Here is a 72,089-nt window from a genome sequence, read left to right on the forward strand (position 1 = left end):
ACATAAACCTAGCATTCTCACAAAGGGCTAAGAAAACCACCTCCCGTGCTATTGGCAAGGCGATGTCCACCTTGGTGGTCCAGGAGCGGCATCTCTGGCTCAACCTGGCCGATATGAGGGAGACCGATAAGACCCGGTTCCTGGACTCCCCTATTTCGTTGGCTGGGTTGTGTGGCCACGCGGTCGAGAGCTTTGCCCAGCAGTTCTCGGCCGCCCAGAAGCAGACGGAGGCTATCAAACACATCCTGCCCCGGCGGTCCTTTGCTGCCTCCACCCGCTGCCGGCGGCAACACCTCCGCCTGCTCGTCGCCGAGCACACCCGCCCGCACTCCCGCCCCAGCCCAGCAGCAGCCTCCACCCAGGGGTAGGTGTGGAGCCGGCCGCGGGAAGGACGTCCAGGCTCATGCCGCTACCAAGCCAGGTGGCAAGTGCCGCCGTAAGAGACCCTGAGACGGGCACCCAGAGATGGAGGAGTCTGCTCTACAGGAAGTGGCAGCAGCACCACTTCCTCCCCCCGAAGGAGGGCCGGGGGGATCACTTGTGTGTCTAACATCTGTCCCGCCACTGGCCTCAGTGCCAGTGGTACTCAAAACTTCACAAAAAGAGCGGTTTCCAAAATCTCTGGCTGCCAAGCCGCTTGGCGGTGTTTGACACTCCCATGCCCTGTCACACTCAGGCACCTCTCCAAACTTTCAGAATGCTAACGCAGAAACGCATCTTCAGGTGCATCCGTCCACAAGTTTGATTTGCAGCGATTGACCTGAAGGACGCGTACTTGCATGTCTCGATTCTCCCTCGACACAGACCGTTTCTGCGCTTTGCATTCGACGGACGAGCATATCAGTACAAGGTCCTACCCTTCAGGCTCTCCCTGTCGCCCCGTGTCTTCACAAAAGTTGCGAAGCATTTTTTTGCTTCGGCCATTGCTCCCATGAGAGCGTGGTGTTTGTAGTAGACATATTGATCAACTTTTGGATGCAACTGCACCACAGCTTAACTCTTCTAAAAACACTCCAGAGAGTGCGGCAACCTCTTAATTGGATGAATAGGGGTGGCAGTGGCTCAGTGGTTCATGTAGGTTGTCTACAAACCAGAAGGTTGGTGGTTCAATCCCCGGTTCCACCTGACCAAGTGTCGAAGTGTCCATGAGCAAGACACCTAACCCCAGCTGCTCCCGACGAGCTGGATGGCGCCTTACATGGCTGACATCGCCGTCGGTGTATGAATGGGTGAATGTGAGGCAAAAATGTAAAGCTCTTTGGATAAAAGCGCTATATAAATGCATGTGTATGTGTACTAATGACATAGTATGCTCCCTCAACAACCAGTGAGGTCTAGACCAGGAATTTCCGGATCCGTTCAGTTCACAATCTCTTCCCCAAAATGTGGAGTCTCAGACGAGACATTATCATGAGCGTGTTTGTAGACCACTTAACAGACTTGACTTGTAGTGGTATACCCACAACTCACAGGTCACACCCCCTTGCTCTTTGCAGCCCTCCCTCCACAGCTCCTCGCCCTCCACAGCTCCTCCCCCTCCACAGCTCCTCTCCCTCCACAGTTCCTCGCCCTCCACAGCTCCTCCCCCTCCACAGCTCCTCGCCCTTCACAGCTCCTCCCCCTCCACAGCTCCTCCCCCTCCACAGCTCCTCGCCCTCCACAGCTCCTCCCCCTCCACAGCTCCTCCCCCATGAACGCGCAGGCTAACAAGCAGGGCCACCGGCGGATAAACAGTTATGGCACATTCACTAGTACGGATGAAACATCAACAATATGATTTATTACGTATTTATTACGATTTATCACAATATGATTTATTGCGTCATTACGTTTTTTATATGACGTTGCACTATTTATATCAGTAATAGCTAATAAAATAATATAACGGTAGCCAAACTAACGTTACAGTATACAAGTTATTATTCTATCGATATGAAATGCTAAATAAGGTTTGCTAGTACATTATTTTAGCAACATGACAAGCCAGTGAATTAGTAGGTTTCAATAGTTGATTTGCACAGTGCGTGACATTTTATCTGTATGTTATGTGGCTAGAGTTTTGACACTGAGTCAGTATGCTCGTACAAGGAATTCACACCCACCTTTTTTATCATTGTCACGGCTGTAATGAGACGGGCGGATCCAATAGCGAAAAGATAACAAGTTTATTGTTAAACAGGATGGCGAGTGTCAACAATAAACGAGACTCAATAACAGGCAGAAAAGTAGCAAAAGAGACAAGCTCCAGGGCACAGGAAGGCGAACCACGGCGAAGCAGGGAAGCAGCGAACAACCAGAGGCCGAAATCCTGGACCCGGAACAGAGAAATCCCCCAGGGGAACAGGAGCCGAGGCAAGCCACACCAGGAGCGCCTGAAACGATCTGACAATAGCTGTGTCTCATTTCAGAAGGCTGCGTCCTCCGGAGGTCGCATTCGAAGGGTGCATACGTCATAAGGCCGTCTCATTTCAAAAAAGTGAGTAGGACACTCCAAACGCGACCTCCGAATGCGTCCTTCTTTCACAGGAATTCGGAGTGTGCTGAGGTGCAGCCTTCACGGCTGGAGATAACCCACAATTCTTTGCGTCTCCGTTAACAACCGTCATTTTTTTTTGTATTATATGAAAAAACGGCACCACTGCCAGATATACATGCGAGCGTAGGTGTGGTGTTTAAATTAAGTAGTTCAAGCTTTTTTTGTTGTTTTTTTAAGCTCTATTACCTCAAACAGATAGTTGTGGTAAACAGGATTACAACTGTTAAGTGCATTTTAAACGTTTAGAACAGTACATTGCTGTCAAGACAAGAAACATTTCATAGTCATTTTCAAGTTATAAATAATTTTCATTCATATAACTGGCGTGAGAGCGCAACGTGGCTGAACTTGTTGGCATAGCCATGAATACTTCCTGCCTGTGTGTCCTACGAAGGACGTCTCGTTTAATTCTGATTGAGGACACTCCGTATACTGCATCTTACACAGGACGTGTCCTCCGGAGGACGCAGCCTTCGAAATTTCACGAAATGAGACACAGCTAATGGGTGCCAGTGAGAGACCAGGTTAAATAGTGTGGCTGATGAGTACAGCAGGTGAAGGTGATGAGTCCCATAATCAGTGACTACGTCTCCAACACAACCTCACAAGACACAGAGAAGAGAGACAGTGAATCTATAAACCGTGACAATCATCATCATCTGTCTTTTTCCATTTACCCGTCGTTATTTTATGAGCAGGTGCCATTCGAGGAATTGGCAGTTTAGATTGTTTGTCCGCCATAATAAGCAAATCTGCGGCACACCGCTAATCTTGAATTTCAATGCCTAGGCTATGAGAGGGGGGTGTGATCAGCATGCAAGCTTGATTGACACTGCTAAGACACTCCTCCTGGCTCTGATTGGTTGTTTATTACCGGGAGATGTAATATTTCTGCAAATGGCAATAGGACCACTGGGAGGAGCCAGAGGAGCTTGATTTTTCATATTCTACTGTCGAAACATAATGACAGGTTTAACAAATATGTAAATTTTTTTTTTTTTTTTTTTTACAAAAGTTGCTTACTGCAGCTTTAATCACAATCTGACAAATTACTTCCGGTCTGGAATGGCATTCCCTTTCTGTTGACGGCAGTTTGACGACTTAGGTTTCAATTTCCTGAACCACTCCCACTCAAAGGTTAGTCTGCCGAGCAAGAGATAAAGAGGAGATGAAGATGATGTGGAAAAGAAGAGGAGGAGCGTTGAAGTAAAACCTTGCCCTCTACTCAATATACCGTTTAACAAAAAATAAATAAATAAATAAATAATATATATATATACTTTCTCTTGCAAAACAAGTAACTGTATGTACCCTTATGTGAAGTAAAAAAAACAAATTATCCTTGCTTTATTCAGTGATAGTACACTTTTTTGTTCTTTAATTAGTTTTTATTTATTTTCACTTACCTATAGCTCATGTTTTTGCTTTCATCCTTTTTGCTTTTTTAGCTAAAAACCTAAAATAAGATATTAACAAAGAAGGAAAGAAACTATACTTAATAGGCTCCAGCATCTCTTTAATCCTACACTCTAAAAAATGGTAGGTGAAAAACAACCCAAGTTGGGTTGAAAATAGACAAAAGACGAAATTGGGTTGTTTGCACCCAGTGAATGGACCCATTCTATCAACCTAATTTCTCGGTTTTGTCCATTTTCAACCCAATTTGGGTTGTTTTTAACCCAGCATTTTTAAGAGTGTATATGACAAGCTTGTGAAATGCATGGATAACTTGTATTAGTTATGCGCTTGAAATCAAATAGATGATATGTAGGTGATGAGTTTCACAATGTCTCAAGACTGATTGTTTCTGATTTCAGAGGAAATGAAACTCATGGTCGTGTGTGATCAGGGCGTTTAATGTCCCACCCAATGTGTGCAGGTGTTGGTAATATAAAACTTACTATAACTGCAGCTATTGCAATCCTTCAATGTTTAAACTGGTTTCTCAACTTCTCATCCTCCTCACCACAAATCCTTAAAGCCTATGTAAACTAAAGCAGGTATGATTTTCTTTCTTCTGCAAAACACAAGGAGACATTTTACTTCACTCTAAAAATGCTGGGTTAAAAACAACATAACTGTTGTTGGAAATGGAAAAACCCAGAAATTGGGTTGTTAGAATGGGTCCATTCACTGGGTTCAAACAATCCAATTTCTGGGTTTGTCCATTTCCAACCCAGCTTGGGTTGTTTTTAACCCAGCATTTTTACAGAGTTTCTTCTAAAGAACGTTATATTCTACAAAAGCAAAAAACAGGTCACAGGGTTAGTAAATGATTTTTTTAGTGAACTATCACTTTAAGAAGGACCTGCACAGTGCTTGTAATTTCCTTATCAAACTTTCATTTTTTTATAAATTGTGTAATCTGAATTTTCTCCACTTTCATTTCCTCATAAAGATCCTCCCCTTTTGATAAGCTATAAAAGAGTGATGAAGTAGGCACGTTATTTCATTCACCGCCTGATCAAAGATGGATCTGCAAATCTCAGTTTTTCTTCTCTTCGTTCTCTTCACTGCAGGTATAAAGACAAATAGTGTTTGTGATGTTTCTCTTTTTCAGTGGGTCACTGGTTCTCTCTCTCACTGTCTCTGTTTTATTACTAAAGGACACTCTCTCAACTGTTATGAGTGTTTGGGCATGACGGGTTCTTGTGCAGATCAGAAGTTAAAAACATGTCCCAGTGGATCTTCTCAGTGCATGAGTATAACAGCGGTATCTCAAGGCGGTAAGAACATCATGACTGATTCAGTGATGTAAATTTAATTTCTCATATAATTCGTTTACAATTGTATTCTGTAACATTTTTATCAAAACAATCAGCAAATTAAACAGCAGACATAAATAGAATATTCTGTAAATGAGTCACAGTTAAATGAGAAATTACATTTACACCACTTTTGACGTTTGAAATTATTATATATATATATATATATATATATATATATATATATATAATTTGACATTTATACTGGATGTACTGGTCTTTTCTGTATCATTCATATTTTAGGTGAAATAACTACAAAAGTGAAGACTAAAGTTTGTGCTCCTGCCTGTCAAAGTGGGTCCATGAACTTCGGCATTTCAAAGGTGACTTCTTCCTGCTGTAACACGGACCAGTGTAACGTCCAAGATGCTCCAGGTATTGTGCTTTCCTGATCATGTGTTATCTTCTGTAAAGTCAAAACTCAATTTATTTCCAAAGGACAGTCAATCAGGAAACTAAAGTAGGGTGAACTAAAGGAGTGTTGTTTATTTTATACAGAAATGTGAATTAATCAAATATACCCGTTTGCCTCCTGTAGATCCTTCTAACGTCCCCAATGGAAAGACATGTTATTCCTGTGATGGACAGAGCTGCTCAAGCACTGTGGGATGTACAGGGACTGAAGATCGCTGCATTAAAGCAACAGGTGAGAATCTGGAAAAGGTCAAAGATTGATTTAGGTTTATTGTTTATTTATTTTTCATTTGAAACAGATCACATACAGCAGCTTCCAGCTTAGACTGAATTAACCTGTCTTCTTTCTTTTCATCAGGGAATTTTGGAGGCCAGTCATTGGTTGTAAAAGGCTGTGCCTCTAAATCTTTTTGTGATGCCACATCAGTTAGTGGTGTTGAGAGCATCTCCTGCTGTGAGGGGAACCTGTGTAACGGTGCTCAGAGCGTCACTCAGAGCTTCCTGTTCCTCTGCTGTTCTCTGCTCTCCTACTTCCTGCTGCACTGAATCCAGCGGCTCTTCTACATCTACAATGAGACACACCGTATTGAATATAAAGCTCATATTTTTTTCTGTACTAGATTGTTCTGATGTAATAAACTGAATTTAAACAGGAAAGTCAGTGTAATCATTTCAGGGTTAACAGTTAAATCTTCATGCTGTAAAAAGTTCAAAAGAAAAAGTGATATTTTTTATTTTTCTCTGAATGGAACTATTTGATAATTTAGAAACCAGATTATAATTTATTATTATGAGCATGCACATTGAAAAAGCAAATGCATGCAAATTAATTAATAATATAAATCTAACTATAACGGTTCTTATAATGCTGTATAGGTCTAGTCTTTATATATATTTATTTTTATACTTTAAATATGCTTATAAAATAGTAGTGCAATTTATAAATAAGTGTACATGGAGCTATAAATGATAATTCAAGCATAGTCGTCATAGAAAGTGTTACCAAAATTAGATATGAAATTGTTATTATTTCACAAATTATTTTGCTCAGTACTTTGTTTTAAATGTATCTAGGCTACTAGCAGAATAAAACTGTAATACATCATGTGATGAAGGTCTAGCTCATGATATTGATCAAGATTATACCAATCGATTCAGTCACAAGCTCTTGTTTCGATTCGCTTTGATATTGATTTTTCATTTTTTTATTTCAGGTAAATTATAGGCCTACATAAATGTTTCTAAAGGAATTTTAAAATAAATACAGGGCAAGTTAACTTGCTACATTACAAAATTATTTTTTATTCATTTTCAGACATCCAACAATAATAATAATTTTTAAAAAAACTACAGTTTACAATACAAACATTTAAAAATATAATGAATTTAAAGTTATGTAAATGCTATACACTCCACTCTTCTAAATGACGAGCTACTGGACTTTCCTGAGGTAAATGTAGCATCTCAGTAATTAGTACTTCTCGCAACACTGTCACGGTTCATGAATTCACCTTCTCATTCTGTCTGTGTTGTGTGGTGTTGTTGGAGGCGTGGTCACTGATGATTACTCATCACCCATCACTCTCACCTGCTGCACCTCATTACCGGGCCCATATAGTCCTGTGTCTCACTCACCCTGCGTCCCAATTCGCATACTATCCATCCTAAATAGTATTCAAAAATTGAATTAGTATGTCCCAAATCGTAGTATGTTGAAAAGAGTATTCCAAAAATTCCTGGATTGTTTACTATTTCCGGTCCGAATTCGAAGTATGGATCGATGGGCACTCTAATGCTGCGTTCACACCGCACGCGAATGACGCGAATAAATCGCGCTATTCGTGCGAAGTTGGACGCGTGAAAAATTTGAATCCATTCGCTTTATTCGCGTGTGACATTCACTACACTACAGACGCGAATTCGCGTCATGGGAGGGGGTTCTGCCAGGCAGCGGCAGTCGGCAGAAGGACGAGCCGAGTTAAGGCTGCTCTCACCGGGGTTGATGAGCGCTGAGCTCCGGTGATCGCCTGGGTCTCACACCTCCGAAAACACCAGATCAAATTTTTAAATAGGAGGTCTCTTAATAAATAAATCACATATTTGAGCTTTAAACAACTACATTCTCGCCTGAAAAACTATTAAAAGTACATTTTGTGACACAATACAGTAGTATTTTTAAATTACTCTGGCCTCGGGGTTCCCCTATGGGTTTCCCATCCGTCACTTCACCACGTGACAGCAGTAAGCAGGCTCCTCATTGGTTAACGCGGCGCGAATATCCGCCAAAGTTCAGATTTTTCAACTTGAATGATTCGCGTGTTTCGCGTTAATTATTATTTAATTAACTTAAGGTTTAAGGGGTTTATTTATTAATATTAACTTAAGGCTTTATTAACGCGTTCAAAACGCTCAATTCGCGTGATCATTGCCACTTCATTCGCGCGAATCGCGCCATTCGCGGCGCCTCATTCGTGCGAATCGCGCCGCAGAATGCCTATTCGCGTCTCTGCATTGACTTAACATGTAAATCACTCGCGCGAATCGCGTCATTCGCGTGCGGTGTGAACGCAGCATTACGGCTGATATTACCCATAACCCATTGCGAGTTGGACGAGGATTCGATTAGAACTACAAACGCGGATTAGAACTACAAACGCGGATAAAAAGCGTTAAAAAACTACAAACATGACGGATGTGCGAGTTCAACTAGAGAAGTTTAGATAAAGGGGTTTGAGTGACCAACTATCAATATTTAACTTGACAAAAATATATTTATTCAGTGTTGTCCACATTATATTTCACCTGCAACAGCATTGTGAACTTTTGTAATGACACGTTTGGCCATTAACTTTTAAATGCATCATTATATTTAAACTGCAAACACATGAGGACAGTCTCTGCATTAAAGACCAACAAATGGCAGATCAACGTGCGGCTACATTTCTCTCCAATACCGTAGGAGATTAAATGAGGAGGATTTGATGTGACAAATCTGACGATGATTGCCAGGGCAGTTCAACGGTGACAGGATGCACGTAACTAAGTGACAGAGTCCGTTAAAGATGGCGAAGTAGTATGTCCCGAAGCTTGCATACTTTTCTGCTACACACTCAAAAGTATATACCTTTTCTTCACAAAAAGAGTACATACTTTTAGGACGTAGTATAAGTAGGCGAATTGGGACGCAGCATCAGTCTTGTGTCAGATCGTTGCAGTGTGTCCTGTGTGTTTCGTGTTCTTCATGGGATTGCTTCGCTCCGGTTCCGGTTCCAGCTGACCCCGTCTGCCTATGCCTCCCTGCTTCACGGATCATCTAGTGCCTGCCGGCTTCCCCTCACGGACTGAGCTGCCTGATTGCCTTGTGGTCACCTGAGACTTCACTGCCTTTCTGCCTTGAGACTTTACTGTTCTGATACAGCGTGTTAAGAGAGCAAACACACCTTCTGATGTCCATTTATTTTTATTTTGTGCCATATAAGCTGTAAAAAGGATGGTTTATCGGTTCACTCTAGGTATTTCCATACTCACCTAAAGGATTATTAGGAACACCTGTTCAATTTCTCAATAATGCAATTATCTAATCAACCAATCACATGGCAGTTGCTTCAATGCATTTAGGGGCGTGGTTCTGGTAAACATTTATATTTACATTTATGCATTTAGCAGACGCTTTTATCCAAAGCGACTTACAATTCAGGAGAACAGGAAGCGATCCGTCAAGAAGAGGCAACGAAACACAAAAAGTGCCCCAAACACCAAGATTTGTATACCGCTCAGAGTAGCAAAAACCAGAAAAGGGAAGAAGAAAGGAGAAATAGAGGAGGGAGGTTTTTTTTTAAATGTAAGATTAAGTGCTCATGGAAGAGATGAGTTTTTACCCGTCTTTTGAATGAAGCGAGTGATTCTGTTGTGCGTATGGAGAACGGAAGATCGTTCCACCAACCAGGAACAATGAAAGAAAGTTCTAGAGAGGGATTTCATGCCTCTTTGTGATGGTACCACAAGCCTTCGCTCATTAGCTGAGCGAAGGCTTCTGGTGGGTGTGTAGACTCGTAGGAGTGAGTCAAAGTATGCGGGTGCTGAGCTTGTGGAAGATCCATAAGCAAGTGTCAGGGCTTTGAATTTGATCCGGGCAGCGAGTGGTAGCCAATGCAGAGAGATGAATAGAGGTGTGACATGAGCCATTTTGGGCTCATTGAATACAAGACGTGCCGCAGCGTTCTGGATCATTTGCAGCGGTTTGATTGCACAAGATGGAAGTCCAGCCAGAAGCCCATTGCAATAGTCAAGTCTAGAAATGACCAGGGCTTGGACAAGAAGCGGTGTTGCATGCTCCGTAAGGAATGGTCTGATTTTCCTGATGTTGTGCAATGCAAACCTGCATGACCGAGCTGTCTTTGAGATGTGGTCTTTGAAGGACAGCTGGTCATCAAAGATTACTCAAAGATTTCTGACCGACACTGAAGGAGTAATCAAAGATGAACCTAGCTGGATGGTAAAATCGTGTTGTATGGTGGGACTAGCAAAACATGCAGCTCAGTCTTTGCTAGATTGAGCTGCAGGTGATGTTTTTTCATCCATGCCGGGATGTCCGCCAGACAGCTTGAGATTCGTGCAGCTACTGTGGGATCATCTGGTTGAAATGAGAGGTAGAGCTGTGTGTCATCAGCATGGCAATGATATGAGAGGCTGAGTGCCTGAATGATGGGTCCCAATGATGTAGTGTAAATGGAGAAGAGGAGAGGTCCAAGCACTGAGCCCTGAGGAACCCCCGTGGTCAGTTGATGTGTTTTGGATACCTCTCCTCTCCAGGCAACCTTAAAAGACCTACCTGTGAGATAGGACTCAAACCAGTGGAGAGGAGTCCCTGTGATGCCCAGAGATGAGAGGGTGGACAGAATAATCTGATGATTCACAGTGTCAAAGGCAGCAGATAGATCGAGGAGGACGAGAACTGATGATTTGGATGCAGCTTTAGCCAGCCCCAGGGCTTCAGTAACTGACAATAATGCCCTCTCAGTTGAGTGGCCCTTTTTGAAGCATGACTGGTTAACGTCCAGTTGATTAGACTGTGAGAGGAAAGATGAGACCTGGTTGAACACAACTCTTTCAAGTGTTTTCGCAATGAATGGTATGTGATGTGATGTGTCTAATATGGGTTTTCTAAGCAGTAGGGTTACCCGAGCCTGCTTGAATGTGGTAGGGAAGATGCCGGTGCAGAGAGATGTGTTGATGATGTGTGTGAGTGCTGGTAAGATTGCAGGGGAGATGGCTTGTAGGAGATGTGAGGGGGTGGGATCTAGAGGGCAGGTAGTGGGATGGCTGGAGAGGAGAAGCTTAGATATTTCGTCCTCAGTGAGTGTAGAGAAGGAGGAGAGAAGATGTTTGGCTGTGGATGTGGCTGATTCAAAATTGTGTGTGTGTGGAGGTGTGAACTGACGGAACAAAAGCAACGAGGAGGGAGGCGTGCAAGCGGAGGGCGAGCACAGCACAGAGAAGGCAAAACAAGCAAAGTTGTGGAATCAGAATTAAATATAAACAATATATCGATATATACGATATGTCAAAATCCATATCGAGTTTAAAAAATATCTCGATATATATTTAAATATCGAGATATCGCCCAACCCTATGAACAACCATTTCTAGGGTTTACAAAGGATGGTGAAAAGGGAAAAACATCTGTATGCGGCCAGCCTGACGTGGTCATACTCAATTCTAGTCAGAATATGAGTCTGAAACTGCTCCATTAGGCTGTGATTAGGTATCGTTAAGGTTTTAACGGTATTACTACTCTTACCGATACTGCTAATCGGTCCGGTAATTTAACGGTATTCTTATTGGTACTTTTTGAGATTTTATATGATATATATATATATATATATATATATATATATATATATATATATATATATATATATATATATATATCAGTATTCTATTAATCAAATGTAAAATAACACTGCATAGTTTATCATAAATAGGCTAAATTAATGCTTATTAAAGCTGACGTTATTCATTCAAGAGCTGTGAATGATTTTCTCTTTGCATTTGGTTGTTTAATTCGCAGTAATTCGTCAGCATGGTTATTTACACTGCTGCCTCTATAACAGTGGCGCCTCCAGAAATTTTTCATAGGGGTGGCCAGATGGGGCCACTTAAAATCTTGGGGTGGCACACCAAAACTAGAAACCATAATTTCAGATGTTTATTCTACTGGTGTAGTAAACCGGCCTGTAGCACGTCACGACACATAATTCCGCATCGTCTTTTACTAAAAAATATTTTTTGACTTATTTACTTACCAGTAGTCTTCGTCTTCTAACGTTAACTTCTTTTGAAATTGTTGACTGACGGGCATGTGCTGATCTGTTGCTGTCTGAGTGTGCAAAGTTTATTAATAAGTCTATTAATTTATGAGGCTCTTCAGTTCAAATTATCCAGTACCAAAATAATAATACTCTTTATTTTCCAAGTTGGGTCTCACACCTCCGAAAACACCAGATCAAATTTTTAAATAGGAGGTCTCTTAATAAATAAATCACATATTTGAGCTTTAAACAACTACATTCTCGCCTGAAAAACTATTAAAAGTACATTTTGTGACACAATACAGTAGTATTTTTAAATTACTCTGGCCTCGGGGTTCCCCTATGGGTTTCCCATCCGTCACTTCACCACGTGACAGCAGTAAGCAGGCTCCTCATTGGTTAACGCGGCGCGAATATCCGCCAAAGTTCAGATTTTTCAACTTGAATGATTCGCGTGTTTCGCGTTAATTATTATTTAATTAACTTAAGGTTTAAGGGGTTTATTTATTAATATTAACTTAAGGCTTTATTAACGCGTTCAAAACGCTCAATTCGCGTGATCATTGCCACTTCATTCGCGCGAATCGCGCCATTCGCGGCGCCTCATTCGTGCGAATCGCGCCGCAGAATGCCTATTCGCGTCTCTGCATTGACTTAACATGTAAATCACTCGCGCGAATCGCGTCATTCGCGTGCGGTGTGAACGCAGCATTACGGCTGATATTACCCATAACCCATTGCGAGTTGGACGAGGATTCGATTAGAACTACAAACGCGGATTAGAACTACAAACGCGGATAAAAAGCGTTAAAAAACTACAAACATGACGGATGTGCGAGTTCAACTAGAGAAGTTTAGATAAAGGGGTTTGAGTGACCAACTATCAATATTTAACTTGACAAAAATATATTTATTCAGTGTTGTCCACATTATATTTCACCTGCAACAGCATTGTGAACTTTTGTAATGACACGTTTGGCCATTAACTTTTAAATGCATCATTATATTTAAACTGCAAACACATGAGGACAGTCTCTGCATTAAAGACCAACAAATGGCAGATCAACGTGCGGCTACATTTCTCTCCAATACCGTAGGAGATTAAATGAGGAGGATTTGATGTGACAAATCTGACGATGATTGCCAGGGCAGTTCAACGGTGACAGGATGCACGTAACTAAGTGACAGAGTCCGTTAAAGATGGCGAAGTAGTATGTCCCGAAGCTTGCATACTTTTCTGCTACACACTCAAAAGTATATACCTTTTCTTCACAAAAAGAGTACATACTTTTAGGACGTAGTATAAGTAGGCGAATTGGGACGCAGCATCAGTCTTGTGTCAGATCGTTGCAGTGTGTCCTGTGTGTTTCGTGTTCTTCATGGGATTGCTTCGCTCCGGTTCCGGTTCCAGCTGACCCCGTCTGCCTATGCCTCCCTGCTTCACGGATCATCTAGTGCCTGCCGGCTTCCCCTCACGGACTGAGCTGCCTGATTGCCTTGTGGTCACCTGAGACTTCACTGCCTTTCTGCCTTGAGACTTTACTGTTCTGATACAGCGTGTTAAGAGAGCAAACACACCTTCTGATGTCCATTTATTTTTATTTTGTGCCATATAAGCTGTAAAAAGGATGGTTTATCGGTTCACTCTAGGTATTTCCATACTCACCTAAAGGATTATTAGGAACACCTGTTCAATTTCTCAATAATGCAATTATCTAATCAACCAATCACATGGCAGTTGCTTCAATGCATTTAGGGGCGTGGTTCTGGTAAACATTTATATTTACATTTATGCATTTAGCAGACGCTTTTATCCAAAGCGACTTACAATTCAGGAGAACAGGAAGCGATCCGTCAAGAAGAGGCAACGAAACACAAAAAGTGCCCCAAACACCAAGATTTGTATACCGCTCAGAGTAGCAAAAACCAGAAAAGGGAAGAAGAAAGGAGAAATAGAGGAGGGAGGTTTTTTTTTAAATGTAAGATTAAGTGCTCATGGAAGAGATGAGTTTTTACCCGTTGTTACGCCTTTTAGGCATATGTGTTTTGTTTTTTTGTGTGTATGTTCTTTTGCAGGAGCCTGTTCCCTCATTGGTTCCATCATGTGTACTTGCTCCAGCCAATCGCTGCCTGTCTTGTGTGATTAGCCAATCACACACAGGAACCTGAGATCATCAAACACTATAAAAACCCCAAGATGGCTGCTACACAAGAAGACTGTTTTTTCCTCTTTCCTTTGTGCTGGCCTGTGGCCTTTGTTGTAAAGTTTTCAATTTGTTTGAATTGTTTTTGAATTGGGAACAGGTTAGGGGCCCTGCACATTTTTGCAACATGTAGTCCTCAACTGTCCCGTAACATCAGGTAAGGAGTGTTTGCCACCCGTTGTAAGTTTTGTTTTAGTTAGAGTAGGTAGATTTATTTTTGATGTTTTTTTTCTAGTAAGCTTCTTCTTACTTTGAGTTAGTTGGTCTTTTGGGTTTTCCTTATTTCTTTTTGTTGGCAACACTCTTGTTCCCTTTTCACCCTTTTTTTTTTGTTTTGTTCCCCTTTGTGGGACTGTAAATATGTAAATATATGTTAAATTACTTTCAGTAAAACTTTACTTATTTTGCCCCAAACTCGGTTGGTCTGCTTAAGTCTTCTGTTCTCTGTGTAACCTGAACTCGTCTTAGCTGAACTCAGGTTCTAGTTTTATGTTCATGTCCCCTTGATACCTCTAGACTACTGGGGACGTAACATAAAATGGGGGCTCGTCCGGGATCTCATTGAAATCCTTGAAAAATAGATGAAACTGTGAACAGAATTTGAGTAGTAGTATGGCGTTGTTTGATATTAACCAGTTTGTTAGTAAACCTAGTGTTGAACAACTTGATCAATGCCGTAAGGATGATTTAATGGCTATTGCAGATCACTTTCGTATCTCTGTATCTAGGGGTCTTGTTAAGAAACGGTTAAAACTGGTAATTTGGGAAAAATTAGTGGAGTTGAAGGTCCTTAAAGGGCCAGTACAATATGATCCAGCTAGTTTTGATTCTCAGGTTATAGGGGCAAGTATGCATGCCTCTGAAAGTGAACTAGATGTGTCGCAGGTGGATCTTAGTGCAACTAAGACAGCTGTTGATGCTAAGACTCCAGCTACTGCACCCAGTTTTGACCCATTTTCTCCAGCTTCCTCTGGTCTGTCTCCATCCAGAGGAGATGCCAGGGTAAAGGTCCGTGTGGCACGTCTCCAGATGGAGGCTGAAGAGAGAGCCCAGAATCGTAAGGCTGAAATGGAGCTTCGTTTAGAAGTACGCAAGTTGGAAATCGAAGCTGACAAAGTTGTTCGTCTGCGTCAACTGGAACTGGAATCTGCACGCCCTCCAGTACCAGTCACTTCTAATGTATCTTCTGCGGACCAACCTGCTACTTCCTTTGATGTGAGTAAATACATTACTTTAGTCCCTTCTTTCCGAGATACTGAAGTGGATTCTTACTTTAGTGCTTTTGAGCGCATTGCAGCTTCTTTTCGATGGCCGAAGGAAGTTTGGCCTCTTTTACTGCAATGTAAATTGTCCGGAAAGGCTCAGGAAGTAGTGTCAACTCTATCATTAGATGATAGCTTACAATATGATTTGGTTAAAGCAGCAGTTTTGCGTGCCTATGAACTCGTTCCTGAGGCCTACAGGCAAAAGTTTAGGAGTTATAGGAAGGCCAATAGTCAGACATTTGTTGAGTTTGCCAGAGAAAAAGGAACTCTCTTTGACAAGTGGTGTACTGCTACCAAAGTTTCCGAATACAATTCTCTCAGAGAACTCGTTCTGCTGGAAGAGTTTAAGAACTGTTTGCCTGAGCGTATTGTGGTTTATTTAAATGAACAAAAGGTGTCTTCCTTGTCTAAGGCTGCAGTTTTGGCTGATGAATTTGTGCTCACACACAAAAATGTCTTTGTATTGAAAGACCAAAAATCTATGTCAGTGTTTACTCCTTCAGCACCTCTGTCTTCTTCAACTGGTCAGGTAAAGTCACCATCTGTCCATCCAACAGAGAGAGAATGTTTTTACTGCCATAAAGTTGGACATGTTATAGCTGACTGTATGTCTCTGAAGCGAAAGCAGATGCAGTCACATGAGTCAGGTCAGAAGAAAAGTGTGGCCTTGATTAAGAGTGTCCCTTTGTCTCCCAAAGGAATTGTGTCCAGCAATGACATTCCTGATTCTGCTTATGCTCCGTTTATTTTTGATGGACTAATATCTGCAACAGGAAGGCCTGAGGACCAGAGGCTGATTCGCATTCTGAGGGATACTGGGGCCACCCAGTCACTTTTGCGTACAGATGGGCTACCCTTGGCAGCTCAAACCTCCTGTGGGGTGAGTGTTTTAGTGCAGGGTATCGAGATGGGATTTGTTCCAGTGCCTTTACATAATGTACACATAAAATCAGAGTTGGTCACTGGTTTCTTTAGAGTTGGGGTGCAGCCTACTCTGCCTGTAAAAGGGATCGACTTTATCATGGGGAATGATATAGCTCATGGAAAAGTAATGCCAATGCTTGAGGTGGTAGATCGAATAGATCATTGTTGTACAGCTGACAACCTGTTTTACAACTTCCCAAATGTTTTTCCTAGTTGTGTCATCACTCGTGCACAGGCACAGAAATTAGAACATGTTGACCTGTCTGATTCTTTTCTAGGCCCAATGTTGAAGGATCTGGCCCATGACAACCCAAAAGTGTCTTCCCCTTCAGACGCTGGGTTGAGGAGTAAGGCCATTTCCTCAAAGTTGTCTGAAAAGGTTGACCCTCCTCCGTTTTTTGTTTCACGCGATCAGTTGATTGCTGCTCAACACTCTGATCCATCTCTGGTCAAGTATTTTTCATTAGTTGTCCCTTCTGACACTGTGAATAATAAAGAAGCAGTATACTACCTTGAGGATAAGGTATTAATGCGTAGGTGGAACCCTCCTGGTGTGGCAGACTCCGACTGGAGTGCTACCCATCAAGTGGTAGTCCCTTCAGTTTTGCGAGAACAAGTGTTGTGTTTGGCTCATGACAGTGTGTGGTCTGGACATCTAGGTGTCACGAAAACCTATAATCGCATTTTGAAATTTTTCTTTTGGCCAGGTTTGAAATCTGCGGTGGCAGATTACTGTAAAACCTGTCATACCTGCCAACTAACTGGGAAGCCAAACCAAAAGGTCCCTCCAGCACCTCTTTGCCCAATTCCTGCTGTGGGAGAGCCCTTTGAGCATGTTATGGTTGATTGTGTGGGCCCTTTGCCCAGGACTAAATCTGGTAATCAGTTCCTACTGACCATAATGTGTGTTACTACTAGATTCCCAGAGGCTATTCCCTTACGAAAAATCACTGCCACTTCGGTGGTAAAAGCATTGACAAAATTTTTTTCCACATTTGGTCTCCCTAAAATCCTCCAGAGTGATCAGGGTTCAAACTTTCTTTCGAAGGTGTTCAAACAAGTCTTGGAGGCATTGAGTATTCAGCATAGAGTCTCTAGTGCTTATCACCCTGAAAGTCAGGGTGCACTGGAGCGTTGGCACCAGACATTAAAGTCTATGCTGCGCAAATACTGTTTGGAAACCGAAAAATGCTGGGATGATGGACTTCCTTTTGTACTTTTTGCTGTGCGGGAGGCTGTGCAGGAGTCTCTTGGGTTCAGCCCTGCAGAACTTGTCTTTGGACACACTCTTCGTGGCCCCTTGAGAGTTTTTAAAGATGAATTGTTATCGGTTGATTCTGCTCCCATGACTAATGTATTAGACTATGTTAGTCAGTTGCGAGAGAAGCTGCACAAGGCTGTTGCTGTGGCAAAAGAAACGTTGTCTTCTACACAAAGTGCCATGAAAAGCCGCTTCGACAAGAAGGCAACTGCACGGTCATTTAAACCTGGTGACAAAGTCTTGGTGTTATTACCTGTCCCTGGTTCTTCTCTGTCTGCTCGCTTTTCTGGTCCTTACATGGTCATGGAAAAGCTTAGTGATACAGACTATGTAATCCATACTCCGGAAAGGAAGCGTCAAACCCGTACCTGTCACATTAATATGTTAAAAGAATACTATGTAAGGGTCAGCTCAGCAGCAACCTCTGAGGCAATTTCTGGTAATGAGGATGTAATTCCCAAACCTTTGGCTACTATTTCTGTATCTGCTGAGCCCGAAACTGAAGATCTAGTGTTCTCTAACTCTGTACAGGAATCAGTTAGACTTTCAAATTCTGAAATGATCTCAGAGTTACCTTTCCGTCTTCAGTATTTGTCAGAGGACGAGCGAGATGATATTCTGCAACTAGTTGCAGATTTTCCCACTCTTTTTGGAGATATCCCTTCTCAAACCACAGTTGTACAGCATGACATCATAGTTACGGATGTGACCCCTATAAAGCAACATGCTTATCGTATTAATCCTGTAAAAAGAAGCATCATGAAACAGGAGGTTGAGTTTCTTCTAGACAATGGGTTGGCGAGACCAAGCTCTAGTCCCTGGAGTTCCCCCTGCCTGATTGTTCCTAAATCAGACGGTACTTTCAGGTTCTGCACAGATTACAGGAGGGTAAATGCTGTTACTCTTCCAGACTCCTATCCATTGCCAAGAATCGAAGACTGTATAGATAATGTTGGTGCAGCAAAATATGTAACTAAACTGGACCTATTAAAGGGATATTGGCAGGTTCCTTTAACACCTAGAGCCTCTGAAATATCCGCCTTTGTGACACCTGATCACTTTCTACAGTACTCCGTAATGGCATTTGGGATGAGAAATGCTCCCGCTACGTTCCAGCGACTAGTGAATTTGGTCCTAGCTGATGTTCAAAATTGTAATGCCTATCTCGATGACTTGGTCATTTACTCTCCTGATTGGTTACATCACGTTAGTACTCTTAGGGAAGTATTTACACGCTTGGCCAGAGCTACATTGACATTAAACCTTGCAAAATGTGAGTTTGGGAAGGCCACGGTAACCTATTTGGGGAAACAGGTAGGGCAAGGGCATGTACGGCCAGTTGAGCAGAAAGTTACTGCAATTACTGCCTTTCCAGCTCCCACTACAAAGAAAGAGCTCCGTAGATTCCTCGGAATGGTTGGGTATTATCGAGGTTTCTGCAAGAACTTCTCAACTGTTGTCACACCACTTACAAATCTACTGAGCCCTTCTAAAAACTTTGTGTGGACTCTGGAGTGCCAGCAGGCATTTGTTAATGTGAAGGCTTTACTATGTACTGCCCCGGTACTTTCTGCTCCTGATTTTAATGTACCATTTAAAATTGAGGTAGATGCAAGTGCTTATGGTGCAGGTGCGGTGCTGTTACAGGAGGATGAGGATGGAGTTGACCATCCTGTTTGTTACTACTCCCGTAAGTTTAACAGACACCAGCTAAGGTATTCTACCATCGAGAAAGAGGCTCTGGCAATGTTACTCTCTCTTCAGCATTTTGAGGTTTATGTGGGTTCGTCTTCTGTACCTGTAATTGTTTACACGGATCATAATCCCTTGACATTCCTCTCTCGTATGTATAATCATAACCAGCGTCTTATGAGATGGTCTTTATTGGTCCAGGATTATAATTTGGAAATTAGGCATAAGAAGGGCATCAATAATGTTATTGCGGATGCATTGTCTCGGGTTTAGTGAATACAAACCTTTAAAGTTTGTTCTTGTGGAGGGAGGTGTTACGCCTTTTAGGCATATGTGTTTTGTTTTTTTGTGTGTATGTTCTTTTGCAGGAGCCTGTTCCCTCATTGGTTCCATCATGTGTACTTGCTCCAGCCAATCGCTGCCTGTCTTGTGTGATTAGCCAATCACACACAGGAACCTGAGATCATCAAACACTATAAAAACCCCAAGATGGCTGCTACACAAGAAGACTGTTTTTTCCTCTTTCCTTTGTGCTGGCCTGTGGCCTTTGTTGTAAAGTTTTCAATTTGTTTGAATTGTTTTTGAATTGGGAACAGGTTAGGGGCCCTGCACATTTTTGCAACATGTAGTCCTCAACTGTCTAGTAACATCAGGTAAGGAGTGTTTGCCACCCGTTGTAAGTTTTGTTTTAGTTAGAGTAGGTAGATTTATTTTTGATGTTTTTTTTCTAGTAAGCTTCTTCTTACTTTGAGTTAGTTGGTCTTTTGGGTTTTCCTTATTTCTTTTTGTTGGCAACACTCTTGTTCCCTTTTCACCCTTTTTTTTTTGTTTTGTTCCCCTTTGTGGGACTGTAAATATGTAAATATATGTTAAATTACTTTCAGTAAAACTTTACTTATTTTGCCCCAAACTCGGTTGGTCTGCTTAAGTCTTCTGTTCTCTGTGTAACCTGAACTCGTCTTAGCTGAACTCAGGTTCTAGTTTTATGTTCATGTCCCCTTGATACCTCTAGACTACTGGGGACGTAACACCCGTCTTTTGAATGAAGCGAGTGATTCTGTTGTGCGTATGGAGAACGGAAGATCGTTCCACCAACCAGGAACAATGAAAGAAAGTTCTAGAGAGGGATTTCATGCCTCTTTGTGATGGTACCACAAGCCTTCGCTCATTAGCTGAGCGAAGGCTTCTGGTGGGTGTGTAGACTCGTAGGAGTGAGTCAAAGTATGCGGGTGCTGAGCTTGTGGAAGATCCATAAGCAAGTGTCAGGGCTTTGAATTTGATCCGGGCAGCGAGTGGTAGCCAATGCAGAGAGATGAATAGAGGTGTGACATGAGCCATTTTGGGCTCATTGAATACAAGACGTGCCGCAGCGTTCTGGATCATTTGCAGCGGTTTGATTGCACAAGATGGAAGTCCAGCCAGAAGCCCATTGCAATAGTCAAGTCTAGAAATGACCAGGGCTTGGACAAGAAGCGGTGTTGCATGCTCCGTAAGGAATGGTCTGATTTTCCTGATGTTGTGCAATGCAAACCTGCATGACCGAGCTGTCTTTGAGATGTGGTCTTTGAAGGACAGCTGGTCATCAAAGATTACTCAAAGATTTCTGACCGACACTGAAGGAGTAATCAAAGATGAACCTAGCTGGATGGTAAAATCGTGTTGTATGGTGGGACTAGCAAAACATGCAGCTCAGTCTTTGCTAGATTGAGCTGCAGGTGATGTTTTTTCATCCATGCCGGGATGTCCGCCAGACAGCTTGAGATTCGTGCAGCTACTGTGGGATCATCTGGTTGAAATGAGAGGTAGAGCTGTGTGTCATCAGCATAGCAATGATATGAGAGGCTGAGTGCCTGAATGATGGGTCCCAATGATGTAGTGTAAATGGAGAAGAGGAGAGGTCCAAGCACTGAGCCCTGAGGAACCCCCGTGGTCAGTTGATGTGTTTTGGATACCTCTCCTCTCCAGGCAACCTTAAAAGACCTACCTGTGAGATAGGACTCAAACCAGTGGAGAGGAGTCCCTGTGATGCCCAGAGATGAGAGGGTGGACAGAATAATCTGATGATTCACAGTGTCAAAGGCAGCAGATAGATCGAGGAGGACGAGAACTGATGATTTGGATGCAGCTTTAGCCAGCCCCAGGGCTTCAGTAACTGACAATAATGCCCTCTCAGTTGAGTGGCCCTTTTTGAAGCATGACTGGTTAACGTCCAGTTGATTAGACTGTGAGAGGAAAGATGAGACCTGGTTGAACACAACTCTTTCAAGTGTTTTCGCAATGAATGGTATGTGATGTGATGTGTCTAATATGGGTTTTCTAAGCAGTAGGGTTACCCGAGCCTGCTTGAATGTGGTAGGGAAGATGCCGGTGCAGAGAGATGTGTTGATGATGTGTGTGAGTGCTGGTAAGATTGCAGGGGAGATGGCTTGTAGGAGATGTGAGGGGGTGGGATCTAGAGGGCAGGTAGTGGGATGGCTGGAGAGGAGAAGCTTAGATATTTCGTCCTCAGTGAGTGTAGAGAAGGAGGAGAGAAGATGTTTGGCTGTGGATGTGGCTGATTCAAAATTGTGTGTGTGTGGAGGTGTGAACTGACGGAACAAAAGCAACGAGGAGGGAGGCGTGCAAGCGGAGGGCGAGCACAGCACAGAGAAGGCAAAACAAGCAAAGTTGTGGAATCAGAATTAAATATAAACAATATATCGATATATACGATATGTCAAAATCCATATCGAGTTTAAAAAATATCTCGATATATATTTAAATATCGAGATATCGCCCAACCCTATGAACAACCATTTCTAGGGTTTACAAAGGATGGTGAAAAGGGAAAAACATCTGTATGCGGCCAGCCTGACGTGGTCATACTCAATTCTAGTCAGAATATGAGTCTGAAACTGCTCCATTAGGCTGTGATTAGGTATCGTTAAGGTTTTAACGGTATTACTACTCTTACCGATACTGCTAATCGGTCCGGTAATTTAACGGTATTCTTATTGGTACTTTTTGAGATTTTATATGATATATATATATATATATATATATATATATATATATATATATATATCAGTATTCTATTAATCAAATGTAAAATAACACTGCATAGTTTATCATAAATAGGCTAAATTAATGCTTATTAAAGCTGACGTTATTCATTCAAGAGCTGTGAATGATTTTCTCTTTGCATTTGGTTGTTTAATTCGCAGTAATTCGTCAGCATGGTTATTTACACTGCTGCCTCTATAACAGTGGCGCCTCCAGAAATTTTTCATAGGGGTGGCCAGATGGGGCCACTTAAAATCTTGGGGTGGCACACCAAAACTAGAAACCATAATTTCAGATGTTTATTCTACTGGTGTAGTAAACCGGCCTGTAGCACGTCACGACACATAATTCCGCATCGTCTTTTACTAAAAAATATTTTTTGACTTATTTACTTACCAGTAGTCTTCGTCTTCTAACGTTAACTTCTTTTGAAATTGTTGACTGACGGGCATGTGCTGATCTGTTGCTGTCTGAGTGTGCAAAGTTTATTAATAAGTCTATTAATTTATGAGGCTCTTCAGTTCAAATTATCCAGTACCAAAATAATAATACTCTTTATTTTCCAAGTTCATAAATGATTTTCAAAACGGATTTGGAAGAAAAAAAAAACATACACACAAAATGACTTATTTTAAATTAAAAAAAATAATAAAGTCTTGGGCATGTCAAAGATTAGTAACAACTTTAGCTTTGATGCATTGTTAGTTTTTGTGCAGCATCAGATTTTTTTCTCCCTCATTTACAGTTCGTGGCTGTTTTTGCCCCATTGACTTCCATTATAGCCACATTTTTTGATTGGAAAGCCATGATGCCATATAATCATGCATTCTTGATTGTTGGTGGTTTTCCCTTTTGGGAAGAGGTAAAATGTGTAATTTTTACAGTTGATAACCAGGTGGCACCATTAACCCTTTAGATAGTCCTGTGCTGAAAAAAAAGAAGCTTAGTTTCTGGCATTTGTATAGAGTATAATAACTGCATATAAATGAGGGATTAAAAAAATGTAAATCTGATGCTGCACACAAACTAACAATGCATCAGAGCCAGTGTTGTTACTAATCTTTGACATGTCCAAGACTGTGATAAAAGGTCAAAAAATATCCAGTCCACAATCACTTTTTATATTGAAAATAAGTTATTTTGTGTGTATGTTTTTTTTTCAAATCAGTTTTGAATCCGTTTTTGAAAATAATTTATGAACTTGGCAATATAAGAGTGATAAGAGTGACAATGAAATAATGACAGCAGCTCAACAATAAACATGGAATCAAGTATGTAAACTTGCAACAGAACACATTTTAAATGATTTTACTTTTGATTATTTTATTTATTTCTGAAGAACTCTTTAGAAGCCTGTATTGGTGTACTTTAAAGGGATAGTTCACCCAAAAATGAAATTTCTGTCGTCATTTACTCTCCCTCATGATGTTCCAAACCTGAATGAGTTTCTTCGTTCTGTTGAACATAAAAGAATATATTTAGAAGAACGTTTGTAACCAAATATTTGCTTTGGGGGCAACATTGACTTCCATGGTAGGAATGTGTCTTCATATGTGTTCTACATAAAGAAATGCATACAGGTTTGGAACAACTTGAGGGTGAGGAAATTATGACAGATTTTTCTTTTTTGGGTGCACTGTCTCTTTAAGCAGTCATTCTGAACCAGTAACCACTTTACTGACAATTCTGAAATTCAAAAATGTTTAATCCTCTTTATTAATTTACTATTATGACTATATTATTATGTAATTATTTGTCCCATTTTAATCTAAATATTTTTTAAATATCAAACTGCTAAATGATAAATTGATAACATTAATATGCTATAATCTATTAATTAACCGTTCTAATGTCTAGAAAAATAAGTCTACCAAGCTCTGATAATGTATGGAATATTATATTATCCAATAAAAAAACAATAGGCCTAACTTTACCTTTAGTTCACGGATGTGTCTGTCATCGCATGCTTTAAGTCAGACAGTCTGAGACACTGAAATGCTTCTCTGCAAAGGGTGCAGTTTGTCTTAGGTTCATCTTAAGTTACTGGACAGACCCACTCATGATACCTTTTTTTTCTATTCAGCCCTATATCTGGAAATCCTCTTGCGTTCAAACTGTGGACGCGAGCTCGACATGTTTTTTAAAAAACGCGCAAGTTTCCAGCGCATGTTCTCGAGACTCCGTCGCTATGGCAATAAAGCGCCGCTAAAACACAATCTTGTGCATCGCGTCTGTATTGGTTTGATACGGGACGCGTCATTTTGCTTATTCTAAATATTGATTGGGACTAGTACCTACTACCTAGCGTCCCCCCCAAACCTACGCCATGGCCAGCGGGGTGGCCAGTGGGGTGGCCAGGGGTGGCCGTGGCCACCCCCTGGTGGCGCCACTGCTCTATAAGACAGATGTGCAGATCTATAGGCGACTGATAATAGGCAGATGAACTACACTTTCTCCCGACTATATCCATAATAACTACGTCCATTTTAGACACAAACTGTGTTGTGTTTAAGAGACTCTCCAAGCCGGTCATTTTGACATAGATGTTTGTGTACATTTGATCGTTTGAGCCAAATGTGAAACCGAAAGTGTAATTTGCTCGTCTCGTTGCGGGCTGTTTCAGAGCGCGCGCGCCGACTTGGGAACAATCTCTTGCGCATATTTTTGTGCTTTTAATCGCTCTTTTTATTATTAAACGCGTCCCACAATTTACCAACAGTAGCTAGACTGTATTTTACAACAATCACTGATCGTGCTGATTCTGTGATTACGTTTGAATTTTAGGGAGAAGTGTTGCTGCAAAGGGAATTAAGTTGCACTAGACATAAATATTATTATAATCTTTGGAAGCCAAAATACTAAAATAATTTAGTATTATCCCTATTACCTCAATCCGCTCCCTGGTTCAGTAGTCAGGGCACTAATCAGGGAGTCAGCCCATTGACTTGTGTCCTGTCTACTGCCCTGACTACTGAACTAGGGAACTTTCATTGCTGTAACTTTGCAGATACCGTTTATGCTCAAGCAGCAACATTACACACTAACTAAAGTTAAAAAATTGAAATTGCATCCAACCACCCCGTTAACAATAATAAATCAAGCTTTCACTTTTTAATACTTGGTTGCACATCCTTTGCAGTTAAATACAGCCTGAAGTCTGGAACGCATAGACAACACCAGATGCTGAGTTTCATCCCTGGTGGTGCTCTGCCAGGCCTCTACTGCAACTGTCTTCAGTTCCTTCGTGTTTTGGGGGCATTTTCCCTTCAGTCTTGTCTTCAGCGAGTGAAATTCATGCTCAATCGGATTCAGGTCAGGTGATTGACTTGGCCATTGCATAACATTCCACTTCTTTCCCTTAAAAAACATTTTGGTTGCTTTTGCAGTATGCTTCGGGTCATTGTCCATCTGCACTGTGAAGCATCATCCAATGAGTTCTGAAGCATTTAGCTGAATTTGAGCAGATAATACTGCCCAAAACACTTCAGAATTCATCCTGCTGCTTTTGTCAGCAGTCACATCATCAATAAATACAAGATAACCAGTTCTATTGGCAGCCATAGATGCCCACGCCATGACACTACCACCACCATGCTTCACTGATCAGGTGGTATGCTTTGGGATCACAAGCAGTTCCTTTCCTTCTCCAAACTCTTCTCTTCCCATCACTCTGGTACAAGCTGATATTGGTCTCATTGGTCCATAGGATTTTGTTTAAGAACTGTGAAGGCTTTTTTAGATGTTGTTTGGCAAACTTTAATCTGGCCTTGCTGTTTTTGAGGCTCACCAATGGTTTACATCTTGTGGTGAACTCTCTGAAGTCTTCTCTTGATTGTTGTCTTTAACACACATACACCTCCTGGAGAGTGTTCTTGATCTGGCCAACTGTTGTGAAGGGTATTTTCTTCACTAGGGAAAGAATTCTTCGGTCATCCACCACAGTTGTTTTCCGTGGTTTTCCGGGTCTTTTGGTGTTGCTAAGCTCACCAGTGCGTTCTTTCTTTTTAAGGATGTTCCCTGACCCAGTCCCACTCCTCTCCCTTGTCCTAGTACTCATCTTTCTCTACCTTGTGCAAGCATTTTTCTTACTTTCTTTGTGTTGCTCTATATTGTTCCTTCTTCACACAAGATCAGCACAAAGAGGCCCTCATTTACTGGATTGAAAGTACATCAACCCCTGAACAATTCCTATTGGAATCAGATGGGATTCATATATTTGCACAACTTCAACCAGCTGTTTCTCGGTAACAATCAGTGCTTTAAGTGGGCCTGTACGCGCCGGTACTCAGTACCGCCACTTCCAAATATAGCTCTTGAGCGTACCGCCACCTATCCGTGCCCCCAGAACGTGACTTTAGCGTACCGGTACGCTCATTTGCACATCTTCCAGAGCGCCCTTCACAATGCACGTTTCCTAATTCGTCCCACCGAGAATAACCGTTTGCGGAAGGCTTTAAGACCCGGCAGAATCCTCTGCCGGTGTTCTCTATGCGCGCGCTAACGGCGAATCCCTTTAACTGTTCGCATTTAGATTTTCGGCAAATCAGTTTGGGCGGATGCAAACAACGTGATTATTGTTCGTCAGTCCAACATTCAGCCATGCAAAAAAAAGCATGCACTCTCCCTGATGGAAGACGTGATCAAAAAGAGAAATCGTCGTTCACTATAATTGTAAGTTGATGCAGTATTTTAAATATTTAATATTTAAGTAACTTGTCGTTCATAAACTCATTAGGCTATTTAAACGCAAAATAACTAATAAAGTCTCAAGCAGCAAAAGCAATCCTCTAAGTTCTCTTTAATACAAAAATATGCATTTTGATTTATTCATATATGGTTGCAACAACATTTAGTTCAACATTTTAAGTGCCATTGTTTTATAAAATGTTTTATTGGCTGAAATTTCAAAGTCCAGTTATTATGCTTTCAAATTGTATTTTTGAGGGGGGGAAAAAAACTTTTATGTTTTATAATTTTGAATAGAGGTTGATGGTATTTAATATCCCTTTAGTGTAGAAAATAAATATTCAGTAATTTGAGCATTACATTATGCCTACTGGACTAAACCATAGGGCTATTAAAATTAAGGTTACAAAAGAAAATTGTATTAAGACCGAGAATATAGAAGTATATTGAAGGCAAGGCAAGGCAAGGCAAGTTTATTTATATAGCACATTTCATACACAATGGCAATTCAAAGTGCTTTACATATAAAGGAATTAAAATAGCGCTAAAAAATGCATAAGAAAAAGAATACAATGTAAAGAGAATTAAAAGTAATAAAATGATGATAACCAAAGAAAAGAACAGGTAAACTAAAACAGTTATAAAAAATTATTTAAAAAATGATGCATAGATAAGGTGCAATCAGTCGGACGTACAGTGGCCCAGTGCTCATTCAGTAAATGCACAGCTGAACAGATGTGTTTTGAGTCTGGATTTGAATGTGGCTACTGTTGGAGCACATCTGATCTGTTCAGGAAGCCGGTTCCAACTACGGCTGGCATAATAGCTAAAAGCAGACTCTCCTTGCTTTGAGTGAACTCTTGGTATTTCTAACTGACTTGATCCTGCTGATCTGAGTGATCTGTTGGGTTTGTATTTAATCAGCATATCTGCGATGTATTGAGGTCCTAGGTCATTGAGTGATTTATAAACAAGAAGTAGTACTTTAAAAATCGATCCTAGATGTAACTGGAAGCCAGTGTAAAGACCTGAGGACTGGTGTGATATGCTCATATTTTCTGGTTCTGCTCAGAATCCTGGCAGCAGCGTTCTGTATGAGCTGCAGCTGTCTAATGGTCTTTTTGGGAAGGCCAGTGAGAAGGCCATTACAATAGTCCACCCTACTGGTGATGAAAGCGTGAACCAGTTCCTCTAAGTCTTGCCTGGAGACAAAACATCTAATCCTTGCGATATTTTTCAGATGATAGTATGCTGATTTAGTTATTGCTTTGACATGACTACTGAAACTCAGGTCTGACTCCAAAATTACACCAAGATATTGAGATATATTTAATACTTTAAACTAAAGAGTTACAAAAAAAAATATTGATGGCACTCAGACAGCAATGTTCAATTGTGTATCTAAAAGAAATGTATCTCAAAAAAATAGATACATTTCTAGTTTATTTGTAGTTCAGAAAATATGAGACCATTGAAAATGCTTACCAATTAACTCATGGAGCCACATTGAGATCCCTATATCTCTGGAAATTAATGGGCCTTACAATTAAAGAACCAAAAGTAAAAAGTGTTTTAAGAATTGGAATCTAAAAGGATCTAAAAGGATATTAAGGTGTCTTCAAAATGAATTACAGGCGTGCAAACTTAAAAAAAAAAACACAAGTGCTTTTTCCCTTTTTTTGAAATGTCACCGTTGGCTTATAATGCAACAAAGATTTCTAAAGTCAACAGATTTCACTAATAGACCTACTAATCTCTGTGTGAAAATAAAATAATGATGCCATCTTTCTAAAGTCATTTTTACACCCCTGTGAAAATTGTCATTCTGACCCCCAAAATATTGAAATACTCAGTAAATATACATCCATCACATTAAATATTTTGTCTTTTTTTTCTTAATTTTGACTGTCTTTCTTTAGAAACAAAATGAACAAAATCAGGGAATTTTCAGAAATTTGGCAGATTTTGACACAGAATGACTCAAATGTGTTTGTCTGAGAGCCTTTATACACACACTTAACTGCAGACACTGAAATAACTACACTGTGTGGTACAGTTGAGTGTCCCTTATCATGTCCCTTGTTTTCTTAAAGAACTACGATTGTCCCTTATTTTCTTATCCAGAAGTTGGCACCCTACAATGGAATAAAATACAGGGGATATATAATTGTGTTTCAATTCACAATATGAACAGTTGTTCACTTTGACTTAAGCCTGTAAGGTTTAGAACAAAGTGGTATCTGTTCTGACATACAGTGCTAAAGCATTGGTAAATTTGGCAGTAAAAATCCATTGTTTTGGCTTTGGTTGAGCTTGTGTGTAAAAGAAGTTCAAGCATTTTCAATTTGTGTTAACTATATGCATTTTGTGTCAAAGCAACAATAAATATGTTATTTGTATAGCCTACACAGACAGATGTTGTGCTAACTGTTTTTTTTTTAGAAAATTGTTAAAAGTATTGAAAAAATTGTCATAGCGATTGTAAAAACTGTAAATAATCAAGACAACTAACAGGTTAAGTTAAGGTTAAGGCGTATATTGTGAACAGCTGTGGACACTGAATGACTTCTGAGGTAATGTGATGCTACGTGACATTGTTCTCAAGCTGTTTTATTGACATCTTTCCGCAGAAAACCGTTATTGTTTTCTAAATAAACGGTCCTGAAATGTCCACAGTTAAAAAAAAAAATTACATAATATAAATAATTGTCATATAAGAATATGTGAATAACTCCATTTTTAAAAAATATGTCAAATAAAACCTTATAATTCCAAGGTTACGACAAGGTTATTTTACCACTCAATAATACTACAAAGATACTTAACACAGACAAAGATTTAAAATTTAATGTTACTTTCAATTCATGATTGAAAAAACAATCTGTTAAAATATTCAGCAGTCAACGGAATTTATTCTCTTACGAAATAAGTAACTGAAAAAAAGGAACCTTGCAACACTTTAAACGTTTGTTCCAATGTAATACTGCATGCTAAAGGTCCACAAAAGGTTGACTGAGATCCTCTGATTTAACATGTAATGCCTTTTTAGAATGCTGCAGATTTATGGAGGTAGTTATCACAATGAAAAAAAATTTGTTAAAATTTACATTCATTAACATTTGCCTCAGATCATCTTCGCACAATTTTTGTTCTCTGCGCTTTATTCCGTATTAGTACACTTGTTTTGTTATTTAACTAGTTTATATTTATTTTGAACTTATCTATAGTTCTTGTTCGTAAGATAACAAGAGCTAACAAGAAACTTTACTCAATAGGCTCCAGCATCCCTTTAAATCTATATGACGAGAAGCTTGTGAAATACAGGGATTACTTCTATTAGTCATGTGGTTGAACATGGTCATTAAAGGCTCAGTTTTTGTGTTTCACAATGACTCAAGACCCAATGTCCTGATTTCAGAGAAAATTAACTGTTTGATCAGGGTGTTTAATGTTCCACTCGACGTGTGCAGGTGTTAGTAATATAAAACTTACTATAACTGCAGCTATTGCAATCCTTCAATGTTTAAACTGGTTTCTCAACTTCTCATCCTCCTCACCACAAATCCTTAAAGCCTATGTAAACTAAAGCATGTATGATTTTCTTTCTTCTGCAGAACACAAGGAAACATTTTACTTTCTTCTGAAGAACATTATATTCTACAAAAGGAAAAACGTCATACAGGTTTGGAATGACATGAGAGTGAGTGAATTATTTTTTTTAGTGAACTATCACTTTAAGAAGAAGGACCTGCACAGTGCGTTCCTTATCAAACTATCTTATTTTAAATTGTGTAATCTGAAGTTTCTCTACTTTTGTTTCCCCATGAAGATCCTCCCCTTTTGATAAAACTATAAATGAATGCTGAAACAGGCACGTTATTTTATTCACCGCCTGATCAGAGATGGATCTGCAAATCTCAGTTTTTCTTTTCTTCATTCTGTTCACTGCAGGTACAAAGACAAATAGTGTTTGCGATGTTTTCTCTTTTTTCATTAGATAACTGGTTCTCTCTCTCTCTCTCTCTCTCTCTCTCTCTCTCTCTCTCTCTCTCTCTCTCTCTCTCTCTCTCGCTGTATCTTTTATTACTAAAGGACACTCTCTCGACTGTTATGAGTGTTTGGGTCTGACGGGTTCTTGTGCAGATCAGAAGTTAAAAACATGTCCCGGGGGATCTTCCAAGTGCATGAGTGTAACAGCGGTAACACAAGGCGGTAAGACCATCATGACTGATTCAGTGATGTAAATGTAACCAGAGCTCCCACATTGATTAACTTCAAATTCAAGGACCTTTAAAGAACTTTCCATGTCTAGTATACCCTCAAATTCAAGGTCCTAGTAACTGTTAGTTTACTACATTATGTCACTCAATGTAAAGCCTATTGATAATAAATATGATTTATTGCCTATGTAAAGATGTGTAGCAGCCTATAATTTAATTCAGTGATAATGTGTTACTAAAACTATTGATTTTTGTACATTTCTTTATAGTAAACCAGACACATATACATAAACACTCTTCTCAAACAGCATCCCAAGATTGTATTTAGTCTATATCAACTGGATTAAACTTGTCTGGCTATCACCAGACCAAGCTCAATTTAAGGGTGCGTCGACACTCGGTTAGTTTGGTTTGTTTGGTCCGGACCAAAAAACAAAAACAAAACATATAGTCCTGGTCCGCTTAGCGTTCACACTGGCATTTTTAACAGTGAACCTAAAGTTACCGAACCAAAGGCAAAGGGAGACGGTCACAACCCGATTGGTCGGCTTATATGACAGAAGCTTGCTTACCAAACATTCAAAACAATGCTGTGTGCTGGATTAAACGCGATCATTTTATGCGTGTACATATGGCATTATTTTAACCTGCTGAGAACTCCATGAAGAGCTCATAAAATGTTCAAAACATTCAAAACAGCACTGGGATTTCCTCCGTTGTATGCAGAAAAGAGACGGAGTTCTGCCGTCTGTTCCGACTAATGGGCAACACAGGTCCTTTGATGAGAAGAACCAGATGCTTTTTGTGCGTTTTTTTCTAGCATTTTCGAAACATGCTCGTATGACCAAATATTGATGAGGCACTCCCTCGTTGCTCCACGTTTGCCCTTTAACATTAACGTTACTCATTTTGGATACACCGATCTTTCCGCGTCGTCAAATCAGCTGACTATGCGTCGCATCTTGTGACATTATGTCCGGTTTTTGGATCGTTTACATGTCTTTGGTCCGTGTTGCGTTCATATATCAATCGAACCGCACCAGAGTTCGCTTGGAAGCGGACCGAGACCCATCTCTTTAGCGGTCTCGGTCCGCTTGTTTGGTGCACACCAGGGTTCGGATGGCAGCGTTCACATATGTTCAAATGGACCGCACTAAACGAGCAATCGCACCAGGGTTCGTTTTAATCGAACCAAACATGACAAGTGTGAACGCACCCTAAGATTAAACATTGATCTGGAAAGTCTGCTCTGTATTTTCTACTGCACAAGAGGCGTGATAAACGAGCATTATTCAAATGACTCTGTAAGCAATTGGATAGTCCTTCAACCAATCAGACCACAAGAGGCGTGATCAACAGGCCACGAACGATCGTTTCTCTATCTGCCATCGCTATCTTTTTTATTTTACTCGTTAAACCCACCAATAGCGTGCCAGGTGGATAGGCCAGTCTGTGATTGGTTCCCACAAAAGTGTAACAGAAGCAGTAGAAATGAATGTACGGGTTTCCAGACTGAGTTGCAGTGTGAAATCAAATCGTCGGCTTACCCAGTCTAGGATAAAAATTTTATTTTATTTTTTTATCTGGATTATTGCTCTTTTTATTTGTGGCCAGGAGGGAATAATACAGATTTTTTTCTTGCACAAAATTAATTCAAGCACTTCTAAAGACCTGTATCTATGTAGCCTACTGTTTGTTTATTTTCAAAATGTTTCCAGGGCCTTGACATTTTTTTTCAGATTCATAGGATTTCAAGGACCCATGGGAACCCTGTGTAACTTCTCATATAACTAGGGTTGGGTAGTGTTTTTTTCCCCCGTTTTCTTCTTCTTCTCGATACCAGTGCCAAACCGGTACTTTTAAAATGGTACTGGCGCCTAAACGGTGACTGAACTGATACTTAAAAAAAGAGAGCCACAAAACGACAGTGGATGACATTAAAGAATGGCTTCTTTTTTTTTATACCATGTTCAAGGTTCAGCTTTATTAGGCTGAAATGCGACCATATTCTCTGACTAAATATTTTAAAACGTTTTATTGTTTCCATGGTGACATGTTTTGCTTCTTACATGACACACAGCAGCCGCTGTATCATCGATGTATTCTTTTCTTTCTTATTGAAAATATAGCACATTAACTATATCATGGACTATCTGGTCCAAATATTTGTAAGTGAATGTGTTTTGTCATAATGATCATGTTAGTTGATCTATAATGCGTGATGGTGCCGCCAAGTTTGCGCCTCAGAGAATCGGATCTGTCGGATTTACATCACATAAATTCATCCTTGTCTCATGAAATACATGGAAACAAGTGACCAGTGAAGTAAGAGATGAATAGAGTAAATGATATAGTTACTTATAAAATGTGTATCTGGTATGACTATGAATAAAACACTTAGTCAAATTATAACTTTCTGAAAGGATTATTATTGCCGCTCTTATAGACATCAGTGTGTGTGTGTTTTTGCTAGTATATGTGCATTTAAATGTCTGGAACCTAAATAAACATCATGTGGTTGAAAACACTGAATCGTTGTGATATGTGACGGGCACTGAGCGTGTCTGTCTTTGGATCGGCGCTAGCTAAAGCACGAAAGCACGTTCGATGGCACCGAAATGAGGAATCGAAATCTGCGTTCTGATTCGGTCCGGTAGATACATACGGTAGATTATATAGGCTAAATTGGCACGGGGTTTCGGTACCCAAACCCTACATGTAACTTTCACTCAATTGTATTAAAAAATGTTTGAAATAAGAAAAATGGTAAATTTGAACACATTATTTTTCCATCAAAATAACATGTACGGGTCTTTTATGTATCATTCATATTTTAGGTGAAATTACTGTAAAAGTGAAGACTAAAGATTGTGCTCCTGCCTGTCAAAATGGGTCCATGAACTTCGGCATTTCAAAGGTGACTTCTTCCTGCTGTAACACGGACCAGTGTAACTTCCAAGATGCTCCAGGTATTGTGCTTTCCTGATCATGTGTTATCTTCTGTAAAGTCAAAACTCAATTTATTTCCAAAGGACAGTCAATCAGGAAACTAAAGTAGGGTGAACTAAAGGAGTGTTGTTTATTTTATACAGAAATGTGAATTAATCAAATATACCCGTTTGCCTCCTGTAGATCCTTCTAACATCCCCAATGGAAAGACATGTTATTCCTGTGATGGACAGAGCTGCTCAAACACTGTGAGATGTTCAGGGACTGAAGATCGCTGCATTAAAGCAACAGGTGAGAATCTGGAAAAGGTCAAAGATTGTTGTTATTTTTATTTTCCATAATTTTTAATATTTGATACAGATCACATACAGCAGCTTCCTACTTAGATTGACTTTTGTTTTCTTTCTTTTCATCAGGGATTTCGTCAGTTGCTGTAAAAGGCTGTGCCTCTAAATCTATGTGTGATCCCACATCATTTATTCCTAATGTTGAGGACATCTCCTGCTGTGAGGGGAACCTGTGTAACGGTGCTCAGAGCGTCACTCAGAGCTTCCTGTTCCTCTGCTGTTCTCTGCTCTCCTACTTCCTGCTGCACTGAATCCAGCGGCTCTTCTACATCTACAATGAGACACGCTGTACTGAATATAAAGCTCATATTTTTTCTGTACTAGATTGTGTTCGGATGTGATAAACTGAATTTAAACAGGACAATGTATGTATTCATCTCCTTATTTAAGGGTTATTTTAAAAATAATCATTCTGTATAAAGTTTAAAAGAAAGTTTTTTTTTTTCTCTGACTGGACCTATAATTTAGAAACCAGTGTATAATGGATTATTATGAGCATGCACATTGAAAACGCAAATGCGTGACATAAGTAATAATGAAACTAAAATACAATGTAACTACAACTGTTTTTTATAAATGAGTATAGGTCTTAATTAGTCTTTATATATTTATATTTATACTTAAAATATATTTATAAAATAGTAATTGGCTACTTATTTATAAATAAGTGTAACTGGAGCTAAAATTCATAATTCAGGCATGGTCTTCATAGAAACTGTTAACAAAATTTGATATGAAAATTGTTATTTAACAAATGGCTTTGCTCAATGCTTTGTTTTAAATGTGTGCACAGAAGAAAACTGTAATACATCACGTTGTGAAGTTCTAGATCGTGATATTGATCAAGATTTCACGTTTGGATTTAGATTCATGTTTTTTTTTCAGGTAAGGTTACATCAGTTTTTTTAAAGGAAAAATTGTCTCGATACAGGTTATAATTAACGAAAAGTTATAATTAACTTGGTACATTACTGTCAAATTAATTTAAATAAATAAATAAAACATTTAACAATTAACAAACTACATTTGAATACAAACATTAAAAATATAATGACTTTCCTGAGGTAAATGTATAGGCTAGTCTAGTCCACACTTGTTTTACTGACGTCTTTCCGCGACTGAAACATGACTGGGCAATTAGCCTACACTAGATCTTATATATTTCAGTAAGTTGTTACTGTATATTTCAACTCACCTTATGATGTCCATTCAGATTTATTTCGTGCCATATACGCCGTAAAAAGAGTGTTTATCGGTTCACTCGAGCTCCATGCGCTGCCGTAGAAGAACTGGACGAGCTTCTTCGCACAAGGTTAAACGAGACTGACATCTAGAGGAAGAGACAGGTATAACATTCCTGTTAATCAGAACCAGAACAAGTTGTATTCTGCAGGAAAATATTATAGGACAAAAATATCCACAGCTTTTAAGAACCAACTAGGCGAATAGTACATAATAATAACAACAACAACAACAATAATAATAATAATAATAATAATAATAATTTGCCATTTCCCATTGAAAGACTGCAGTTCGATTAGAAACAGTAGTTAAAATAGTGACAGTCATTTAAATATAGTTTAAACCCATATTTAGCATCATTTATCAGCAGGTGGCAGTGTATAGTCTTGTGTAGGGCTACACCTCTACGTCTGCATTTGCTTACTGTACATCAAACACACAGTTGAAGCCATTTTGTATGTAAAAACTCAAATTATCATTTAAATAGAAAATGCAAAAAAAAACCACCAAGCTAAACAACTGAAGAAAACAGACTTTAAGCCACACTGACCAAAAAACAAAAACAAGGGGAACAACTGCTTGTCTCTGGAGCCCCTAAATGAGCATTTTAGTACCTTTGAGAAGTAACACCCAGATAGCAATCATTGAAACAATGTTGAGCCAGTGTTGATGTGATGTTGGTTCTGAATCACTTTTGCAACCTCAGCAATGTTGAGATTTCAGCAACAAATCAATCAATGGTAATATTTTTTCAACATCACTTTTGCACCCTCAGTTAGGGGAGACCGGTTATGGTTGTAACAGTTTTTGCAACCCGATCACACATAAATGCGTATAAATAGTACGAGTGTGCAATGTCGTGGAATGTATACGCCAAAACTCATTTTGGCGTGCATATGATACGCTGTTTTTCGTGTGCATATGATACGCATTTTATGGCGTATACATGACACGTGCTTGGGTAGGTTTAGGGTAGTGGGGCGTATATATGACACGCGCTTGGGTTTAGGGTGGTGGGGTGGGGGGTTCGTATGTATAATACGCCATAAAATGCGTATCATATGCACGCGAAAAACCTTTTAGGCAAACATTTGTCTACAGTTGGCAATAATTTAGATTTCTTCAACTATTTCATGCTCGTATTCGTATCAGTGATTAACACCCGTAAGACCTCTGTTCATCTTCGGAACACAAATGAAGATATTTTTGTTGAAATCCGATGGCTCAGAAAGGCCTTCATTGACACCAATGCCATTTCCTTTCTCAAGACCCATAAAAGCACTAAAGACGTCGTTACAAAGCCCATCTCACTACAGTGGCTCTACAATCATTTTGTGAAGCGACGAGAATAGTTTTTGTGCTCAAAAAACTAAATAACGACTTATTTAATCGATGGGCCGATGTACCGATTTCAAAACAAAGCTTCCTAAAGAAACGGAGCTTAATGAATCAGCGTAACGATTCATGATTCAGATCCGTAACATGAATCGACTCACTGATTCATAACAGTTCGAAGCCTTGTTTTGAAATCGGCCCATAACTACATAAGTCATTATTTAGGGTTTTTTTTCTGCACAAAATCTATTCTCGTCGCTTCATAAAATAATCCACTGTAGTGAGATGGGCTTTTATAGTCTCCCCAACTCAGCAAGCCAAGCGAAAGGCTTTAATTCTGGATTGTATAGGGTTGCGAATCATTGACTAAACTCCCTCTAAAGGGTCCTGCACACTGTGAGATTTTTTTAAAATCCTTTGCAAATGTTGCTTGTCAGACTGTACGAACATGATCCCGTAAACCATGTCACACTGATGATGTAAGCCATGTCACACTGTAAGATCTCAGTTGTTATTAATGTCAGACTGTACAATAGTAAAGGTGCATTAAAAACGGAAGAAAAATTGTCCGGAGTTTTATATCATCAATGAATGACACATTCGGTGACAGTAAAGGTGGTTGCACACCGGACGTGAAGCTCAGCGCCGCGTCTCAGGTGTCTCACACTGGACGTGAAGCTCAGCGCAGCGTCTCAGGTGTCTCACACCAGACGTGAAGCTCAGTGCCACGTCTCAGGTATCTCACACCGGATGTGAAGCTCAACGCAGTGTCTCAGGTATCTCACACCGGACGTGAAGCTCAGCGCAGTGTCTCAGGTATCTCACACCGGATGTGAAGCTCAACGCAGTGTCTCAGGTATCTCACACCGGACGTGAAGCTCAGCGCAGTGTCTCAGGTATCTCACACCGGACCTGAAGCTCAGCGCAGCGTCTCAGGTATCTCACACCGGACGTGAAGCTCAGCGCAGCGTCTCAGGTATCTCACACCGGATGTGAAGCTCAGCGCCGCGTCTCAGGTATATCACACCGGACGTGAAGCTCAGCGCAGCGTCTCACGTATCTCACCGGACGTGAAGCTCAGCGCAGCGTCTCAGGTATCTCACACCGGACGTGAAGCTCAGTTCAGCGTCTCAGGTATCTCACACCGGATGTGAAGCTCAGCGCCGCGTCTCAGGTATATCACACCGGACGTGAAGCTCAGCGCAGCGTCTCACGTATCTCACCGGACGTGAAGCTCAGCGCAGCGTCTCAGGTATCTCACACCGGACGTGAAGCTCAGCGCAGCATCTCACGTATCTCACCGGACGTGAAGCTCAGCGCAGCGTCTCAGATATCCGGACGTGAAGCTCAGCGCAGCGTCTCAGGTGTCTCACACCAGACGTGAAGCTCAGCGCAGTGTCTCAGGTATCTCACACCGGACCTGAAGCTCAGCGCAGTGTCTCAGGTATCTCACACCGGACGTGAAGCTCAGCGCAGTGTCTCAGGTATCTCACACCGGATGTGAAGCTCAACGCAGTGTCTCAGGTATCTCACACCGGACGTGAAGCTCAGCGCAGCGTCTCGGGTATCTCACACCGGACGTGAAGCTCAGCGCCGCGTCTCAGGTATCTCACACCGGACGTGAAGCTCAGCGCAGCGTCTCAGGTATCTCACACCGGACGTGAAGCTCAGCGCAGCGTCTCAGGTATCTCACACCGGACGTGAAGCTCAGCGCAGCGTCTCAGGTGTCTCACACCAGACGTGAAGCTCAGTGCCACGTCTCAGGTATCTCACACCGGATGTGAAGCTCAACGCAGTGTCTCAGGTATCTCACACCGGACGTGAAGCTCAGCGCAGTGTCTCAGGTATCTCACACCGGATGTGAAGCTCAACGCAGCGTCTCAGGTATCTCACACCGGACGTGAAGCTCAGCGCAGCGTCTCAGGTATCTCACACCGGATGTGAAGCTCAACGCAGCGTCTCAGGTATCTCACACCGGACGTGAAGCTCAGCGCAGCGTCTCAGGTATCTCACACCGGACGTGAAGCTCAGCGCCGCGTCTCAGGTATCTCACACCGGACGTGAAGCTCAGCGCAGCGTCTCAGGTATCTCACACCGGACGTGAAGCTCAGCGCAGCGTCTCAGGTATCTCACACCGGACGTGAAGCTCAGCGCAGCGTCTCAGGTATCTCACACCGGACGTGAAGCTCAGTTCAGCGTCTCAGGTATCTCACACCGGATGTGAAGCTCAGCGCCGCGTCTCAGGTATATCACACCGGACGTGAAGCTCAGCGCAGCGTCTCACGTATCTCACCGGACGTGAAGCTCAGCGCAGCGTCTCAGGTATCTCACACCGGACGTGAAGCTCAGCGCAGCATCTCACGTATCTCACCGGATGTGAAGCTCAGCGCCGCGTCTCAGGTATATCACACCGGACGTGAAGCTCAGCGCAGCGTCTCAGGTATCTCACACCGGACGTGAAGCTCAGCTCAGCGTCTCAGGTATCTCACACCGGACGTGAAGCTCAGCGCCGCGTCTCACGTATCTCACCGGACGTGAAGCTCAGCGCAGTGTCTCAGGTATCTCACACCAGACGTGAAGCTCAGCGCAGCGTCTCAGGTATCTCACACCGGACGTGAAGATCAACGCAGTGTCTCAGGTATCTCACACCGGACGTGAAGCTCAGCGCCGCGTCTCACGTATCTCACCGGACTTGAAGCTCAGCGCAGCGTCTCAGATATCTCACACCGGACGTGAAGCTCAGCGCAGCGTCTCAGGTATCTCACACCGGACGTGAAGCTCAACGCAGTGTCTCAGGTATCTCACACCGGACCTGAAGCTCAGCGCAGCGTCTCGGGTATCTCACACCGGATGTGAAGCTCAACGCAGTGTCTCAGGTATCTCACACCGGACGTGAAGCTCAGCGCCACGTCTCAGGTATCTCACACCGGACGTGAAGCTCAGCTCAGCGTCTCAGGTATCTCACACCGGACGTAAAGCTCAGCGCCGCGTCTCAGGTATCTCACACCGGACGTGAAGCTCAGCGCAGCGTCTCAGATATCTCACACCGGACGTGAAGCTCAGCGCAGCGTCTCAGATACCTCACACCGGACGTGAAGCTCAGCGCAGCGTCTCAGGTATCTCACACCGGACGTAAAGCTCAGCGCAGCGTCTCACGTATCTCACCGGACGTGAAGCTCAGCGCAGCGTCTCAGTGTCTCAGGTAAGCTCAGCGCAGCGTCTCAGGTGTCTCACACCAGACGTGAAGCTCAGTGCCACGTCTCAGGTATCTCACACCGGATGTGAAGCTCAACGCAGTGTCTCAGGTATCTCACACCGGACGTGAAGCTCAGCGCAGTGTCTCAGGTATCTGAGAGTGTCTCAGGTATCTCACACCGGATGTGAAGCTCAACGCAGTGTTTCAGGTATCTCACACCGGACGTGAAGCTCAGCGCCGCGTCTCAGGTATCTCACACCGGACGTGAAGCTCAGCGCAGCGTCTCAGGTATCTCACACCGGACGTGAAGCTCAGCGCAGCGTCTCACGTATCTCACCGGACGTGAAGCTCAGCGCAGCGTCTCAGATATCTCACACCGGACGTGAAGCTCAGCGCAGCGTCTCAGGTATCTCACACCGGACGTAAAGCTCAGCGCAGCGTCTCAGGTATCTCACACCGGACGTGAAGCTCAGCTCAGCGTCTCAGGTATCTCACACCGGACGTGAAGCTCAGCGCCGCGTCTCAGGTATCTCACACCGGACGTGAAGCTCAGCGCAGCGTCTCAGATATCTCACACCGGACGTGAAGCTCAGCGCAGCGTCTCAGGTATCTCACACCGGACGTGAAGCTCAGCGCAGCGTCTCAGGTATCTCACACCGGACGTGAAGCTCAGTTCAGCGTCTCAGGTATCTCACACCGGATGTGAAGCTCAGCGCCGCGTCTCAGGTATATCACACCGGACGTGAAGCTCAGCGCAGCGTCTCACGTATCTCACCGGACGTGAAGCTCAGCGCAGCGTCTCAGGTATCTCACACCGGACGTGAAGCTCAGCGCAGTGTCTCAGGTATCTCACACCGGACGTGAAGCTCAGCGCAGCGTCTCGGGTATCTCACACCGGACGTGAAGCTCAGCGCAGCGTCTCAGGTATCTCACACCGGACGTGAAGCTCAACGCAGTGTCTCAGGTATATCACACCGGACGTGAAGCTCAGCGCAGCGTGTCAGGTATCTCACACCGGACGTGAAGCTCAGCGCAGCGTCTCAGGTATCTCACACCGGACGTGAAGCTCAGCGCAGCGTCTCAGGTATCTCACACCGGACGTGAAGCTCAGCGCAGCGTCTCGGGTATCTCACACCGGACCTGAAGCTCAGCGCAGCGTCTCGGGTATCTCACACCGGATGTGAAGCTCAACGCAGTGTCTGAGATATCTCACACCGGACGTGAAGCTCAGCGCAGCGTCTGAGATATCTCACACCGGACGTGAAGCTCAGCGCCACGTCTCAGGTATCTCACACCGGACGTGAAGCTCAGCTCAGCGTCTCAGGTATCTCACACCGGACGTAAAGCTCAGCGCCGCGTCTCAGGTATCTCACACCGGACGTGAAGCTCAGCGCAGCGTCTCAGATATCTCACACCGGACGTGAAGCTCAGCGCAGCGTCTGAGATATCTCACACCGGACGTGAAGCTCAGCGCAGCGTCTCAGGTATCTCACACCGGACGTAAAGCTCAGCGCAGCGTCTCAGGTATCTCACACCGGACGTGAAGCTCAGCGCCGCGTCTCAGGTATCTCACACCGGACGTGAAGCTCAGCGCAGCGTCTCAGGTATCTCACACCGGACGTGAAGCTCAGCGCAGCGTCTGAGATATCTCACACCGGACGTGAAGCTCAGCGCAGCGTCTCAGGTATCTCACACCGGACGTGAAGCTCAGCGCAGCGTGTCAGGTATCTCACACCGGACGTGAAGCTCAGCGCAGCGCAGCGTCTCAGGTATCTCACACCGGACGTGAAGCTCAGCGCAGCGTGTCAGGTATCTCACACCGGACGTGAAGCTCAGCGCAGCGTCTCAGGTATCTCACACCGGACGTGAAGCTCAGCGCAGCGTCTCAGGTATCTCACACCGGACGTGAAGCTCAGCGCAGCGTCTCAGGTATCTCACACCGGACGTGAAGCTCAGCGCAGCGTGTCAGGTATCTCACACCGGACGTGAAGCTCAGCGCAGCGTCTCAGGTATCTCACACCGGACGTGAAGCTCAGCGCAGCGTCTCAGGTATCTCACACCGGACGTGAAGCTCAGCGCAGCGTCTCAGGTATCTCACACCGGACGTGCACATTTTATACGCGCAAACTCAGTTTTGAATCAATTTCTGACAAAAGAGCTGCATGATGGGTGTATCTTGTAGCACATGGTAAAATCAGTATGTACATTGACGATTTGAGGGAAATATAATATTAATTTAATATAAAACCTTGAAATGGAGCTCTGTGGTGCAGCAGGAGTTTAAACAACTTCCTGAGTCGCCGTGGACAGGTGCCGAATGCCGCCACCGGTGTGTGTACACTCATTGAAAACTTTAAAACTTTGTTCGAATTTTAAAGATGTGGCGCGGCGTCAGATTTGAACGTAGGAGATGAATCTTTTAGGATTTTCAAAATTTGTGTCAGTCGGCCAAATTGTGGGCAAAATCGCACAGTGTGCACCCGGCTTAAGAAAAGTCTATAAAAATATGACCTGATGTAAATTGCTTATATGTTTTGCCCATATTTTGAATTATGCATTGTATTTATGATTGAAGGAAACATCTATACACTTAAGAGAAAATGTACTGTTAATTTTCTGACAAGACAATTTTTTATTTACAGTTTTTTCTTGATCTCACACAATTTATGAAACAATTCACCATTTTCTCACAACAATCTCATACCCCAACCTCACAAACCTCAAACTGTTATGTCAAAAACAAAACAAAAAAAACTTTAATTGAAGTAAAAAAAAAAAAAAGTTGGGGGGAAATCGCCTTATGAAATAAATGATTCCCCTAATAATCCATCAGAAAGAATCAATAAAAACAAAGAATATAGTTCTGACGTGCAGCTAAAGATTGTGGAGCTTCACAAAATAGAAAGTGGCTGTAAGAAGAAAATAGCCTAAGCATTGAAAATCCCCATTTCCATCATCAGGGCAATAATTAAGAAGTTCCAATCAGCTAAAGATGATCTGAATCTGTCTGGAAGAGGACATGTGTCTTAATGCACGGTGAGGAGGAGAATATGAGCGGACAAAGACTCTCCAAGGATCACAGCTGGAGAATTGCAGAGATCAGTTGAGTCTTGGGGTCTAGCAAAATGATCAAACAACCCCTACATCACCACGTTGTTTGTGTCAAAAAAAATCCTCCTCGCTCATCAAAAAACAAACTCCGGCATATTTATTCAGTATATTCAGAAAAAACAAAAACAACAACAAATTTGCATGGTTAAATATTCCACTGGATCTGTGAATTTGTGGCCTATTTTTTAGCTGATACACACTTTATGGCGTATTATACATACGAACCCCCCACCCCACTACCCTAAACCTACCCAACAGCGTGTCATATATACGTCATAAAGTGCGTATCACATGAACGCGAAAAACAGCGTTTCACATGCACGCCAAAATGAGTTTTGGCGTATACATTCCACGACATTGCACACTCGTACTATTTATAATCATTTACATGTGATCAGGTTGCAGCCTCACATGGAATCTGGATTCTAGCAAATACTAACAGATAAAAAGACCTTGATGGTCTCTGCTAGAAATCTTATAATGTGCTGTGGTTGGATCTTCCATTAGCACAATCAGCGATCCAAAACAGACATCAAAATCAACACACAAATGTGTCACTGAACAGAGAATAAAGCTTCTGCCATGACCATCCCAGTCCACTGACCTGAACCCTATAGAGAATGAGAACTGAAGAGAAGAGCTGTGAATCTGAAGGACCTGGAGAGATTCTGGACGAAGGAATGGTCTCTGATCTCTAAACTCATCAGGCATTAGAAGAAAACGGAAATATTAAATAAAAGGGTGCTAATAATAATGTACAAAATGTTTTGCAGAAAAACACTTATTTCATAAAGAGATTCCCCCACTTTTTCAATTCTTTTATTTCAATGAAAGGTTAGATGTTTGATGTTTTTTTTAAAATAAAAGATCAAAAGGATTAACAATGCAGAATTATTTTTTACAGTCATATTTATCAAGGGGGCCAATAAATAGTGAGATCAATTCATAACACTTACAGTTTTTCTCAATTTCTAAAACACAATTTCTGAAACCTTGCTCCATTTTCTGAAAACATTAAACACAAAACCTCACCTTCAAGCACAATTTACAAAATCTTTGACTCTTCTGGCAAAATGAAACTTTTGCCTCAAAACAGGTTTTACCTGTGTTCAATCAATGACGTTTGTTCTTTATTTGTATTTGAGTGTTGTCACTTGTGTTTACCAGAATGGATGACATGTGCATTCGAGTGCAGAATGTGTTTCGAGAATGAGAATGTGTTCAGAGTTTTGCTGAAAAGTGAGATCATTGTGTTTTACCGCTGTGTGAAATGGTTTAAGGTACAGACTGCACACTTAGCTAAATGAGTTCAGGCAACTGAGAACTGTGTTCAGCCGATGGGTTTTAGTGTTTTACCAATAGAGAAAAACTGTAACATACATACAAATACTTCCCTTTCAATCAACAAGCAAGAAATTGTGTGCTTCTGTTAAACATGCAAAAATGATGCATATTATTTGAACATATTTGCCTTCCATTTTTCCTTATTCTCTTTCCACTGCTCCCAATGGGGTTTCCCTCTACAATTTCTCTTTTTGTTCCCCTGTTTGTTTTGTGCTGTTTTTTCTTTCCTATTATTTCCATATTAGTTTCTCTCATTGCACGTGAATACAGTTTTTGATCACACTTTTGACTTTTCCTCTTTGTGCTCTATATTCAGTGCATCTGGAAAGTATTCACAGCTTATCATTTTGTCCACAATTTATTTTACAGCCTTATTCCAAAATGGATTAAAAAAAATTCTCAAATTCTACAAATAATACCCCATTACAACATGAAAGAAGTTTGTTTTAAATCTTTGCAAATGTGTTTTTATTTTATTTTAAAAAATCACTATTTTTCTCTTTTGCTAAAACACTAAAACCCATCGGCTGAACACAGTTCTCAGTTGCCTGAACTCATTAGCTAAGTGTGCAGTCTGTACCTTAAACCATTTCACACAGCGGTAAAACACAATGTGCAGATCTCACTTTTCAGCAAAACTCTGAACACATTCTCATTCTCGAAACACATTCTGCACTCGAATGCACATGTCATCCATTCTGGTAAACACAAGTGACAACACTCAAATACAAATAAAGAACAAACGTCATTGATTGAACACAACCACTCAAAACTGATTTTAGCTGTTTCAAATGATGAGACACAACCAATATAAGTACAGTGCATTGTAGGCTGTATACTGTATAAAGAACAAATTGAATGGCCCCGAACATTTTGCTTTCCATTCACACTCACTGCTCAATAGATTTTGACTGGTTGCAGGTTCATATCAACAGAATAACAGTATCAAAGAAACAAAGGACATGTTTGTGAGATGCAGGGTACAGAACTGTAAAAATAGGAGTACATGGAGGAAGAACAAAAAAAAAATCACAAAGAGCAAAGCAGAGTATAATTTCTGATCAACTTTTAGCTACTATCATGTTTTCGTTCATCAAAAGACAATGAAGAAAAATAAGAGATTTGTTTTGAGATAAAGCATTGTGGTGTATTGTTTACTGACTGCTTAATAGTGTGTATCATTTTGATCACTTAGTTTATGATATGAGAGCAGATTTAGATTTTTAACAGGTAAAACTGTTTTGAGGCAAAAGTTTCATTTTGCCAAAGGAGACTGAGATTTTGTAAATAGTGCTTAAAGATGAGGTCTTTAATGTTTTTAGAAAACGGAGTAAGGTTTCAGAAATTGTATTTTAGTAATCAAGTAAAACGGTAATTTTTGTTAAAGCACTTTTGGCACCAAATATACATTGATAAATATGATTTTGTGGTGAAGTAAATACTACAGAAAAAAAAATCTACATGAAAAAGTGAGTTCAGGCAAGAATAAAAAAAATCTACATTAGCACTCAATTGTAGAAGTTAAAGTGTAAATATCAATGTTATAAAATTAAGTAAAACTTCTCAACTTTTCTGATACTGGTGTTCCCATCATGCACCGGGGCATAGAGGATTAATATGTTTGATTTTTGCTGTTTTACAGCAGCATTTACACTGTTTTACACTGGTTTACACTTTTATTGTTAGGTTTAGTAACTTGCCATTTTGTCACATTTGAGTTCATTTTCTATTCAAAAGTACACATTCATGCTCAAAAAAATATACACTCTAAAAAATGCTGGGTTAAAAACAACCCAAGTTGGGTTGAAAATGCACCGACCCAACAATTGAGTTGTTTTAACCCAATGGTTGAGTTGTTTTAACCCAGTGGTTGAGTTGTTTTAACCCAGTGGTTGGGTTAAATGTTGCTTAAGACAACCCAATTGCTGGGTAGGAACAACTCAACCATTGGGTTAAAACAACCCAATTGTTGGGTCGGTGCATTTTCAACCCAACTTGGGTTGTTTTTAACCCAGCATTTTTTAGAGTGTATAAATAAAAAATTGTGTACTGTGCTAATTAATTGTTCAGTTTCAGTTTATGAGTTTGTTTCGTTGCTTCTATTGCTCTCCCCTTTTTTGTAAGTCGCTTTGGATAAAAGCGTCTGCTAAATGATTAAATGTAAATGTAAATGTAAAAATTATACATCTAATGTTGCCATCATTGTGTACCAAGTATTGAGGTCTCTGTACAAAAGAGACCTCAATATTGAGGTGAACAAAATATAAAGTCGTGTATAGTTTTGACAAAACTGTTCCATTTTGCAAATGATCTAAAGAATTGTGCTACTTTGGTGTAGGGTTGTGATAACTGTGTGTAGTGTTTTGACAAACTGGGCCCTGGTTTCAAAATTGCGAGATTTTTGAAAAAATATTTGATTGAAAAAAAACAGTATTTTGTGTTTTTAGAATATGGGTGAAGGTTTTAAGAAATGTGTTTTAGCAATTGTGAAATACTATAAAAGATAAAAAAAAATATTTACAAAAAGTTAAAACATAATCTGATTCACTTGAGATCGGAGTATAGTGAGATTTGTGATAAGGAAACTGAACTTGCAAATGAGACTTCATAGAGCTGGCAGGAACACGGTGGCTTTTCAGGATCCGTCTCTTCTTATCTGATTCCAGTGCTAATTCGACCGTCACCTGATCCTGAATATTTGAATGTCATTTTGTTAAAATAACCTTTCATTTTTCATCTTGTTTTTAGTCTAAATATCTAAAAATTCTTAAATCAAGATGCATCTACTATGACATTAAAAAAAATCTTTTTTTCTGGAAAATAAAATCAAGCAAAACAAAAATTATCTGCCAATGGGAAATATATATTTTTGGTAAAAAAGGAATTTTACTAGTAAATTCTTGATTTAAGAATTATTAGATTTCTTGAAAGATTGGGGAAATACAAAGCAGGAATGAAGCCCACACCTTACATTTGTCAGTTAAATATAATACTACTACTAATAATAATAATAATAATAATAATAATAATATCATATATATATATATATATATATATATATATATATATATATATATATATATATATATATATATATATATATATATATACTCCTAAAGGATTATTAGGAACACCATACTAATACTGTGTTTGACCCCCTTTCGCCTTCAGAACTGCTTTAATTGTATGTGGCATTGATTCATCAAGCTGCTGAAAGCATTCTTTAGAAATGTTGGCCCATATTGATAGGATAGCATCTCCAGTTGATGGAGATTTGTGGGATGCACATCCAGAGCACGAAGCTCCCGTTCCACCACATCCCAAAGATGCTCTATTGGGTTGAGATCTGGTGACTGTGGGGGCCATTTTAGTACAGTGAACTCATTGTCATGTTCAAGAAACCAATTTGAAATGATTCAAGCTTTGTGACATGGTGCATTATCCTGCTGGAAGTAGCCATCAGAGGATGGGTACATGGTGGTCATAAAGGGATTTCGTTTTTCACACCATTCTTTGTAAACCCTAGAAATGATTGTGTGTGAAAATCCCAGTAACTGAGCAGATTGTGAAATACTCAGACATGGATTATATATATATAGTCCATGCCAAAGTCAAAAACTGTACTCATGTGCACTGAGAGAAACTAATATGAAAATAATAAGAAAGAAGTGCAAAAAAAAACAGGGGAACAAAAAGATAAATTTGTTATCTAGAAAAATAAAATAAAAATTATATATATATATATATATATAGGGGAAAAAACAAGATAAAAGCAGTATAACAACTCATAATGTAAAAAACTGCACAAAACTGCACAAAACTGCACATAATGTAAGAAGTATTCCATTATTTAATAATAAAATGTTTATTAAAAATTTCATAAAATCTTGAGCTCAATGTAATTACAATTTTTTACATTATGAGAAATGTATTACATTATGTAGTACAAAAACACTCATATTGTCATAATTGTATTAGCTTTTAAACATAATAGTATTCCCTTAAAGTACATTAAAAAAATCTTAATCCAGTCAGATTTAAACAGATTTAAATAATAATAATAATAATAATAATAATAATAATACAGTTTTTCTCAATTGCTAAAACACTAAAACCCATCGGCTGAACAAATTTCTCAGTTGCCTGAACTCATTTAGCTAATTGTGCAGTCTGTTTTCAATACCTTTAACCATTTCACACAGTGGTAACACACAATTTGCAGATCTCACTTAGACTTTGAGTAAAACTCTGAACACATTCTCATTGTCAAGACACATTCTGCTCTCTAATGCACACGTCATCCATATGGGTTAACACAGGTGGCAACAATCAAATACAAATGGAGAACACAATGTCATTGATTGAACACAACCACTCAAAACTGATTTAATCACATGATGAGACACAACCAATGGAAGTACAGTGCATTTTTAGGCTGTATACTGTACAATTACAGTTTTTCTCGATTGCTTAAACACATTTCTTGAAACTATGCCTCATAATCTCAAAACTATAAACACAAATCCATAACGTCTCACCCAGTTTCCCAAACAACCTATTTTCAGGTCAAAATGAAGCTCTACAGTCAAAACCATTCACTCTTGCTGAAAAACCAAACTTTGCCCTCAGACAAGACACACAAGCCCTCAAAATCACACACACTACAACATAGTCTAACACACTGGTGCAATAAATTCAAAACAACATTTCCAAAACTGGTAAGTTATGTTACTTGAGGTTCCCCTCCTCACAAACCTTTTCACATGATGAACAAAAGACACAACCAATGGATACATTGGCACATTTTTATTCATTCATTCATACTACACAGTACAAAAAAAAAAAAAAAAAATTGTTTTCCGCCTCAGCCTCCCATCTTTGGTCTGGGTCAGGCCGGAGAATCTCATCCACATCACAGGCTATATTAGCCCTAGCCTGGCAGCGGGGGTCAAATCCTCTTGCATGCCTTATCCACCCCTGGCACGCATCTACTGACACATGGCTTGGACGAGGTGAACAAGCATCAAGGTTCTCGATCATACACTTTCCACTAGTGTTGTAGTCAAGACCACCTAAACCGAGACCAAGACAAGTCCAAGACTTTAAAGGGCCGAGACCAAGACAAGACCAAGACTTTGAAGGGCCGAGACCAAGACAAGACCAAGACCAGTGCATGTCCCCACACTTATGATAAAATGTGGAATATGCATATGATTGGCACTTCTCTCGTATGATCAACTAAACTGGCTCTAATTTCATCCTCCTCGACCTCTTCCTTCATTTCTTTGAGGATCCATTGTTCCAAATCTCAAATGAACTGACTCTGGCACTTTTATGTAACTTGAGTTCTGATTGATGTGTGTTCAATTTTGACTCTTAGTGTTTTCACCTGGGTAATTGTGTGCTAATTGAGCTGAAACTATGCTGACTTGAGTGAACAATATTGAATGCTAGTGCTTTCTAAATGACCAGATGGTCTAGGCAATGAGAAATTAAGGGATTTGTGTGTAGAGTTTTGCAGTGACAGTTCAACAAATCTGACTCATGTGTCAAAACAGGGAATAGTGTTTATAGTTTAGTGATATGGGTGTGCTTTTTGATGAATGGCGTTATGGTTTTGAAATTTTAGTTCAAAAGCCTGGTTATAGTGTTTAAGCAATTGAGAAAAACTGTAACAAATCGTACTGCCCTGAACATGTTGCTTTCCATTTGTTTACAGTAGGCTACTGACTGCTCAATAGATTCTGACTGGTTGCAGGTTCATATCAACAAAGAACAAAGGACAAGTTTGTGAGATGTAGAGTACAGTACTGTAAAAATCAGCCTAATCTAATGAAAATGCATATCTATAGCACAAATTGTATTTATCGTGCGATTTATATGCCAAAATGAGTTTATATGTGCATTTGTTACGCATGCAGTTTTCGTGTGCATATGATATGTACTTTATATTGTGTTATGTGCACATACTCCAAACAACTCAACCTACCCAATGGGGTGACAATGCAAATCATATGAACATAAAAACTAATTGTGCCGTATAAATCGCACAATAAATACAATTTGTGATGTATATGCATTTCATGAGAATGAGTTGGTAAAAATAGGGCTACAAGCAAGAGGAAGAACAAAAAATTGCAAAGCAAAGCAGAGTAGCAGTAATTTCTGACCAATTTTGAGCTACTATGATCACAAGACAATGACAGAAAAATATGAAATTTGTTTTGAGATTAAAATTTACTTCTGTCTGAGAACTATGTTTTGAACAATGTGTTTTCTATTTTTTGCTGTATTGTTTACTGATTGCTTGATAGTGTTTATCATTTTGATCACTTTGTTTATGATTTGAGAGCAGTGTTTGATTTTGAACACAGGTAAAACAGTTTTGAGGCGAAAGTTTCATTTTGCAAGAGGAGTCAGAGGTTTTGTGAATAGTGCTTGAAGAGGAGGTTTTGTGTTTAATGGTTTCAGAAAATGGAGCAAGGTTTCAGAAATAGTGTTTTAGCAATTGAGAAAAACTGTAATAATAATAATAATAATAATAATAATAATAATAATAATAATAATAATAATAATAATAATAATAATAATAATAATAATAATAATAATAATACAGTACAACTTATAATCATGTACAGGGGTTGCACACCCTTGTTAAAACACAAAAATAAGACAAAAATAAATAAATAATAATAATAATAATAATAATAATAATAATAATAATAATAATAATAATAATAATAATAATAATAAAAATCTGAACTTTTGCAATACCATCATGTGCTGTTATTATTTTGAGTTGCTATAGCAGTAGGAAAATAAGTTAAGCAAATAGAAGGCAAATAAGTTTAATGGTATACAAATTATATATTTTTTTGCATGTTTAAGAGTAGCATGTCATATCTTTCTTGTTGATTGAAAGGGAAGTATTTATCTAATCTAGTAATGACACGCACTGTTTAGGGTGACCCGCTCTGGCAGAAGTGCCCATACAAGGAATTCTGCTCTCATACAGAGCCATATTAAAGAAAAAAAAGAAAAACGGTCCGAAATTTGTTTGAATCCTGAAGGAGTGTATTTTGCACAGAAATACGACGCCGACTCGTTTTTTTGAAAGTCTGGCCATGTTTAACATGAGAATCAAATTCTTTAACAGTGTGAATAAGAATTAGCATCAGACCACCCTCCCCCAATTGCCCTCATTATCATCAACAGTATATGGTACAATCTTTAACCTATCAATTCAGAATAATTCAACACAATGTTTCTTTTTACTTCTAAAGCAAGTAAAAGCGTTTGGGTATGAGTTCCTTGTAGACTAGGGATATTAAATATGCAATCTCTGACATATTTCATGTTTAAAAATAGTTTGGTTCTTTGTTTTAAAACATGTTGCTGTACGTTTTACATGATGTTCATTCGAGTGCAGAATGTGTTTCGAGAATGAGAATGAGTTCAGAGTTTTGCTGAAAAGTGAGATCTGCACATTGTGTTTTACCGCTGTGTGAAATGGTTTAAGGTACAGACTGCACACTTGGCTAATGAGTTCAGGCAACTGAGAACTGTGTTCAGCCGATGGGTTTTAGTGTTTTACCAATAGAGAAAAACTGTAATTATTCCATCTGCTGTGAGGAACCTACGATCCGCTCCTCACATGCGATACTACTACTCTTTGTTTACGTAATCATGTTAAGACATGCTCAAATTTCCAGCGGAAATCCATCAATACACTGTAAAAAAATTCAGGTCTCCAACTGAAAATTTTCTATTGAATTTCTGTAAATTAAATTGCATCAAATCACAGAATCTCAATTCGGCCAACTGAAAAATTTAGATGTGATCAGTCACTAGAAAATGTTCAATTTATTTTTTAACAATGTACCACTGAAAAACACATTATTTCTACCGTTGTGTTTTGAGCGCTGGCTTTTTATGTACTTGCTCAAGTTTTGATTTTAGATCACGTTTAACCCAAAACTGACTGCAGCTTTGGGAATTCAATGACATTTACCAGACATTTAATGGAAGTCAATGTGTCAATCAACCCTTCGGTTAACATTGAACATTCTTCAAACTATGTTTTTTTTTTTTTGTGCTCAGCAGAAGAAAGAAATACAGGTTTGTAACAACTTGAGAGTGAGTGAATGAATTCTTTAGAGAGTACATTTCCATCTTTGGGTGAACTATCCCTTTATGAGTCAAGTTTGTGTGGGACCTCACAAAGGTTCTTCATTAAACCCACCCCTTTCTGAACAGAGATAAAAGGATGTCTGGAAACACAGTTATTTCATTCTGTTCCTGACACATGATGGATCTGCGAGTGTCTGTTGTTCTTCTGTTCGTTTTTCTCACTGGAGGTACAAAAACAGCAAGTATTGAGTGTATTATTTGATATATATACTGTAGAACGGTAACTCAATGTCTCTCTCTGTCTTTAAGGATATTCTCTCAAGTGTTACTCGTGCAGTTCTCTTTTAAATGCTCCCTGTGATGCAAAGGAGGAGACATGTCAAGATGGAAATAACACATGTGCTAGCATTACAGGGGAAACATCATTTGGTAAGTCCAGTGTGAAGAGGAAATTTACTGTCGTAGTTTAATGAAAGTTACAATAAAACGTTTAATTATATATGTTAATCTCATAACATAATTGCAATTATTTGTCTATTGCAAGATCTGGAAGATTCTGGAATTATTTCTTTAGTCTATTATTTGGATGTTTGTATGTTTTGCAGGTGTCAAGGTGTCCAGCACTAAAATGTGTGCAGCTCAATGTGAACCAGGGACCATAAAGCTAAATGAAGTGAAAACAACTCTCCGCTGCTGTCGCACTGACCTTTGTAATGCAGCAGGTATTGGGCTTTCTTTGACCATGTGCTCATTTACATTACAGTTTTTCTCAATTGCTAAAACACTATTTCTGAAACCTTGCTCCATTTTCTGAAACCATTAAACACAAAACCTCCTCTTCAAGCACTATTCACAAAACCTCTGACTTCTCTTGCAAAATGAAACTTTCGCCTCAAAACTGTTTTACCTGTGTTCAAAATCAAACACTGCTCTCAAATCATAAACAAAGTGATCAAAACGATAAACACTATCAAGCAATCAGTAAACAATACAGCAAAAAATAGAAAACACATTGTTCAAAACATAGTTCTCAGGCAGAAGTACATTTTTAATCTGAAAACAAATTTCATATTTTTCTGTCATTGTCTTGTGATCATAGTAGCTCAAAATTGGTCAGAAATTACTGCTACTCTGCTTTGCTTTGCAATTTTTTGTTCTTCCTCTTGCTTGTAGCCCTATTTTTACCAACTCATTCTCATGAAATGCATATACATCACAAATTGTATTTATTGTGCGATTTATACGGCACAATTAGTTTTTATGTGCATATGATTTGCATTGTCACCCCATTGGGTAGGTTGAGTTGTTTGGAGTACGTGCACATAACACAATATAAAGGACATATCATATGCACACGAAAACTTCATGCGTAACATATGCACATAAAAACTAATTTTGGCATATAAAACGCACGATAAATACAATTTGTGCTATAGATATGCATTTTCATTAGATTAGGCTGATTTTTACAGTACTGTACTCTGCATCTCACAGACTCGTTCTTTGTTGATATGAACCTGCAACCAGTCAAAATCTATTGAGCAGTCAGTACTGTAAACAAATGGAAAGCAACATGTTCAGGGCAATATGATTTGTTCATTGTACAGTATACAGCCTACAATGCACTGTACTTATATCGGTTGTGTCTCATCATTTGAAACAGGTTAAATCAGTTTTGAGTGGTTGTGTTCAATCAATGACATTGTGTTCTCCATTTGTATTTGATTGTTGCCACTTGTGTTAACCCATATGAATGGCATGCGCATTAGAGAGCAGAATGTGTCTTGACAATGAGAATGTGTTTAGAGTTTTGCTGAAAAGTCTAAGTGAGATCTGCAAATTGTGTTTTATGATGTGAAATGGTTAAAGGTATTGAAAACAGACTGCACAATTAGCTAAATTAGTTCAGGCAACTGAGAAATGTGTTCAGCCGATGGGTTTTAGTGTTTTAGCAATTGAGAAAAACTGTAATATGTACTAACAGTTGCCTTTTTCCACAATGATTATTATAATTCAAATAGTGCTTGTTCACTAAGAGCAAAATATAACATTTCAGAAGACAAAAATAGTGTAAAGCTAGAAGAGTGTGAAAATGTGAAGTTTTTGAATTAGTCCAGTGTTTTTGAAGTGTTTTTATTGTTTTGAGAAATCTGATTAAATTTATCAATGAACATGCTATTTTTATTAATTATTAGTAGTACTATAGTATTTATGAATACTAATGTTCTTTATTGTCTTGTTTAGATGGAGTGTATAAGGGAAGCTTCCTCCTGCTCTTCTCTCCTCTGCTCTTCTACTTCCTGTTTCAGTGAGTCCAGACTCTGCACTTCAGATTCTACAGCAAAAACCAGCGAATGAGAGACACAATCTGAGGCGTCGCTACACTTCACTGAATAAAGCTTGTTTGTTGCTCTGCTGGAACGTAAAAAAATGTATTTTAATAAACAAATAATGAAACAATTATACTGCATCATCATTATAAGCAGAAAATGTATATTAGAAAATACAGAAATTACAGTTGATTCTATTGAAATGGCTCAATTGTCTTAATGAAAGGTAGAAATGGAGTGTAGTAGGAAAATTAATAAGTCTATTGGTGTAACAAGCAAAATTAGTCATCTTGTTACTACAGACTTTCTTTTCACGTATTGCCTTTATTCAGGGGCGTGGGACTGGGGGGGATAAAGGGTACTGAGTAACCAGGGCCCGAGGCAGGGAAGTCCATTTTCTATACATACACATACATGGTACGGGGGCCCAGCAAGATGGTTTGTACCCAGGGCCCAAAATTTGGTGCTACGCCACTGCCTTTATTAGAATGTCTATTTACACCAAGTGCAAATAGTGTGCCTTGTTGGCAAGTGCTATTTGCACTAGGTCCACCTAACAATGCCTGGTTGGGCCAAACAAGATTAAAAATAATATTATTAATAATAATAATAATAAAAACTTTCCTATTGTTTTAATGTTTTTGCTGGCGCAATCAGTAAAGCGTAAGGCTTAAGTGTCTTGGTTTTCACACGATCGACCAGGGTTCGAATTTGCATTTTGAGAGCTCGCTCTTATCCCTTTTCCCAACATCAGAAATGCATTTACTTTCAATATATATATATATATATATATTTCTTCTTTTTTTTCTTCTATTTCTAAAAGTTAACTTTTAGTATTTCACTTTCTATTTCTAAGTGTCTAACGAAATGTTTAATAATAATAAACCCATTTATTGAGTATGGATAGGGGTAGGGAGGGCTTTTATTGTCTCATTAAGGTGGCATCCAATAATTTAATATATATAATAATTTACACTGTTATTTACACTCAAATTTAAATAGCATTGTAACAACAACGACTCATGAGTTTAATGTCTCGGGGAATAATTAACTCAAAAGGGATTTAATATTCAATATTCATGAATTTATGAATATGATTTGCCAGTTGTTCATTACGTATTAAAATTTTCCGATAGGGAAAATTGTTTAATTAAATACAAGTAACCCTTTATGAAATTGCTTGAAATTATCCTACTAAGTTTGTCCTGCAAATTAGTTATAGACTTTCCAAATCAATTCTCAATAATGGATTACTGCTTTACGAGCGCATGAGAAACATTAACTTTACTGATCAGGATAAGTTCAATATTTCAAATGGTCATACAGTTTACTTTACTAACATAGTAGCATAAGCAGTTAGGTAACGTTTAGATCGCAAGTTTCATTGACTTTGTGTATGTGGCAGAATAACAGATTCAACTCATTAAATGTCTTTCGGAGGTTTAATAAACACAGACTAAAAATAACACTACAATTCACACAGAAAGTACATACTAAATATGCATCAAGAGAGTAGAAGTATAGATATTAACGAAAGAATACATAAAAGAGAATAATGAATAGACTGAAGTTAGAGAGAGATAAAAGAGAGAGAGAGAGACAAAGAGAGTGAGGGGGAGAGAGAGACAAAGAGAGTGGGGGGGGGGGGGGTAAGCAAGGCATGCTTTCCTTCAGTTCAACCAAATACGACCTTCACGGAGTTAATTTATCCCAACGGGAGAATAACACACCCTCTTTACAGCAGTAAGAAATAGAATACTTGCATTCTTTTTGGTTTCGTTTTGACTTCTCGCTTGTGTGCGTATGTGTCTCTGCGTGTTCAAATGTCCTGCATGTCCGGCGGTCCTTTCCGAGGTTGGGAGGGAAGCGGCTGTTTGCTTTAGCGATGCTTCGTGTTCTTGAAGATCGGATTGTAGAAGAGAAGATTTTTGGAAGAGCTGAGGCCTGCTTGGAGGGCCTGCATTGGTGGCCTGGCTCAAGGGCCAGCCACAAAAACGTGTTGGTTCAGCCAGAGAGAGAAGAGAGAGTGGGGAGTGTAAGAGAGGAGGAGGGCATCCGAGGTCCTCCTTTTATGGTCTGGCCGTAGTCCCACCCTCCAGGGTTAGACTTAACCAATGAGAGTGTTGGGATTTCCCGGCGGGAAATTCCTCAGCAGACTTTATTGCTCTTTGTTTGAAGGTTCGACTCAGTGGGTCTCTGAGTCTTCATACTATAATTAATGCAACAAACACACACTGCATTTTCTGAATAAGTGATATACCTGGAAGTGTAAGTCGTGAAGTGAGCATTAATTTGATAGGAGACATGACATATATGAGGTTATCTGAACTAGTACTTTGTTAAGACACAGACAAAAAGATGCAAAATACCATACAGAAGAAACATTTTACAAAACAATTATGTGTTTACATATACTGTCCTGGGGTGCATGTTCATTTATAGATGGTTTGTCTATAATTTGAGGCAAAAGCTCTGTGTCTCTGTGTCAAAAGCTCTGTGGCCACATTCTTTCCGGCCATAAAAAGATCTTATCAGATGGTTTCCAGGGTGACTGAAGAATCTCCCTCTGTTGTGTTGGGGGGGAAGGTATGCTAGTGAGCACAACTTTCAAAACATATTTGTTAAATGTAACTGGCGATTGTGTGTTTGATTCGCCTGAGTCGCTACAGCATGTAATTACTATTTACACATATTGCAAAGAACTGCTACTTTTATATGGTGTATATCACTATTTTGACTTAGTAAATAGCATCTACAGCTTTGCACTTAGTGTAAATATCATCTATCATTAATAAATATGTTATGGTCACTTAGTGCAAATAGCCGTTGTCTTAATTTATTGTAATATTGTTTAGGTGAGTACTTTACATAAAATGTTGTTTTGTTAGGATTACAACCCGATAACAGCCATCTGTTCCCTTTCCCAACCTTCAGATTCTATTTATGATATTAATATTTTTCAAATGTGTTTTCCTTTAATATATTTGAGCTAAGGGCATACCGTATTTCCTTAAATAAAAGCCTATAGTCAATTAAACGCCGGGCCTCTGATAGTGGCAGGGGCCAGGGGGCGTGGTCAGCACGAACAGATAAAGACCGGTCTCAAATAAAGGCCGGGGGAAAATGTGTGGATAATCTCCTAAATGCCGTTAATTTAATGTGCATTCAAGTTCATCGTAATGTTCAATAGGGTTGAGCCGTGACGGCTGACCGACATCATGATGGAGCGAAACCATCCTGAGTCCCCGCGCTCCGATGCGACATCAGTGAAAATGCCGTGTCATGGGTCCTGCACACTGTGCGATTTTTCAAAATCCTTTGCGAATGTCCGTTGTCAGACTGTACGAACATGATCCCCGATGTAAGCCATGTAACACTGTAAGATCTCAGTTGTCATTAATGTCAGAGCTCATTAATCGGCTGCCGGTGAACATGTCAAACTAACGAACAAAGACGTCAGATTTTAGCCTATATCAGAGGAATCTTTTAGGATTTGCTAAATTTGTCTCAGACGGCCAAATCGTGGCCAAAATCGCACAGTGTGCACCCGGCTTCAGGCAGGCTACAAATATTGATCTTCACAATGCTGATTAAGAATATTAGCCTCTCGTCTCTCCCCCCCAATTGTGATGAGAAGTCATGCTCGGCTAGATTCACTGAGAACTCGTTTATCTTCGGATGCGGAGTTGCGTGCGGAGTTACAAAAAATGCGTATTATGTTGTATGGTGATATTTCTGCAAATGTTTCTTAAATAAATCAATGATATTTGTCCACTGGAACGATCACTTTAAATTGAAAACGGTTTACATAAAGCAATTATATTTCAAACAGATGGAATTAGAAATACAGGCCTGCCCCTAATAAAAGCCTGCTTAAAATAAAAGCCGGTTCCCATCGGCAGTTCAGGTAAATAAAGGGTCATTTCAAATTAAAGGGCCTTAACATGGTCATTCTTACTTAAAATTTTCATCCTCCTAAATTTCTTACTTTCTTACTTGGGGTCAATTCTAAATTAGATTTAGAGCTACCAAATTAAGGTATAAGATTTAAGATTTTTCACATGGTAAATAAATGCCCTTAGGTAATATGTTATAAAATATAATTAAAAGTTTATTTACTTGCTGCTTTGTAGCTGATTTTCTTAAAGGTGCACTATATATGTAAAAAAAATTCAGTAAAACATCAAAAACCACTACACTGTAAACTTTTTTTGTTGTTGGTTTAACTTCAAAAAGTAAGTAACCTGGTTGTCTTAAATGTTTGAGTTTATTAAAATTAAAAATTTGAGTTGTTACAATGAAGGAAATTTGTTTAATAAATAGAAAGTCACAATATTATTGTATCTGAACCACATAAAACATTTGATAAATCATGAAAATAGCACACTTTGGCATGTTTCACTGCATTATCAGAAATAAAACACACACAATTACCCAATATGCTTATAAAATCGTTTAATAATATTTTAATAAAGGTTGTCAAATCTCAAAAAATATTCATTGTATTAAATCAAAATAGTAATTTCAATGACCTCAAAATTTTAACTGGTTGCAAAATTGCAACCAGGTAACTTTTCTTTCTAAATAGGCCAGTGTTATATATTTTGTTCACTTGAGTACTTACAATTTCCCAAATGTTTCCAACTATTTATCGTGAGAAAATTGGAAACGGGATGCGTGAGGGAGTACGTGGTAATTTTTTGAGACAGGAATTTTGGGTTTTCATGAGCTGTATGCCAAAATCATCAGTATGAAAACAATAAAAGACCTGGAATATTTCAGTTGGTGTGCAATGAATCTAAAATATATGAAAGTAAAATTTTTATCATTACATTATGGAAAATAATGAACTTTATCACAATATGCAAAATTTTTAGAAGGACCTGTATAGTAATACAATAAAGTATTTTTTCACCCCCCCCCCCCACACACACACACACACACGCAATAAACACTAAAGGGGCATAAAGTACCATTTGTAATGTTTAGGCAATTAAAAAAATTGTAAATAAACTTTCAATTTTGTTGCATTTTTCCCCCCATTTTTTTTCATTTTTTGTAATTAGCCTCATTTATCAGCAGGTGGCAGCAGACCATCTTGTCTATGCTAGAAAAACAAAACTTGCATTTAATTACATCAAAAACTCGCAACTCAATATTTTGTCAATTAATCTTATTTAATCAATTAATTTAATTTAATGTTATATTTTATTTTCATTAAAAATGAAAATAAAATATAATGCTGCTCTGATGTAAGAGAAAATGTGAAATGTCATTCACTATGTGATTTTACAGTTTTTGCCCGTTGCTTGAACACTTTAGACCCATGCTTAGACTAAAGTAACACAACTTGAAGCTTTTGTTACCATACCTCAAACACATGTACCCATTCATTAAACAAAAGCGCTGCTTTGCACTCTGGTTGCAATTCTGCAACACACTTACGCCTTTATGCAACACACTCGGTCCTGCATACTACACTCTATTTAATACATAAGACACTGCGTTAAAAAATGAAATCTCAGGGTGCCATCTGGAAAACACATGTATCCAAAATACAATACACATCGTGCAATTGCAACCACTCAAATACACACCTGAAGACACTTACTTGCAAAACTGAACACCAATCAGCCAACCACAAATAGGCCTCAGATACAGTTTTTCTCAATTGCTAAAACACTAAAACCCATCGGCTGAACACATTTCTCAGTTGCCTGAACTCATTTAGCTAATTGTGCAGTCTGTTTTCAATACCTTTAACCATTTCACACAGTGGTAACACACAATTTGCAGATCTCACTTAGACTTTTGAGTAAAACTCTGAACACATTCTCATTGTCAAGACACATTCTGCTCTCTAATGCACACGTCATCCATATGGGTTAACACAGGTGGCAACAATCAAATACAAATGGAGAACACAATGTCATTGATTGAACACAACCACTCAAAACTGATTTAATCAAATGATGAGACACAACCAATATAAGCGTGACGAACTGCTCTGAGACAGAAGGTTGAAGATCCAAAACCCAGTATTTATTAAAGGGTAATCCAAAGTTGTAGTCCATAAAACAGGCAAAAGGTCATACACAGGTAGGCAGTTCAATCAGACAAACAAAACAAGGGACAGAGGCAAAAGGGTAATCCGAGACAGGCAAGAAATCCAAAGAACCAAGATACATGAAACCAGGCAAACGCTCAGAAATCCAGTTGACACTAAACAAGACTTCACAATCAATGACAGAGTCATTAGTCCGGGGAAAGGATTATGGGTAATGTAGTTTGTGATGGAGTGACAGTCCGGGGTGGAGTGCCCTCTGGTGGTGATCACGGGCACTCACACTGGTGAATTGTGACAATAAGTACAGTACATTTTTAGGCTGTGTACTGTACAATTAACAAATCGTACTCCCCTGAACATGTTGCTTTCCATTTGTTTACAGTGCTGACTGCTCAATAGATTTTGACCGGTTGCAGGTTCATATCAACAAAGAACAAGTATTACAGTATCACAGAAACAAAGGACAAGTTTGTGAGATGCAGAGTACAGTACTGTAAAATCAGCCTATTCTAAAGAAAATGCATATCTATAGCACAAATTGTATTTATCATGCGATTTATATGCCAAAATGAGTTTATATGGGCATATGTTACGCAGTTTTCGTGTGCATATGACACGTGTGCATGTACTCCAAACAACTAAACCTACCCAATGGGGTGACAATGCAAATCATATGCACATAAAAACGAATTGTGCCGCATAAATCGCACAATAAATACAATTTGTGATGTATATGCATTTCATGAGAATGAGTTGGTAAAAATAGGGCTACAAGCAAGAGGAAGAACAAAAAATTGCAAAGCAAAGCAGAGTAGCAGTAATTTCTGACCAATATTGAGCTACTATGATGGAACACGTTTTCATTCATCACAAGACAATGACAAAAATATGAAATTTGTTTTAAGAGAGAGAGAGAGAGAGAGAGAGAGAGAGAGAGAGAGAGAGAGAGAGAGAGAGAGAGAGAGAGAGAGAGAGAGAGAGATGGTCAAAGAGCTATACACAGAACAATATTCAGAACAATATTTCAGATGATATTATACAGCAACTTTGGTGGATCATGTGGTAGGTCATGGCTCTGACAGTGAGGGAAGCCGGGCAGAGAGTCCACCATCATCTAAGCCGGTTCACAGTTCATCCATCATAAGGACATTCAGATTGGAGAACAGCAACTCTCCATTCCAGACTGTATCTATCTACATACTGTACCCTATCACTTTACTGTATTGCAAGTTGGCTAGAGCTCCTTTAGTAACAAAGATTTTTATTTTTGTGTAACATACAGTACAGCACATAGCACTGTACCATTGAGATTGTACTGTAGTGTGAAGTACTGTGATGTACAGTATTATGTCATTTGTAACATTTCAGTACATTTCAGTATTTTTGGTAAAGTGTGCCAAACGATGGGTGAGCTGGGTCTAGACTGGTCTAAACTGGCCAGCATCATGACTGACGGGGCTCCTAGTATGGTTGGCACGTCGAGGGGCCTTATAGGACGGATGAACAGAGAAATGGAGGAAAGAGGTTTCACTTCCCCGTTACAAGTCCACTGTCTGATTCACCAGCAAGCACTGTGCTGCAAAGTTCTGAAATGGGAATCCGTCATGAAGGTGGTGGTGTCATGTATAAACTTCATCAGAGCAAACAGACTTAAACACAGACAGTTTCAAGCCTTTCTCTCCGAGCTAGAGTCTGCTCACGGAGATGTGCTTTACCACACTGAAGTTCGGTGGTTAAGCCGGGGCAGTTTTTTGAGGCGTTTTTACGAGCTGCTACCCGAAATCAACGCCTTTCTTCTGACAAAGGGCAAAACTGTCCCAGAACTGATCGACACAGAATGGAAATGGGACCTCGCCTTTTTAACTGATGTGACAGAAATGTTAAACGGCCTTAACTTGCAGCTGCAAGGCAAGGGGAAGCTAATATGTGACATGTTTTCCCACATAAAAGCATTTGAGGTAAAACTAGCACTGCTTGTGGGACAAGTGCAAAAGCAAGACTTCACCCATCTCCCTGATACCCAAAGTCTCTCAGCTGAGAAACCAGTGGTCCCCTTCCCAACTGAAAAGTCCACGGAAGCGCTTGAAATGCTGAAGATGGAGTTTGATATGCGATTCCGTGAGCTACATGTCCACGCTAAAGAAATCCGCCTTTTCCAGAACCCCTTTGCTGCCGACATTGATGAAGCCCGGCCTTCTTATCAGTTTGAGTTGGCTGAGTTACAGAACTGTGATGTTCTGAAAGACGCATTTAAGCCCAACAGTCTCGTTGAATTTTATGGTGCCCTCCCTAACGAGACATGCCCAAACATCAAAAGGCATGCAATGAAGATGTGCACGCTTTTTGACAGCACGTATATCTGTGAGCAAACTTTTTCTCGAATGAAACTGATGAAAACTCAGATGAGATCAAGACTCACTGATGAACATTTGCATTAGACTTTAAGACTGGCTGTGACAGGAATGGAACCTGACATCGAACTTCTCACCAGCCAGAAGCAAGCCCACAGATCACACTGATTAACAATAGGCTATACATAAGTAAGTAAATGTTTTGATTGCATTAGTAATTGATATGAAACATTTTTATTATGATAATTATGCTTTTTTAAAAGGCTGTATATCTCTTGTAAAATAATACTCATTTATCTGTATGGTGCATAACAAAATAATAAACTAAGCATTAATAAATACATTTAAAATCATAATAAAAAATCCACAATAATAGTCACTCTGGCCCATGTATTTTTCTGTGACCGACCCGGCCCCCCATTAAAGAAAGGAACAATAATGTGGCCCGACAGAAAAAAGTTTGGGGACCCCTGACTTATAGTTTCTTTTTTTCCAACAAAGTGGCAACATTTTGTGTAATTTTGTTGTTGTTAAAAAATGCAAAATTTTGACATTTATAAATACATTGCATTTGAAGTCTTATGTGAGTCTTTCCTGTATCATTCATATTCTTTAGGTGACTTGACATCAAAAGTGAAGACTAAAGAGTGTGCTCCTGCCTGTCAAAATGGGTCCATGAACGTCGGCATTTTGAGTTTAACTACTTCCAGCTGTAACACGGACCAGTGTAACGCTCAAGATGCTCCAGGTAGTGTACTTATTCAATGATCACGTACACATTGTTTTTAAAAAGTCAACACTGATTTTACTTCCAAATAACAGTCAAGGCTTATCTGTCATAAATGGACGCTAAATGAGTCTTTGTTTTATTAAGATATTTTGGACAGAAAATTTAATTAAATACCACTTGTTTTCAGATCCCTCTAATGTCCCCAATGGAAAGACATGTTACTATTGTGATGGACAGAGCTGCTCAAACACTGTGAAATGTTCAGGGGCGGAAGATCGCTGCATTAAAGCAACAGGTGAGAATCTGGAAAAAAGAGGAACTTAAGATTAAAGCCTTTTTTACTCTTTTAGGTTTAAACATTTGATACAGATCTAAAAAAACAATGTCCAGATTAGACTGAATAAAAAAAATAATCTTTTTTTTCATCAGGGACTAATGGAGGCCAGTCATTGGTTTTAAAAGGCTGTGCCTCTAAATCTTTTTGTGATGCTGCATCAGTTAGTAGTGTTGAGAGCATCTCCTGCTGTGAGGGGAACCTGTGTAACGGTGCTCAGAGCGTCACTCAGAGCACCACATATAACAGTGCTCAGAGGCCAAGGCCTTGTCCTCAAAAGCCAGCAAAACGGATGGAAGGCCTGGAACCTGCCCGTGGAGGTCGGCTGCAGGGGCTTTGCTGGGCAGTCACTCTGGAGAACCCTTGGAATACTGGGTATCGAGGGTCTGGCTAGGAAGCGGTTGGTAGCCAATGTCACCAAACAGGCAGAAACAGCATCCCGATGGATCTGGATACAGCGAGATGTGCGGTGGCGGAGCCAACCTGGGGAAAGATCAACAACAGCAGAGACGGGTGGTGGCCAGCTGGGGTAGATCCAGGACGCTGGATCTGCTGTCAAGCCCTCCCGAGGTGTCATGGGCTTAAATTGATGAAACATCAATGAAGGGGGGCGCCCATCTGATGACCGGCTGTAGCCACACAAGTCTTGTTCAGGTATGTGGCCAAGGCCAGACTTGGCTCAGGAAGGAGGACGGTCCTGCTTGGCATAGTCCCGCTGGTGCCGTGGAAGGGAAGAAGGAGAGGAGAGTGGAGAGAGCGATGCCGCTGGCCAACAGATGGTGCAGGGCAGGGTACCTGTAAAGGTGGGCCAGGCGCGATGACCCACATCGTATTTTGCATATAAATGTATCTAATATGATAAACAGAGCTGCGTTACCTGATACTCATGACCGGAAAAGCGGAAATAGTGCGGGCGCCCGGTGACTGTATTCCGTCCCGTCATAATAAAAGTCCCATTTCTTACAAGGTGGGTGTTTGTGTAACAATCGCTCCAGCAGCCGTGCTCAGCTCCACAACACTCTGTCCTGCTCTGCTTCATACTACAGTAATGTTAATAACCGCATGTTCCAAGTTTCTGCCCTCAAACTTGGCGTCATCAAACTACACCTTTGTTTTGAATAGGCGACCTCTAGTGGATGTTAAGTTGCATAGTGCACCTTTAATAGTCAAGTGATGTATATAATGTTTGTATTTAAAAAACAAAACATGTATCGTGTCATTCTGTGTAGTGAGTTGGCTCACGATTTGTTTCACACTTCAGAACTTCCATTGATAGGCTGTGTCCGAAAACTTGACTTGTTGCCTCACTGCCCTATCAGGCATTGACTTTGCCGGCAGCGTTTGCCCATTAAGGCACCTCATGAAACTAATTTTAGACAGACTTCTGAGGCAGTGTAACAGTTTAATGATCTACAGCAGTTGTTGCCAACCTGTTGATCATGGTAGATCTTTATGAATGTCCCGGTTGCTCCCGAAAATAACAGAAAAATTGTCACAAAATGTTATGAAATAAATTAAATATATCACTAGTCATTTTTTGATTACACGACTAGTGATTCTCTTCTTTCAGAAGAAGAAACTTCTTGTGAAAAGAAGAAAATTCTTTCTTTTTGTGAGATTTCTTCGGTTACAATGCCAGGGCCCACACCCTCCTCCATCTGTTGTGGGTGAACTCAGTGATGTGTGTTGCGTCACCGCAATTATAAAAGTAACTTTATCAAATGTTTAGGAACCCAGTGTGCCTGTCTCTTTCTCTACCCCTGTTCTGTTATGTGATAGAATGTCTAAGGCCTTGTCAGGCCAAATAGCAACTAATCTGCTGCCTGTTATTTGTCAAACTAAGATTAATGTAGGGGAAACAAATAATACGGTAAAGTTAGCACTTTTAAACAACGACTTAATCACTAACAACCTAGATTTTTTGATTCTAAATGAAACAAAACAGTCCTCAATGAAACATCCCCTCCTAACTTACTTTTATGAGTCTCTACAGAGCGGTTAGGAGAGGTGGAGGTGTTGCTGCTCTTTTTAAAGGTGTCTATCAATGTAAGCAAGTATCATTTTATGACTATTTGTCTCTCGAAAATCTGGGTATTGTGTTAAAAGGTGCTCCACGCATCCTGCTTATCATTATTTAGAGGCCTCCGAAATGCTCTTCAGTCTTTATTGAGGACTTTACAGAACTGTTATCAACAATTTCCTTAGAGTTTTGCTATTGCTTGGGATTTGAACATTCACATAGACAATGCTGAATCCAGTACAACAAAAGAGCTTGTGTTGTGACTGTTCTTAACACTTTTGATTTGACACAGCATGTACATGGATCCACACACATTCTAGATTTACTTATCAGTAAGGGTCTAAACATTTCATCGATTGTTATGATGTGGCACTGTCTGATAATTTCTGTATTTTCTTTGATACATCAATCTCTCCTGTCATGGAAACTAGACCTGTCTCTGTCAAAAAGAGATGCTTAAATGAGAACACTAATATGCTGTTTATGAAGGCTATATATCTAACAACAAGCATATCTGCAGACTCTGCTAATTTTCACCTTGACTATTTTAACTCAAAAGTTAAGTGTAATGGATGATATTGCTCCTCTGAAAGTCAGGAAAAAGAGTGGGAAACAAAAAGCAGTTGGAGAAACTCAACAGCAATGCAAAGAATGAAAAGACAATGCAGGAAATCTGAACTTATGTGGCGGAAGACTAAACTTGTAGTCCATTATAACATCTATAAAGACAGCCTTCATGCTTTCAATGTGGAACTAGGCAAAGCTAGAAAGACCTTCTCAAATATTATAACCAGAAACATAAACAACACACACACTCTTTTTGCTACTTTCGAGAGACATGCTCAACATCACAAAACCCACATGTGCACACAAGACAGAATAGGCATGTGACATTACCCCCTCCTTAAGGAGTGGCTACCAGACGCTCCACTAGGGACGGGAGGAACAGACCAGGGCGGGACGGAAGGGACAGACCAGGGAGGGACGGGAGGGACAGACCAGGGAGGGACGGGAGGGACAGACCAGGTAGGGGCAGAGAAGGGCGCCTGGGAGTCGCAGTAGGAGCCAGGAACCTGCGTTGCCTTTCTGGCCCAGCAGCGTCCACCGGAACCAAGTCAACCGGATCTGACAATGACAGGAGCACATGCTCAGCATCACAAAACCCACATGTGCACACAAGACAGGACAGGCATGTGACAGAGTTGCTCTGGAGTCAGTCAGATCAGACCACAACATCAGAAATTTACTTTGTCTGATTTCGAAGTAATTGAGAGTAAAATTTAGAAGAAACGGTACAGCACCTTAAAACAGGGGTCTCCAAACTCGGTCCTGGAGGGCCACTGTCCTACAGAGTTTAGCTCCAAACCTAATCAGGCACACCTGAAACAGCTAATCAATGTCTTTATGTGCCATAGTAAGACAGTGATTATCTGGTTCAGGTTGTTTGATTGGGGCTGGAGCTCGACTCTGCAGGACAGTGTTAACCCCTGGACCCCTGCCTTAAAACATCAACCTGCACCTTTGACACACTCCCCACTTCTTTTTTCAAAAGTGTGTTTAACTATTTAGAAGCAGATCTTCTAGAAGTGGTAAACTCCTCGCTTCTTTATGGGGCTTTTCCAAACTCCCTTAAAACTGCAGTAGTTAAGCCTCTTCTGAAAAAGAAATATATGGATAACTCCATATTGAGCAACTACAGACCAATCTCAAATATCCCCTTCATAGGTGAAGGTCAACTGAACAAATTCTTAAGCTCAAACGGATACTTTGACCATTTATAAATCTTGTTTCCAACCGTATCACAGCACAGAGACAGCGCTCCTAAAGATTAAAAATGATATTCGCTTAAATACTGCTTCAGGCAAAACAAATTCTGGTACTACCCGACCTCAGTGCTGTATTCGACACCGTTGACCACAACATACTTCTAGACAGGCTGGAAAACTGGGTCTGGCTTTCTAGGATGGTCCTCAAATGGTTCAGGTCATGCTTGGAAGGGAAAGGTTATTATGTGAGTATAGGTGACCATAAGTCTGAGTGGATATCCCTGACATGCGTCCCACAAGGGTCAATTCTTACACCACTCCTATTCAACCTGTATATGCTGCCACTGAGCCAAATAATGAAAAAGAACAGTTGCTTACCACAGCTATGCTGACGACACCCAGATCTACTTCGCACTGTTAACTAATAACTACAGCCCAATTGACTCCCTATGCAAATACATTAATGAAGTTAACAACTGGATGTGCCAAAACTACCTTCAGTTAAATAAGACAAAACTGAAATCACTACATTTGGAAACAAAGATGAAATTCTCAAGGTGAACATATATCTTGAGGCTAAAGGTCAAATAACAAAAAAATCAAGTCAGGAATCTTGGTGTGATTTTGGAGTCAGACCTGAGTTTCAGTAGTCATGTCAAAGCAATAAATAAATCAGCATACTACCCAGATAGCAAGCATGTTTGGGCCACATGTGGGTATTATCTGGCACATATGGCCCAGATATGGCATGGCTGAACAGATATGGGCCAGAATGTGACAATATTTGTTTTGCCATAACTTTAAAATCTCTGGAAATGTTCTCTTGGTTCACAATTCATTTTGAGGTATATGGCCCAGCTAACAATTTACACATAAGGGCCATATGTGTTTGAGCTATGGCACGAAGTGAGAAAGGCTGACTTGTGGTAAACCTTTGGATTATATATGGAAAACACAGGACACCTGAAATCAAGCACAGCTGACCTCAGAGGTTTCACACCTCAGCTGGTTGCATATCATTATTGGAATGAATTTGACTGATACTACAGCACCATTTTTTCATCTGCTCTCATGGGTTTTTGGTCACGTATTTCTTCAGGTAAGTGAGGTTTTGGCATTTCAAAATCTTTTTAAGGTTATTTTGTGCAGCATTATGTATTTGTTTGAGGAGGGTGTCGAATTAGCCTCACTTGAGTGTATTTTCTATTTCAATCCCATGTGTAATGCAGCACACTTTGGTCAACAAAGAGTCATTGATGGATGATTTAAAAACTCCGGACTAGTTTTCTCGCATGCGTCCGTTTTTAATGCGCCTCAACTATCGTACAGTCAGACATGTATGACAGTTTTGATCTTACAGTGTGACATGACTTACAGCACTGATTATGTTTGTACAGCCTGACATGGAACAATCGCGAAGGACTATAATAAATCTAAAAGTGTGCACCCGGGTTAACTTTTTATTGCAGGTGCAGTTAAAACAACGCCAGTCCCTGCAACACACTTCCAACACTGATTAGTGTCACAATTCACCAGTGTGAGTGCCCGTGCTCACCACCAGAGGGCACTCCAATCCGGACTGTCATTCTATCATAAACTACATTAGCTATTATCCTTTGCCCAGACTCATTAGCACTCACTGTTTACACCTGTGTTTTATTATTATGTTTTCCGCCTGTTTATCTCTGTTATTCACTGTGAAGTCTTGTTTTGTGTACACTGCATTTCTGAGCATTTTCCTCGGTTTCATGTCTCTTGGTTTGTTGGATTTCTTGCCTGTTTCCCGGATTACCCATTTGCCTGTCTCTCCTCTTGTTTGCCTTTTTGGACTGTTTGCTTGTGTATAACCTTTTGCCTGCTTTTGACTATGATTGTGGATTACCCTCTTAATAAATACTGCATTTGGATCTCCTACCTTTTGTCTCAGAGCGGTTCTTTACAATTAGAGACTTTTTTTCTCTTGTGAAGTTGTTGTTTGTTATCTTTAGCAAGTTACTGTGATTCCCCCTCCCTTCTACTTTAACACTCATTGCTAGTTTAGCATTAATACACACTTGAAATTTGGTGTCAAACTTTGAATGTTATTTATATTAATATAAATGGTTTCTGATTAACTGTAAATATTTGTCAAAAGTAAATTATTGAATACATTTTTGTTGTTGAGTGTTGTATTTACCGTGGAGTTAATAAGACTTTTACATAATGCTCAAAGTTGCATGTTGGCCACATAAGGGCCATTAGATTTTAACAAAACTCATACTATAGCCATACTATAATTCCATATAAGGGCCACATACAATTGTATTGTTTGGCTCATGTTTGGTGGAGTTATGGCACTGCTTTGGCTGTGCTTTGGTAAAGAAGAAGTGGGTCAGTTCTGGGCCGGCAAACACAATCTAGTTTGGGCCACATCTAAGCTGTTTATCTGGGCCAGATCTGGGCCTAAGGAAATTTGCTGACTGGGTATCATCTGAAAAATATTGCAAGAATTAGATGATTTGTTTCCAGGCCGTGATCTAAAGCGTTACTGATGCATAGATAAGATAAAGTGCACTCAGTCGAATGAACAGCACCACAGAGCTCATTCAGTAAATGCACAGCTAAACAAATTTTGAGTCTGGATTTGAATGTGGCTACTGTTGGATCACATCTAATCCATTCAGGAAGCTGGTTCCAACTACGGCTGGCATAATAGCTAAAAGCAGACTCTCCTTGCTTTGAGTGAACTCTTGGTATTTCTAACTGACTTGATCCTGCTGATCTGAGTGATCTGTTTGGTTTATATTTAATCAGCATATCTGCAATGTATTGAGGTCTCAGGTCATTGAGAGATTTTTAAACAAGTACTTTAAAATCGAAATGTAACTGGAAGCCAGTGTAAAGACCCGAGGACTGGTGTAATATGGTCACATTTTCTGAGCTGCAGCTGTCTAATGGTCTTTTTGGGAAGGCCAGTGAGAAGACCATTACAATAGTCCACCCTGCTGGTGATGAAAGCATTTTTTTTTTTAAAAGAAGGGCCATAAATCTGTTTGAAATTACGTTTTTTTCAAATAAACATTTCTGAGTTATATCAGATTGTATTTGTGTTTTTATTGTACTTACCTTGTAACTGTCACAGTTCATGGATTCACTAGCTCATTTTGTATATGTGTGTTTGGTTGTGTTCGATGCGTGGTCACTGATCACTGCAATCATTCACCAGCTGCACCTCATCTCACCTGCCTATTTAATTGCCTCACCTGCAGTCTGTGTGTTCCTCGTGTGCAGTCGTCTTCCCGGTGTCCTGTGTCTTTGTGGATTCTTGCGTCCTGGATTTCCCATTGCCTGGTCTGTGCCCATTACGTCCCTGTATCACATTGCTGCACCGTCTCCTAGAGCTTCCTCCATCTACCTGCCACAAACCACCAGAGACTGAGCTTTTGCTGTCATTTACTGTCTTACCAGTATCAGTAATAAAGAGACCTTTTGCCTTCGCTATTGGATCCGCATCTGTCTTCATTCTCATTCCGCCGTG

At 40.0% G+C, this 72,089-nt stretch overlaps 2 protein-coding genes and 2 long non-coding RNA genes across 4 annotated transcripts; 3 read left to right on the forward strand and 1 right to left on the reverse strand.

Annotated features, from left to right (window-relative positions):
- Positions 1 to 5,524: 5,524 nt before the first annotated feature.
- On the forward strand, positions 5,525 to 6,364 carry LOC137046879 (urokinase plasminogen activator surface receptor-like). Its single transcript, XM_067424321.1, has 3 exons — positions 5,525 to 5,676; positions 5,840 to 5,947; positions 6,074 to 6,364. The coding sequence occupies exons 1-3, from the start codon at positions 5,604 to 5,606 to the stop codon at positions 6,259 to 6,261; spliced, it is 369 nt and encodes a 122-aa protein (XP_067280422.1). The 5' UTR covers positions 5,525 to 5,603; the 3' UTR covers positions 6,262 to 6,364.
- A 24,265-nt stretch (positions 6,365 to 30,629) lies between these two features.
- LOC137046878 (urokinase plasminogen activator surface receptor-like) lies at positions 30,630 to 34,997 on the forward strand. Its single transcript, XM_067424320.1, has 6 exons — positions 30,630 to 30,800; positions 30,930 to 31,051; positions 31,193 to 31,312; positions 34,158 to 34,289; positions 34,453 to 34,560; positions 34,686 to 34,997. The coding sequence occupies exons 2-6, from the start codon at positions 31,003 to 31,005 to the stop codon at positions 34,865 to 34,867; spliced, it is 591 nt and encodes a 196-aa protein (XP_067280421.1). The 5' UTR covers positions 30,630 to 30,800; positions 30,930 to 31,002; the 3' UTR covers positions 34,868 to 34,997.
- LOC137046881 (uncharacterized) lies at positions 34,189 to 34,791 on the reverse strand. Its single transcript, XR_010899106.1, has 3 exons — positions 34,652 to 34,791; positions 34,436 to 34,568; positions 34,189 to 34,320 (listed from the first exon to the last, which is right to left on the reverse strand). It is a non-coding gene; the product is annotated as an uncharacterized lncRNA (long non-coding RNA).
- An 18,581-nt stretch (positions 34,998 to 53,578) lies between the features above and the next one.
- Positions 53,579 to 55,434, forward strand: LOC137045907 (uncharacterized). The gene is made up of 2 exons (XR_010898880.1): positions 53,579 to 53,696; positions 55,219 to 55,434. It is a non-coding gene; the product is annotated as an uncharacterized lncRNA (long non-coding RNA).
- Positions 55,435 to 72,089: the final 16,655 nt, after the last annotated feature.

This window comes from Pseudorasbora parva, chromosome 18, assembly GCF_024679245.1.
Source record: "Pseudorasbora parva isolate DD20220531a chromosome 18, ASM2467924v1, whole genome shotgun sequence".
Classification (NCBI taxonomy): Eukaryota; Metazoa; Chordata; class Actinopteri; order Cypriniformes; family Gobionidae; genus Pseudorasbora; species Pseudorasbora parva.

Bases quoted from the DNA above. Each gene is read 5' to 3' on its own strand.
- LOC137046879 (XM_067424321.1), top strand. From the start codon at position 5,604: ATGAACTTCGGCATTTCAAAGGTGACTTCTTCCTGCTGTAACACGGAC. The intron at 5,677-5,839 runs GTATTGTGCTTT...TGCCTCCTGTAG, and splicing joins TAACGTCCAAGATGCTCCAG to ATCCTTCTAACGTCCCCAAT. The intron at 5,948-6,073 runs GTGAGAATCTGG...TCTTTTCATCAG, and splicing joins TCGCTGCATTAAAGCAACAG to GGAATTTTGGAGGCCAGTCA.
- LOC137046878 (XM_067424320.1), top strand. From the start codon at position 31,003: ATGGATCTGCAAATCTCAGTTTTTCTTTTCTTCATTCTGTTCACTGCA. The intron at 34,290-34,452 runs GTATTGTGCTTT...TGCCTCCTGTAG, and splicing joins TAACTTCCAAGATGCTCCAG to ATCCTTCTAACATCCCCAAT. The intron at 34,561-34,685 runs GTGAGAATCTGG...TCTTTTCATCAG, and splicing joins TCGCTGCATTAAAGCAACAG to GGATTTCGTCAGTTGCTGTA.